This window comes from Vicia villosa, linkage group LG4, assembly GCF_029867415.1.
Source record: "Vicia villosa cultivar HV-30 ecotype Madison, WI linkage group LG4, Vvil1.0, whole genome shotgun sequence".
Classification (NCBI taxonomy): domain Eukaryota; kingdom Viridiplantae; phylum Streptophyta; class Magnoliopsida; order Fabales; family Fabaceae; genus Vicia; species Vicia villosa.
The window spans coordinates 155,688,437-155,760,281 of record NC_081183.1 but is presented as its reverse complement, the minus strand read 5'-3'; the positions used below and the strand labels follow the sequence as shown (position 1 = coordinate 155,760,281).

General features: G+C 34.8%; 7 protein-coding genes and 2 pseudogenes across 12 annotated transcripts in view; 5 read left to right on the top strand and 4 right to left on the bottom strand.

Moving 5' to 3' along the window:
* The window catches only part of LOC131595626 (pentatricopeptide repeat-containing protein At3g49740-like), a 4,618-nt gene extending 2,856 nt beyond the window's left edge, over nucleotides 1-1,762 (top strand). For all 5 annotated transcript variants that reach the window (XM_058868029.1, XM_058868028.1, XM_058868027.1 and 2 more), the window contains one exon: nucleotides 1,095-1,762. The gene's annotated coding sequence lies outside the window, so the exon portion shown is untranslated. The remainder of the gene's footprint in view (nucleotides 1-1,094) is intronic.
* LOC131598143 (zinc finger A20 and AN1 domain-containing stress-associated protein 8-like) lies at nucleotides 910-1,762 on the top strand (annotated as a pseudogene).
* A 5,161-nt stretch (nucleotides 1,763-6,923) lies between these two features.
* LOC131595625 (chaperone protein dnaJ 6-like) lies at nucleotides 6,924-11,563 on the top strand. Its single transcript, XM_058868024.1, has 8 exons — nucleotides 6,924-7,182; nucleotides 7,272-7,370; nucleotides 8,492-8,593; nucleotides 10,377-10,436; nucleotides 10,528-10,634; nucleotides 10,717-10,799; nucleotides 10,926-11,016; nucleotides 11,106-11,563. Exons 1-8 carry the CDS (start codon nucleotides 7,072-7,074, stop codon nucleotides 11,326-11,328), a joined length of 876 nt encoding a protein of 291 aa, XP_058724007.1. The 5' UTR covers nucleotides 6,924-7,071; the 3' UTR covers nucleotides 11,329-11,563.
* Nucleotides 11,564-15,914: 4,351 nt separating this feature from the next.
* On the top strand, nucleotides 15,915-23,237 carry LOC131595624 (serine/threonine-protein kinase Nek5-like). Its single transcript, XM_058868023.1, has 13 exons — nucleotides 15,915-16,312; nucleotides 16,567-16,633; nucleotides 18,070-18,135; nucleotides 18,282-18,328; nucleotides 18,749-18,794; nucleotides 18,992-19,072; nucleotides 19,156-19,198; nucleotides 19,293-19,342; nucleotides 19,506-19,587; nucleotides 19,672-19,721; nucleotides 19,800-19,873; nucleotides 19,959-20,010; nucleotides 20,092-23,237. Exons 1-13 carry the CDS (start codon nucleotides 16,227-16,229, stop codon nucleotides 23,017-23,019), a joined length of 3,672 nt encoding a protein of 1,223 aa, XP_058724006.1. The 5' UTR covers nucleotides 15,915-16,226; the 3' UTR covers nucleotides 23,020-23,237.
* A 7,308-nt stretch (nucleotides 23,238-30,545) lies between these two features.
* Nucleotides 30,546-34,112, bottom strand: LOC131595623 (carboxyl-terminal-processing peptidase 3, chloroplastic-like). Of its 2 annotated transcripts, none has more exons than XM_058868021.1 (12): nucleotides 33,712-34,112; nucleotides 33,496-33,577; nucleotides 33,276-33,406; nucleotides 33,059-33,145; nucleotides 32,870-32,948; nucleotides 32,593-32,672; nucleotides 32,288-32,323; nucleotides 31,998-32,117; nucleotides 31,512-31,598; nucleotides 31,254-31,403; nucleotides 31,056-31,163; nucleotides 30,546-30,975 (listed from the first exon to the last, which is right to left on the bottom strand). In XM_058868021.1, exons 1-12 carry the CDS (start codon nucleotides 33,988-33,990, stop codon nucleotides 30,730-30,732), a joined length of 1,485 nt encoding a protein of 494 aa, XP_058724004.1. In that variant the 5' UTR covers nucleotides 33,991-34,112; the 3' UTR covers nucleotides 30,546-30,729. The 2 variants fall into 2 exon arrangements, with proteins under 2 accessions (XP_058724004.1, XP_058724005.1); XM_058868022.1 differs by having other exon boundaries at nucleotides 33,496-33,598; nucleotides 33,712-33,851.
* A 2,827-nt stretch (nucleotides 34,113-36,939) lies between these two features.
* On the bottom strand, nucleotides 36,940-38,852 carry LOC131600031 (allene oxide synthase 3-like; annotated as a pseudogene).
* Nucleotides 38,853-64,549: 25,697 nt separating this feature from the next.
* On the top strand, nucleotides 64,550-65,239 carry LOC131598142 (uncharacterized). The gene is made up of 3 exons (XM_058870773.1): nucleotides 64,550-64,906; nucleotides 65,107-65,158; nucleotides 65,208-65,239. The coding sequence occupies exons 1-3, from the start codon at nucleotides 64,550-64,552 to the stop codon at nucleotides 65,237-65,239; spliced, it is 441 nt and encodes a 146-aa protein (XP_058726756.1).
* Nucleotides 65,240-65,620: 381 nt separating this feature from the next.
* Nucleotides 65,621-67,581, bottom strand: LOC131598141 (uncharacterized). The gene is made up of 3 exons (XM_058870772.1): nucleotides 66,850-67,581; nucleotides 66,184-66,770; nucleotides 65,621-66,014 (listed from the first exon to the last, which is right to left on the bottom strand). The coding sequence occupies exons 1-3, from the start codon at nucleotides 67,579-67,581 to the stop codon at nucleotides 65,621-65,623; spliced, it is 1,713 nt and encodes a 570-aa protein (XP_058726755.1).
* Nucleotides 67,582-71,794: 4,213 nt separating this feature from the next.
* LOC131598140 (uncharacterized) overlaps nucleotides 71,795-71,845 on the bottom strand; it is a 645-nt gene continuing 594 nt past the window's right edge. The window contains exon 2 of the mRNA XM_058870771.1: nucleotides 71,795-71,845. This exon is cut by the window's right edge and continues 286 nt beyond it. Coding sequence (XP_058726754.1) covers nucleotides 71,795-71,845 — 51 coding nt within the window.

The window sequence follows — 71,845 nt, the reverse complement described above, 5'->3', positions numbered from 1 at the left end:
GTTGTTAAAGTTTGATTTTTTTTCTCTTTTCTGTTTAGGTGGTATATTTTTTTGTTGGGGTTGTTAGGTTTAGTTTGTATGTTTGAATTTGTGAGTATGAATTTGATGATTGTTAGTTAATGTTTTGGTTGGTTGGAATTTGGATTTTTGTTTCCAATGTTGATATTGATTAGAGAGGGTTCTAGGTGTTTCTTCTTTGTTTCAAGTTTTGAAATTTTTTCTGAAAAATAAAATTTTAGTTTGATAGCAATTGTAAGATGTTTGAAGAGTGATCACAAGATGAGAATGAATATTGCTGATTCCTTTTCAATCATGATTATTAATCAACGATTAACAATCTGATCTGGTGTTTACACTCTAAATGACCTTGTGTTGGTCAGTATTGTTCGTAATAATCCTTGTATGCATTTGGCATCTGGCTTCTTCTGTATTGGCACAGGCTAGCTCTGTAGTACTCACTTCGTGTTGAAGGCGTGGTCGAAAGTGTTTGATATGTGTCGGTTTGTGTGGCAATGACATGTTTGATTATATTCAATCACTTCAATTCTTTTTCATATCTGTCGGTTTGTGTGGCAATGACATGTTTGATTGTATTCAATCACTTCAATTTTTTTTGGTGTCTGTGTTAGTGTTGTGTTAGTGTTGTGTCTGGTGTGTGATATTGGTGTCATGGCTAATGTTTTGAAAAACTAAATTGAACCGGGAAATTCTTAGGATCACGGTTTAAACTAGTTTAATCTGCTTGATCGAGGATGAAACTGCGGTTGAACTGCTTGATCGAGGATGAAACTGCAGTTGAACTGCTCAAGTAACCAGAGACATATCGGTTCAATCTGTTATAGTGGTTCAGTTTTAAAACATTTGTCATGGCACATGCTACTATGCTAGTGCAATTTGTTATTATTCAATATGAAGGACGGGCACTGGATATACTTGTCGGACACTAGGCACACCTTTGCTCTTAGATGTTGGTGCTGCAGTTCATTGACTATGTTGGTTTTCGACGTGCTCGTAGCTGTTTTATTGTAAAAAAAATATGTTTCTTTTCCTGTGTTTGTATTTTTTTGTGAGGCTGAGGTGTTCTATGCTTGCAGGTGATCCTAAAATAATAGTCTCATGATGAAACAGGACGCCCCATACTTTGTATTAACAATTGTGGCTTCTTCGGAAGGGCTGAAACCATGAATATATGTTCCAAATGTTACAAAGACACCTTGTTGAATAAGGAACAGGACAAACTAGCTGCAGCATCGGTTGCAAAATTTGTGAGTGGTGGTTCAACCCAAGAGGTTGTGAACTATGGTGCTATTGATGTAAAAGTTGGAAACGCAGAGGTCAAGCCGGTCTGTGCTGAGATTTCTGGAGATTCATCGAGACTAGTGAGATTCCGGAAACCAAAGGCAAGACAGGTCCAAGTAGATGTGGAACATGTCGGAAGAGCGTAGGATTAACTGGTTTCGCTTGCAAATGTGGAAACCTATTTTGTGCAATGCACCGATATTCAGACAAACATGATTGTCCTTATGATTACCAAGCTGTTGGTCGGGATGCTATTGCTAAATCCAACATTCCAACCTCATAATTAAGGCTGATAAGCTTGACAAATTCTAATGTTCCACTAGACTGATCTAGTAGTTAGAAAAAAAACATGTATTGCTTGTTGATGGGTGATGATGACTCACTTGCTAGCTACATTAGGGGTTTTGTTCTGGTTGGAATTCTTTGGATTGTTTGTTGGTTAATCTGCTTATTTTTTCTCTCATTTTATTAATGATGTTTACTGCTTAGTTTGTATGTCCTTGTGTGTTTTGACATCATTTATGATATAGATAATGTTGATTGGAACTTTTGGTTAATACTGAAAATAGATCTTGAAGAAAATCTCTTTCCTGGGTGAAAAAATTGTGCTGTCAATCACAGACTCTGAAAAATCTTTCTACTTAATAGCAGCATAGCGTAGAATAAGAGCAATTTGTTCAAATGCAAACATATAATTTTTCTCTTCAAAAATATTTAATTTTCCTTCAGTCAACATGTTGCTCTCTTTTTGTTACATCAAATGTTGATTTTTTTCTCTTTAAAAACAAGTTGCTCATTTTACACAAGAAGTTGATCAGTAGGACCGGTAATATGAACTCCAAGTCTGATTCTACGACTTTTTCTGGACAATTCTTCGTTGAAGGGGAGTGTACCTTTATCCTTTCGATTGTCTTATTATAATGAGAATATTATATAAATATTCTCTAATAAAAATGCAACTACAGATCCTTATCTGATTAAGTAGAATCGGTTACATGGATAAATTTTTGTTATAATGTTTTATCTGAAATTATATTTCTATTTAAATTGTTAATCTCGAGATTTTCTTAATAATTTTTCTTATAAATTTTTTAAATCTCCCTTTTCCTCTAATTGTTAATCTCGAGATTTTTTTAATAATTTCTCTTATAAATTTTTAAATCTTCATCTTCCTCTAATTGTTTGACTATAAAAGATGTAAGTAATGATGATCGACCAACTCTAACCGGTGAAAGTCATATATTTTTGTGCATCAATATAATATCCATCTAAAAATAAATGAATAAATTATTTTCTAAAAAATACTAATTAATTACTAGAAGAATATGTATGCACTAATTATTATTATTTTTGTCAAACATAACTAACATATTTGTTGTGTATACACAGTCGACATTGAAAGATGTTCATGTTGGATCATCATGGAGAGCATTTATATTAGGTCACAATACCACACAAGTGAAAGAGACACCACATATTTACCCAAAACTTTAAGGTGATAGATTTATGGATCATCTCACTTATAAAGTGCTCAACCTCCATTTTTCCAAGCAATGTGTGACTAACAACTCACACTTGTACACAACAATTCCCCCTCAAGTGTGAGTTCATCCATTGTGCACCCCTCAAGCAAAAACTCTTTCATCCACATGCATTTGTATCGTTGTTGCAGGCACTACAATGGGACACGCCGCCTAACCACCATATTGTCAAGAAGACTTTCGATACAAGGAGCGGGTCCCTTAATTGAACCATCGACTATGATACCACTGTTGGATCATCATGGGAAGCATCCACATTGGATCAAGAGCAACACACAAGTGAAAGAGACACCACATATTCACCCAAAAGCTTAAGGTGATATGTACGGGTCATCTCACTTATAAAGTGCTCAACCATCTGGTGTCTCTTTCACTTGTGTATTGTTTTTGATCCAATGTGGATGCTCTCCAAGATGACCCAACTATGGTATCAGAGTCGATGGTTCAATTAAGGGACCGACTCCTTGTATTGAAAGTCTTCCTGACAATGTGGTGGTCAGGCGGCGTATCCCGTTGTAGTGCCTGCAACAACAAGTGTATGTGGATGAAAGAGCTTCCGTTTGAGGGGGAGTATATTGGATGGACTCACACTCGAGGGGGGAGATTGTTGTATACAAGTGTGAATTTTTAGTACCACGTTGTTTGAAAAAGTGGAGGTTGGACACTTTATAAGTGAGAGGACCCATATACCTATGGCCTTAAGCTTTTGGGTGAATATGTGGTGTCTCTTTCACATGTGTGTTGCTCTTGACCCAATGTCGATGCTCCCCATGATGACCCAACAGTCCACCACTAGTCTGTTTTACATTCAACAAGGTCCCTCAAAGTCATTGAGGGAATAAATCGTTCGTTTTAATGAGGCAACCATAAAAGTCGTCCACTTGAAACCAGAAATGTCATAGGAGCATTTTAGAATGGCTTTAGAGAAGGGCACTTCAACGAGTCACTCGCCCAAATACCAACATCTTCGTTATCAGAGGTGGCCACCAGTAAAGAATGTTACTGTTTACTAGTGATTTCTGACAAACAACCGCTAGTCTTCCAAACTTGACAATTTGGTAACTTACAAGATCGACTAGATTCATCCTAGTACATGTGTCTAAAGTTTTCTATATCAATGGTTGAATCTATAGCGTTGTTTGGTAATTGTCTTGGGTGTTTTTATAAAGGCTTGTGCCTATATGTAACAATGACTTCGAATGCAGATTGTAAAGTAAAAAGGCTTGAATGTAAAATCTTAGGAGAAATGAAGATACATGAAAAAGAAAATTAACCTAAATACTTGTACTGAAATGTAAATGAATTCGAAAAAAGAATGCTTTAAAGGAACTTTATTGGTAAATGAAACAAAATTAAAGACAATGTTGGTGTCATACGTACATTCTCAATGAAAATTCTTTCTCTTTCGCTTGGTACTTGAGTATTTTTTTAGTAACTTTGTACAAATTGAACACCACTTTGAATCCTACCACTAAGACCCCCTATTTATACTAATTTGACCCAAACGGTCTTACTCTAATGAGAAGCCACGTTGTGTGTTTGCATGCGCTTCAAATTCCTAGAGTTTCCACGCGTCCTTCTGACTTAAAATAATCACTTTGAAATTCAAATAAACCCGCTCGAGACTCTTCGACGCAAAACAACATGTCTTTACAAGTTTTCAAAATATATCAAGAATATTCTAAGTCTTTTATTTCTTCGATTTCGAAGATAATCAATTCATGCCTTATCTCAACTTAAGAAATGATTCTGACATAAAGGACCTTTTTTAAAAAACAGCTTTTTAAAGCCATTCTTTCTTCGAGACATATGACTTCGAAGAACATAACCATCTTGTCGAAATCTCCAGCTAACAGTTACATAAAGGGTCACGAAAGTAATGGTGAGAAGAAGGTACGCGACATAAAAAGAGCGCGTTCCTAACGCCGAAGGCTCGCAACACTCGCGACAAAATAACTACACCTCGCCCATCAAATACAAAGTGATGTTCAAGTGAAGTGGAAATATTATAGAGGGCTTCACGCCCATGAACTCCCGTCGTGAGCAGATCTGGTGTGAGGTTCTCCACTTGCATGATATTCTTGTGCCTCCAACTCCAAAAGCAGATGTTATAGAACCTTAACCTGGCAGACGGTGTAAAATTCATAAAATTAAAAGATACCGCACAAAATAATACTACTAGCTCAATAAGGAGATTGAGGGTTTGATCCATTAGGGACACCTTAAGAATCATGTAAAAGATTGTTCCTCCCAAGGATCAAGCTGGGCTAACTTCTGCGGGTGTGATGATAGAGGAAGCCCTGGGTCCAAAAAGGGAAAGGAACCATCTAAAAAAGAAGGAGACAAGGTTGTACGCCATACACTTAATATTACTGAAAGGGGATTTGTTGGGGGAGGATATACTAGCTCCGCCTAAATAAGTAATGCTCTCAAAGATCTAAATATAGAGGATCTTCCCATAGAACTGAAGTAAGACAATATCAAGACGCTAGAGTTCAAGGTCACTTTTTCGAGAAAGATGCAACAAGTTTGAAATGTCACATAACGATAAAAACCTCCTTTGTAGTGGGGGAACAAACCAATCAGGTAAAGTCCATGTATCTGGTTATACATGTCCTCTTTTATTAGAATATGATTATAGGACAACAGACTTTTAATCAATTGTATGCCATCTTGTCTATTTTATATTTGTTCATGAAATACCCGCTATTTGATGGGAGAGTTGGAGTCATCCAAGAAGACGAATAATTCACCATGAAATCCTACATAGAGAATGGCAAGCTGAAAAGAATCTAAACCCTAAGCATGAAAACTAATAAGGATGGTTCATGAATCAAGCCATCAAGTGTAACTCTTAAAGGAGGAAAGGTCCCCCCTCAGAAGAATGATAAGACATGAGATTAAAGCCTCAGCGGAATGGCCCCTAATGCACTGTCATTTAATCATTGTTTTTATGTTTTCTTACTATTGCTTTTGATCAGGCGAGTACTTTATCTCTACCACTTGTAAGGACAAATTGTTTCTTTGACGACACACTCTTTTCCCTTGTGTCTCGTGAAGGGAAATGATTTTTAATGAGACCCCTCATTTTATTATTTTTAGATATTGACATTATTGTCTCCCACATTTTCTTTACACGAAAATAAATGAAATTGCCCTTAGTGGCAAAAAATATTGGATCCTTACGAGGGATCATCGACACTCTTTGAGGCTGTAAAAAATGGTGGACCCCTACGAGGGATCCTTGTCTCCCTTCGAGGCGTTAAAATATGATGGATCCTAACAAAGGGATGTTTACCGCCCTTTGAGGCGGTTAAAGCACTAGATCTCTATGAGGGATCCTTGCTGCCCTTTGAGGAGATAAAATACGATGGACCCTCATAGAGGAATCATTCTCGCCATCTTAGGCAAATAAGAATGTTGGGTTCTTAATGTAAGTACGAGTGTGTAACTTAGGGGGTGAATTAGGTTTTATGAAATTATCCTTTTATATTTGCAAATGAATATCTCTTTTATTTTTCTAGTTTAACAATAGAAGAATTGCATAAAAATAAAGTGTAGAAAAGTAAATAACAACAAAGAAGCACACAACTTCCTTGATTTCCAACAACATCAACACATATGGTGAATTTTGAATCACCTCGATTCAAAGGACTTTTCCAATAAATAAAAAGACCACCCTTCATATTTGCAAATTTCTATAACAAATACAACAACATTATTATAGACAAAAATTACCACAACTCGGTGAATATTACAATAAATAAATAATTTGTAATAAGATAGACTCTGCAACAGACTTCGATAATTTAAGAGTTTTGCTACTTTTATGATATATTGACAATTTAATCTTCTTCTTTAATGGATAAATTAAAATGATATAAATATTTAAGTGCTTAAATGAAAATTATCGAGGAGAAAGTTTATGTCAAATTTTATTGACACTTAAAAAAAAGATGAAAAAATGTTCATGAAGAGGGTGTTTTAAAAATAAAATGGGTAAATTGATTAACAAAACGGCAAAACAATATACAAAAATGCAACCCCAATATAAAAGCAGACCAGAGCAAAACGTGACGGCGGGTAAAAACTGACAGCAGAATCGAAAGGCGGGAACAAATTGGTTTCCATTTATTTATTAATTTAAATTAAATATATTTCAACTAAAAAAATTGATTTAAATTATCTTCTACACCCACATACACATTTGATTTGAGTGAGAGAAGAAAAAATGGGGAAGAACAAGAAGAAGAGAAGTAGGGTTTCCGTCTCCGACGACGACGAAGAAATCGAATCCGATAACAACAACGATTCCAATCAGAACCAAAACTCACTCTACCAGGTACCATTCAAATCAACATTTCTGATTATCACACCGTGAATTTGTTTATTTTTCATAGAAATGATGTTTTTGTTGTGAATGTGAATTAGGTTCTCGGCGTGGAGAGTACAGCGACGCAACAGGAAATAAAGAAGGCGTATCACAAATTGGCGTTGAGGCTTCATCCTGATAAGAACCCTGGTGATGAGGTTCTCTCTATTTTCCATTTATCTGTAGAATTTTACACTTGTGGTTTTCGTGAGTTACTAGTTAATATGTAGTTTTAGGTTTTTGCCAAAGTTGCAGTTGTTTGCATAAGTAAATGCTAGTTGTTAACTATCGGCGCATCTGAAAAAATGTGTGTCATATCTGAAATCCGACATCAACACTAGTGATTACGATTAATTTATTTATTTTTATAAATTATTGCCGGAGTTGACCCCCAAGATATGGAGGGTAGAGAAAATCAACAAAAGGGAAGGGAGCAGTTACTTAGTGGGCAGTTTCCAGGAGAGAAGCAAAATGGGAGTGAGCAGTCATCTAGTGGGCAGTTTCTAGGAGAGAAGCAAAATGGGAGTAAGCAGTTATCTAGTGGGCAGTTTCTAGGAGAGAGAGGATAATCTTTTCTATTATGATTAAGTTGTAATAAAAGGGGAGTGGGTCTTGTTTTGAGGATATCTCAGAATTTTTAGGAAGTGGTTAGAATGGAGAACAGACGTTCTCTATAGGGGCTGAGTCCTTTGGCAGTGGAAGTATCATTTTCCCTGTAAATCCCTTATTTCTTCATCTATAATACTGGATCTCTCTCTAAATTCCTTGTTTCTTTTGATTCATTTGAGATAATTTCTGGTTCCCAACAGTTAGTAACCGACATAGTGTGACACAAGTTGTAGCACCAACAATGTTGTTAAATTGCCGGTATAGTGGCGTAATAGCATAGTGGAATTAGAACAAACTGCTATTGTTTCCCGACACGCTGTTTAGTACAAAATATTGTCAAATAGCCGTTATAGCACTATTGCGTAGCACAGTTTTAACAAACCGATATAGCACTATGTTACGATATTCATAATTGACAACACGGAGCACCTCAGATTGGAAGCATTTCTGGTGTCTTACATATGCTGGTGTATGATACGATATTGACACATATAATAACATTAAATTACTTTCATTTTCTCAAATTATTGCCGGTGTAATGTGTCAGTATTGTGGTACGCTTCATACCGTCCTTGCCAAACTCTTGAGTTTCCAAGTTTAACCCCACCACTTGGGCTACGATTTGGCGTGATTGTAATTGTAACATGTTTGTTCCCTGTTTCATTTGCAGGAAGCTAAAGCTAAGTTTCAGCAATTGCAAAGTGTTATCTCAATTCTTGGAGATGAACAAAAACGGGCGATGTATGACCAGACTGGTTCTATTGAACATGCTGTAAGTATTTCAACATTTCCACCTAATAATTAATTATACAAGTAAATCTTCAATTTAGTGCCTAAATTATAGAAATATGATAGATAGTCCCTAAATTATTCTGAAGCTATCAAGTTAGTCTATCATTTCAAAGTTGTTATGATGCTGAAACAAGGACTTGTTTATGTTAAAACTCAAGGGAATTGCCTTCCCAACTTTTTTGTTTTTAAAGTTGCAAAATAACTAAGTTCTGAAGTTGTGTTGGTATCTTGGTTGCAATTCTTAAGATATACTATAATATAATAACAAGTTAATGAAAACTACTCATGGCACAAACTTCAAAATGTGATAACACAGAATAGGGGTGTTCAAAAAATTAAAAAAACCAAATCTAACTGTGAGCCAAGCTGCATTGTACCATATTTTAAAATGAACCATTTCATATGGTTTGAACTGGACTACTTTCTTTTTTGGCTTATCACCACCGGTTTAGTCTGGTTTGGGGGTCAGTTCTGGCATCAAGTGGGTCCAGCCCCCTCCCGATTGCAGTTGTGGGGATCAAACCGTGGTCCTCTCTACCGAACTGCACTACTTTCTAAAATCAATTTAAAATTAAACCAAACCTATAACCACTTCCAAGTTATTTTTCCAGAACAAATTCAAGCTATCAAACATCAGTAGACTGATAAAATGTCAAACATAACATAATATTTGTTTGTTATACTCTATGAAAACACTTGGCACGATAATAACACAAGCTTGACGACTCATCATGGACATATGAAGAATGCACCTTTCTCATGCGAATGACATAGTGTAGCATTATAATCTTTGTTGAATATAATATATCAATACAGATTTTAATAACTCAATTTTCTATGGCAATAGCTTTCAAACAGTAGGTGAAAAAATGAAGGCTGTTGAGTGAGATTGAAAAAATCTATTTATGGTTATGGAAATTGATGAATGAATATGTTAATGTAGCCATCCCTTGAGTTTGACATCTCTGAGTAAATCATGAACGCCTTAGTTGATATATTTCAATAACAATTGTAGCTTAGCACTTTTCAATGACACATATTGCAATGTGAACTTGCAATTATTGTCCAAGTAAAATATAAATTGACTCAAATAGACTAGAAGATTCCTACTACATAACAGTTCATAAAATTTGTTACATTACAAATTCAAACCATTTTTCAAAACCAATTCAAATCAAAATCACTTAAATCACTTTTCTTAAACCAAAAAGAGAGAAACATGCTAATTAAATTGTCGGTCATTATTATTTTAACTTAAGAGAGGCAGAGAAAGGAAAGTAGACAGTAGTGTTTGTTATTGGCTGAATTGGTTGTAGGTTAAAGGGCCCTGGTGGGCTCTCTGGCCCTTCATCAATGGAGGGTCATGTTTGTGCTCCCAAGGTATTGCTTTTGTTAACTTTTTTGGCTGTATAAGAATTGAAGAAAATGTTAAAACAAAGAGATTGATTAACATATAGCTTAGACTAAAACTTTCACTTTCTCTCTTATTTTTGCTGCTCAGTATTATTCTTAACTTTAAAAAAAAAAGTCCAACTTGGGTCCTCATCAATCCCGCCTAGTTCCGTCCTTGTGCTGAAATATTATTGTAAATTCAAACTTATTTACACCGAGTATTATGCTCGAACTATAGTAGATTTATTACTAGCAATGTTTAGATATTTTTCTCTTGTCCACTGTTGTTGAGAAGCCTGTTTTCATTTCAGGATGTTTTAACAGTGTCCTAGACATTGACAGCATTTTATTCATTTATTTATTATAATCAGGACCTTGCTGGAGATGTCGTTCAGAATCTTCACGAGTATTTCAGAACAATGTACAAGAAGGTACTTGTCTCTGTATCTATCTTCTTTTGCTCCCAATGCCCTGCACTATGGTTGTTTTCAGTTTCTTTAGCTTTGTTAATTGTTCTATTAGGTCACTGAAGCTGATATTGAGGAGTTTGAAGCAAACTATAGGGGATCCGACTCTGAGAAAAGTGATTTGATTAATCTCTACAAGGAATGCAAGGGTAATATGAGCAGGTAATAATGCATTTTGATGAGCAAAACTTGGCTTTGTTTTATGTAAAGGATTTCATTTTTGAATTTGATATTCCTTTTGCAGGTTATTCTGTTCAATGCTTTGTTCAGATCCTAAACTCGACTCACACCGGTTCAAGGATATTATTGATGAGGCCATAGCTTCTGGTAAGAATATTATTAGCTTTTGTTGATGCAAATTTGAATTAGACATCTTTTCTAGATATAGCTTTCACTATTGGAAAAGAGATACTGATTTTCTTTTCCTTGTTGCCTGTTTTTCAATATCTGCAGGAGAATTAAAGGAAAAGAAAGCATACAAAAAATGGGCAAAGAAAATATCAGAAACCAAGCCACCAACTAGTCCTTTAAGAAGGAGGGAAAAGTAAGTTTATCAAGCAGCGTTTTGGTTATGTTATTTACACTTTTATGTAATTAGGAATAATCACATCTTTATGTTTAAATCATCTACAGAGCAAATAAGAAACCAGAAACAGATTTGTATGCCATCATATCAAAACGACAAAATGAGAGGAAAGGCCAGCTTGACTCTATGTTCTCGTCTTTAATTTCAAAATATGGTGGAGACCACGTGCCAGAACCGTCTGAAGAGGAATTTGAAGCTACACGAAGAAAGATCGAAAGCCGGAGAGAAATGGAAAGCCGAAGATCCTCAAAAAAGGCAAAGCAAAAATAACCAATATACCTTTGTGAATAGTCTGTTTCTCTCATGGTGACTGTCACCTCAGCATTGTTGGTAGGAAAGTCAGGGTTATTTTCATTGGAAGTTTATATAATTGGTTAGTTAATGTCTAAGTAGACTAGTATCATTCCTACAAATTTGAGGCCTTGAGTTTTCTTGTACCAATTTAAGTCTTCAATGTTCTTGGTGAATTTATGCTTTAAAGCAAATCAATTATTTTATGGTACCATACTACCATGGCATTTACAAATTTTGAGTACAAGACACATACACACACATGCATAATACTGCATTAAGCTGGACATGCATTAATGTTCCATTTGAGTGAAGTTACCATAAACGCAAACCCACATCTTCTCATGACTGTTTCTGTTTAAGGGACCACAAATTGTCAAAACGTGGCTTTAAGTCTGAAGTCATTATTTATTTCATAGGCTTGGAAGGAACTATGGTAAAAAGCCTGACTAGCCTTCTTCAAACAGTAGCTTCGAATGCAATCTGACGCATAAAAGACACCTACAAATAATTACGCCGTTACATGGTGGCAGCAACATTCCTATTGACTCTTTTGTGTGATTTATCACTGCCTGACTAGTGCCGTGACTTCCTGACTGATTTCCTTCGATTATGTGAAAGAATAACGTGTAAATGAATGCATTGGTGTATTTTCGTTTTTCCCCTATCATTTAGGTATGTGTGATTATGACAACAAAATACCAGTTTAATAGAAAAATATGAGTAAAAGTATATAAAAAAAACATAAATAGAATTTATAAATTCACTATAATTTTTAAATAAAAATTATATAGAAATATATGACAACAAGTTGCACCGTTATATTTCTTTTTTTTTAGATGACAAAATCAACTATCTTAAAAACTCAATTAATTGTTTTATAAGATACAACATTACTATACATGAGCATTTGCATTCTCTTTAAAATATTCAATTGTTTTTGATATTAAAAAATCACAAGTGTCAAACAAATGGTATGAAAATATATTGATTGTCACTGCACGATTTTTCATGTTTAACCACTTTACTTGAAGCGATTTTGAGGGCCGTCTGTCACACAATAAAATATCAAGTCATCTGTCCCACTAGTGAAGAAACCATAATTAAGTCTACACATGCATGTTTTTTCTTCTACCCACTTGATCTAAGTGAGATCTCCTCTCATGTGAGTTAGTGATGAAATTCACAAACATCTCTTTCTTCTATTTATTTTGAGCAGCCTCACGAAAGAAAAATACTGAATTAAATTAAAAAGTGAAGTTATAAGATTCTGATGTATGGTGCAAAGAAAGTCAAATGTTAAGAACAACATCAAAGAAACTAAAGTCTCTAAAAGCCCGCATGTGATCACGCGCCTAAACTATTTTAATCTTTTTTTGTTGGTACAAGAACTGTTTTAATCTTTTTAGATAATTAATTTGTAATAAGTGCGAGTATCTCTCAAAGTACCAAATTAATGCACAAACACACTTAAAATATTTTACAAACTTCATCTAACTTCAAAATATTCTTAAAATCAACTTTGACCTAAAGTTGATCGATTAGGAAGCAAAAATTTGATCTCTAATATATTAAAATATGTGTCTAATAGGTTATGGAACGAAATCACCACTTAAAATTGTGTTCACTTACGAACAACTCAAGAAGTATGATATTCTTTTCCCCTATCTTACTCACTATTTTTTTAGAAATATTTTCATACCCTTAATATTATTTTAGTGGTGAGAGAGCGAACTACTTAAGTAAGAGTTGTGTAACTATTATTTAAATCTGGTTGTGCTGTAATTATAAATCAAAAGCATAATTCTATTATACATTGCTATTTCTATAAAGGTTGCAAGATGAATTTGGATAAAATCTTGGTATAAGAAGGTTGTGGTTTGATCATGTGATAAAAGTTCAAGTTGATAGTGAAACTCTCAAGGGGAAATTCTTGGGAACTGAAGTAAGCCTCATTATTTAAGGCATAACCAATATAAATCATAGTGTGCACTTTCTTATCACATCTTTTTAACTTTCTTGTTATTTGTCTTCCACACTTAAATCTCTTCTTTATCTCTTCTTAATGTTGAACCAGGAAAATCTAACGTTTTTGTAAAAAGTTTTCAAAAATCATTTATCACAATTCTCTCATTCTTTTGTTTGAAGTCACTTGATCAACACTAAATTAATACACACAATCACAAAAATTCATCAAATTTTTAAATCTTATATGAAAATCACTATGGATTGAGGCAAAACATTTAAAACCAAATCATAATTGATTAAGAAGTCTATATAATTGCTTATATAACAAAATTCAACCTATAATCGATTATGACACTTGAGTAATCCATTATGAGGTGAAATTTTCTTAATAATCGATTATTGATACCTAGGAATCACTTATGTTTCTGATTTAACAAATATGTCCTTTATTATCTAGGTCATAATCTACTATGGCCGCAGCCTAACAGATTATCGTACACATCCTTTCTAAATTTTTACTTATTTCGTCTAAATATTTTAATATAAAAGAAATTATGGTGTTCATTTGAAAACAACTAGATTTTTTTTTCACATCTACTATAAACTTAATCACAATTTTCATACTCACTTAAAATATGATTTTAGTGTTAAGTGAGTAACTACTTTGTAGAGATTTCTTGTGTAACAATTGTTATATTATCATTATTTGTAATTGTAAACTAAACGATGATTGTTTTCTTGAACGCTAATTAGGGGTGGGAATAGGCCAGGCCGGCCTACAGGGACCTATAGCCTAGCCTACTTAAGGCCAGACCAGGCCTATTTGATAAAAAGGCCAGGCTTGGGCTTTTTTAAAAGCCTATTTAATAAAATAGGTCAGGCCTAGGCTATTAAAAAAGCCTATAAAGCCTTGTAGACCGGCCTATATTTTCATATATATTAAAATTAGTCTAAATAGGTTGACCTATGCATATATATTAGAAAAAGTGTTAAATAAATTGGTCTATATATGCATATATATTAGAAAAAATGCTGAATAGGTCGGTCTAAATGTTCATATATATGCGACTTATAAGGCTTCTTAAGTAATATGAATTAATTGAAAACATTAATAAGAAATAGGCTTTTAAATAGGCTTTCAGGCCAGGGCAGACTTTTAAAAAGGACGGACCAGGCTGAAAAAACGAGCCTATAGTAGGCCACAGGCCAGGCTCAGGCCTTGCAAGTTTTTCGTAGGCCAGGCCCAGGCCTTATAAAGCCTAGCCTAGCCTATTCCCGCCCCTAACGCTAATTAGTTATAAAGGTTGCAAGTTCAACTTGAGATAAAAATTTGGTGTAAAAAGATTGAGGAATGATCTTGTGTTAAAAGCTCTATGGTAGTGGGAATCTTAAGAAACAATTTTTGGGGACTGAGTAGGCCTCATAGTTTTGGGCCGGATTAATATAATTTTGGTAGATTCCTTCCTTTTCCTTTATCTTTTTTATTTGACCGTCTTTTATCTTTATGATACAACTCCATTATTCTACTTCTTTTTTAAATTCAACTTAAAAATCGATTTAATTTGTTTCAATTTTGAAAAATCCTTTTATCACATTTCACCTCTTTTGTCTTTGAAATTATTTGGGTAAATTCAACTTAAAAATCGATTTAATTTGTTTCAATTTTGAAAAATCCTTTTATCACATTTCACCTCTTTTGTCTTTGAAATTATTTGGGTAACTAAAACTAATGAGGAACCCTTTTGAGGGTTTTGTTGGTTTAGTAGCAACTAACAAGGATGAGAAGCCCATATTGTTTCTTAAGATGGATGAGCACGGGGAAAATCAAAAATGATTAGTCGAAAAAAATGATATCATGCCTCCTCCTTTGATGAAGTTCGTCCAAGCTTTTGGGGCCAGAACCGAGAATGTCTTTTCAGTGGTCCACTAGAGGTTGTAAATAGAAAAAAAAAATTAGAACGGTCATTCTCACATATGACGTTAGTATTTTGATTTTGAACTCAGATTCACAACAATGCTAAGGGACTGTAAATGATGATGTTTGATTGATTTCAGTAGAGAGAACATGAAAATATATGTAAACAATCTCACGTTCAAATATATATATATATATATATATATATATATATATATATATATATATATATATATATATATATATATATATATATATATATATATATATATATATATATATAAGGTTAGTATCTTTAAGAGGAGGTGATATTAAACTTATATAACTGTGAAGATGTGAAATAGAGGAGTAAGTCAAAATCTCAATAAAAACAAATATTAAATCGACAAAATTTATATATTTTTAAAGGTTTGTCCTTTAATTTGTATTTATGTATGGAATTTTTTTTTAATATATCACATATAAATATAAGATTATTAAAAGGATTTGAATTAACACATTTGAATTAAGTCATATAAAAAGGAAAAAAGAGAGAATATTCTTATGTTTAGAAAGAGGTTACATTACATGCTTATCCATTTATTTGAAGAGTGATTTTAGCATTATGATTTAGGTTGATTGTCTAGTGGTGGCCAATAGAAAGCAACATGATGTCTCCTTTACTTGACTTTCTTGCCCCTCACCTCTCTCTCTTTTTCATATAATCCAATTTTAAATGTGGCTTTACTTTACTCATTCCTCATGTCAAACGTGAAACCCCCTAAGTCTCATTCATTATTCACCAAAGTCTCACTCTCATAATTAATTCTCTTACAAACTCCATCAAACCTTAGCATAACATGAATTCATTCATTCACATTTTCACATTTACTACTATCTTATTAAACTAAACTTTGGTATCTATAATAAATACTCATTCATCTAGGTTTCATATCATAGTAACAAATCAGGATCTGTTTTCTTCACTGTTTTTGTCTTCTAGCTTCTTCTGAAGATGGAAGATTATGAGGTTATAGAGAAACTTGGGAGAGGAGCTTTAGGTGCAACTTTTCTTGTTCTTCATAAAACTGATAGAAAGAGGTAATTCAATTCATTCACGCTTTCTTTCCTTTTTTGTGTAAAGATCGTTTTTTTTTTCAAAATTGGTCAACCCCACATGGAAATTTTGTTTTTTTTATAGAGATTTTAGTGTTCAATTTTGTGTTTGGGTGTGAGTTTAACTGAAATTAAGCTAATAAATTAATCTGTATTTGGGATTGTAGACCTTGCTAATTCAATTTGAGTTTTTTTTTTTTTTAAGTAATTTTTCTTCATGATGATTTCATCTATGGTAGGTATGTGTTGAAGAAGATTCGTTTGTCTAAGCATACAGAGAAGTCCAAATTGACAGCGTACCAAGAGGTTGGTGTAACAAATTCTTCCACTCATTGCATATTTTGTTGTTATTGTTAAGCATTATTTTGTCTCATTACTTGATGATAATTAGTAACAGTTGATTTGTTTTCTATTGTGTTTTGAGTAAAGTAAGTGTAGTAGAATGTCACGCGGTTAAGAATTAACACGAAAATAAAGTAAGTGTAGCAGAGATGAGGATGTTGCGTTGGATGTGTAGTAAGAATATTAGACAAGATAAGATTAGAAATGACAATATTAGAGAGAGTGTTGGAGTAGCACCTATAGTAGAACAGAGGGTGGAAAATAAACTTAGGAGGTTTGAGCATTTAGAGAGAAGACCTATAATATATGTGGTAAGGAGAGTAGATAAGATGGAGAGGGGTCAAACATCTTGAGGTAGAGAAAGACCTAGAAAAGTTATAAGAGAAGATATTAAGAAAAATTTCGAAATTAATGATTTGAATAGAAGTATGGTCTTGGATAGAACATTATGGCGGAAGTTGATCCCTGTAGCCGATCTTATTTAGTGGGATAGGGCTTGGTTGTTGTCGTGTTTTTAGTCATAGATGGATGGATTGATTCTACTTAATATGACTAGCTTGTGCTTATTAGTATATTTGTTTTTCTTCCATGATGAACTATAGACATGCAATACAAAGACTATAAAAGATATCATTATTAAACTATAATTGAATTTCATTTCTTTTGATGGAATCTTTTAGTTGTTCTGCTATGCATTAGTTTTATGTCTTCTGAGGTGCTGATCAAACTTCTACTTATCCAACATAGTTGGGATTCCATGATGATGACTTTGCACTTTCAATTTTTAATTAAAAAACTTCTATTTCTGGATATTTGTTTTGTATATTTATTATGCTTACAAAATGCTTTGAGCACGATAGTTAATCACTGTAGATAGATAGAGAAATAAGACATGTTGCCTATAAATAAGAGAGATTGAGACGAAAAGGTAGCGAATGATATATGCAACAAGTAGAGGAGGTGGCTAGAAAAAGTCTACTGATAGATGCAATACTCAAGAATACCGAGTTTTTGATGTAAAAGATGTTGAATACAAGGAGAAGGTGAATGCTTAAACCCCTTAGTTAGTTGATTAGTTGGGGTTTTGGATAATTAGAGCAATAATGCATGTTTCCTATAACTATAAGAAGATAGGCTTGTAAGGACTATGGAGAGGTCGCAAGTGAATTGTGAGAGAATTGGGGCCTTATGTTAGGGAGTGTGTAGATCCTCGAAGTTTTGTATTGATTTTATTTTATTTTTGATTTCATTGGAGACTTTCTTAATTCTTTCTAATAAAATATCAGGTTACTAGCATTTCTATAAATATGTGATAATATTCTTAATAACGGTTTTACTAACCTTTACCTTCTTAGTTCTTACATAAAAGTGATCATATTGTCTCTTTTTTTCTGATGAAGATGGACCTGATAGCAAACCTAAATTACCCTTATATTGTGGAGTACAAAGATGCTTGGGTGGAGAAGGTAAGAACATAAGCTCCCTTCCCCTTCTTTCAATTTTCCTTTTTACTTTTATAGAAATTAAAATTAACTTCGTATTTCTTTAGATGTATATACTTTTTTCAATATTTAAGACTACTAAATATTTATGCTATTTTCATGATTTGTAGGAGGACTATATATACATTTTAAGCGGCTTTTGCGAAGGAGGTGACATGTGAGTGTAATAATAGTGACTGTGATTATTTCTAGTATAAATTAAGGACCTTAATTTTTTAATTACAGAGAATGCCATAAAAGCTTAAGCTACTAGGTAAGGTAAAGGTTCGAAGAATGGTTTTCATCACTCTTAACACATGTACTTACAAGTGAAAACAAACCTAAAATGTTGATAAATTATAAACCTCTATCATGTACCGAAATCACACTGAACATTGTACCGTGTTTTACAATATGAATGCAAATTTTATTGTAAAATTTACATATTATTAGACTTGGGGCGATAATTATATCAATGACTTTTATGGTCTGTTATATAAACTACTGACCTTAAAGTTTAGGTTATTAGAACTAATGAGTTTTATAAAAACTGTGACGTATAAATAATGTGTTCATATCAATGACTTTTGTGGGACAGGGCTGAGAATATAAAGAAATCTCGAGGATCTTTTTTTCCGGAGGAGGTAATTATTTAATGTACCATTTCTTCATTATGTTTTGATGGATGTGAATAGAAGAAAAGGAGCGGTGTGATAAGTAAACCTCTTCCAAATAGTCTAACAAGGGCTTATGTTAGTAGATAAGCTGAAAAAAGTAATTTCAAACAGGTCCTTCTATACAAGTATTGTTAACTCAACCCGCATGCTATTTTTTTCTGTAGAAAGTCTGCAAATGGATGACTCAGTTGTTGCTAGCTGTGGACTACTTGCACTCTAACCGTGTGCTCCACAGAGATCTTAAGGTATCAAGTATTACCTATTTCATTATCCTAGAAAATAAATCCGTATATGGTGTTTACATTAAAGCAAGTTCATTTAATTTCAGTGTTCCAACATATTCCTCACCAAAGAAAACAACATTCGTCTAGGTATGAAGGCATTATTCTTTGAACGATCGTTACTTTTGGTTTCCACACATTCTGTTATCTAAAGCAATATATGTATTGCATATGGATCCTGCAGGTGACTTTGGTCTTGCAAAGCTACTTGACACAGACGATCCTGCTTCTTCGGTATTGTTTACATTGTTAATATCCTTGCATTTATCAGCTTATTCAAGAAACGTACTTGTAATTGTTCGGTTGTGGATTGTCATGTCAAGTAGTTGAAGATTTTAATCTAAAAAAACATAAATGAAGTCTGTTTAATTCTCGTGCCCTCATATTTCCTCTGTAGGTTGTTGGAACTCTAAATTACATGTGTCCTGAAATCTTTGCCGATATGCCGTACGGTTATAAATCTGACATATGGTCGCTTGGTAAGAGCTACATACTCCTTACCCTTATTGACATAGCCATATGATATATGTCCTTGTGTAAGATGACGTCGTTTTGTTTGTAAGGTTGCTGCATGTTTGAAATTGTTGCACATCAACCAGCGTTTCGTGCTCCAGTAAGAACAAACTTGACCCTTCTACAATGAAGTCTTTCATTTTTCAATGTTATAAAGTGAAGTAAATTGTTTAAACAGGACAGGGCCGGGCTTATCAATAAAATAAATAGATCCACTATTTCTCCATTGCCAATTGTTTACTCTTCCACATTGTAAGTCACTTCGTGTGAACATATATCTTACGGTGAAAACCGATTTATCCGTTTTATATTTAATTTAAATGGTAAAATGCAACAGGAAACAGATTATCAAGAGCATGCTGAGGAAAAACCCTGAACACAGACCAACAGTGAGTTCTAGTGAGCCTTTCATGTATTATTCATTTTGATGAAACTGTTCCGTTCTTATGCTGCTTTCTCTTCGTTTACAGGCGGCTGATTTGTTGAGACATCCTCATTTACAACCTTTTGTTCTCCGCTCTCGTAACACGCCATCTGTTTTTCTTCCTGTACATCTCATAAGTTGTAACTCACCGAAAAAATCTTACAAATCTAACGGTGGCAAGGACAATAGGGACAAAGAAGAAGGGTTTGTAAACCGTTTGGATCGAGTTTATCCGATTGAGGGAGAAGGAGATGTACAAACAAGAAACCGCAAATTAGCAGTGTCAACGAGCACAGAAGACAACCTTGAGACTAAAATGGTTGATCCTACCAGCTACCCGTTGGAATTTTCTACTAGTATTAGTGGCTCAAAGGACGAGTCAACAACATCTGAATCAACCGTTTGCAGTGTGTGCAAGGAAGCAGATTTCAAAAGTAGAGCTGTAAGAGACATGGCCGACACAGAGGTCACTTCAAAGAGTACACTAGATTCAATGCATGAAAAACAAGTATTTGCTACTGGGCAACTTCCGAAGTCGAATGCAAATGCAGCGACTAAAAAAGTTGAATATAGTTTTTCTAATAAAGTTTTCGATAAAGATGAAGTGCATAAGGAAGCTGCAAAACATGGGCACTCTAGTAAAACAATAATCTCCAGTGAAGACAGCAATGGAAATGATGAAGATGCGGTCACATCACAATGTACTCCAGATAAATACAAATTTTCCAATAAAGGTTTTGGTGAGGCAGAAGTGCAGAAAGAAAAAGCAAAACCTGAGGACTTCATCAAATCGATAATGTCCAGTGAATATAGAACTGGTAATAATATAGATGGGTGCATTGATGAGGTCACTTCGGAAAGTACACTAGAGTTTTTGCTTGTAGAACAATTTATCACCGAACATTTTCAGAATCCTGATGCATTTGACATAAATGCAGTAACAAAAGAAGTTGAAGGTAGTTTTACCGAAGGTTATTTTGATACTCTTTCCGATGTTGGCTTTGATACTTTTTCCGAAGTGCTTACAGAAGATGCCAAACCCGAGGAGTCTAGTAAATCAATCATTTACAGCAACGACTGCAATCAAAATGATAAAGAATGCTGTATTGATGATATCACTTCAAAGAGCACACTGGATTCGGTGAATGAAGAACAAGAAGTTGTCGCTGAGAATTTTCCAAAATCGAATACATCGGTGACTACAAAGACTGATGGCACACTTTCCAGCCAATGTTTTGATAAAGATGAAGCACAGAGAGAAGATGCCCTACCTGAGGACTCAAGTAAATCAATCATTTTCCGCCAAGGCTGCAATGGAAATGATAAAGAACGGTCCACTGATGATATCAGTATCACTTCAAAGAGAACATTGGATTCTTTACACGAAGAACAAAAATTTGCCGCTGAAGATTTTCAGAAGTCAAATACAAATGACATAAATCTAGTGACTTCAAAAGTTGATGATACTCTTTCCAATAAAGAATTTGATTTAGGTGAACCACAAAGAGAAGATGTCAAACCCGAGGACTCAAGTAAATCAATCATTTACAACAATGACAATGACAATGACAAAGAGGAGTCTTGTGATGAGGTCACATCAACGAGCACCCTAAGTTCTGTGCATGAAGAGCGACGACTTTCGGCTGAACAATTTCAGAAGCCAGATACAAATGACATAAATCCAGTGACTTCACATCTTGATGATACTCTTTCCGTTAAAGAGTTTGATAAAGCCGAACCAGAAAGAGAAGATGCCAAATCTGAGGACTCAAGTAAATCAATCATTTACAACGATGGCAATGACAAAAAGGGGTCTACCGATGAGGTCACATCAACGAGCACACTTGATTCTGTGCATGAAGAGCCACGACTTTCTGTTGAACACTTTCAGAAGCCAGATACAAATGACATAAATCCAGTGACTTCAAAAGTTGAATATACTCTTTCCAGTAAAGAGTTTGATAAAGCTCAAACACAAAGAGAAGATGTCAAACCTGAGGACTCAAGTAAATCAATCATTTACAACAATGGCAATGACAAAGAGGGGTCTAAGGATGAGGTCACATCTACAAGGACACTCGATTCTGTGCATGAAGAGCGGCGACTTTCTGTTGAACACTTTCAGAAGCCAGATACAAATGACATAACTCCAGTGACTTCACAAGTTGATGATACTGTTTCCAGTAAAGAGTTTGATAAAGCCGAACCAGAAAGAGAAGATGCCAAACCTGAGGACTCAAGTAAATCAATCATTTACAACAATGGCAATGACAAAGAGTGGTCTACTGATAAGGTCACATCAACGAGCACACTCGATTCTGTGGATGAAGAGCCACGACTTTCTGTTGAACACTTTCAGAAGCAAGATACAAATGACATAAATGCAGTGACTGTTAAAGTTGATGGTGCTTTTTCCAATGAAGGTTTTGATAAATTTGAAGGTAGCAGCGACAGTGATAAAATCGGTTTCATCGATGAAGAAATGGCATCAACAAATGTGCATTCTGTTAGGGTTGAACAAGACCCTGATACAGTAAGCTGCTTGAAAGAAAGTGAAAATTCACAATCATTAACAGAAGACTCACACACGAACATTCTGACTTCTGAGAGCAATGGTACTCTCTCAGCTAAGCATGAAGGCAGAGAAAACACACACATAATCAGTCGTGCCATACATAAAGACGATAAAAATGCCACTGTGATTGATAAAACCCCAAATGAAATTTCCTTAAGTACAAATATTTCAGTAGTCGGTGATAAAACGAAGAGGGTGTTGAAAAATTCCGGCCAACAAAGAGCTGATGCTTTGGAATCTTTACTTGAGTTATGTGCTCATTTACTTAAGCAAGGAAAGCTAGAAGAGCTTGCTGCGGTGCTAAGACCATTTGGAGAAGACACAGTTTCATCCAGAGAAACAGCCATATGGCTGACAAAAAGCCTGGTGTCATCGCAAAAATTTAATCCGGAAACCTAGTTTGGTGAGGGGTTCTCCTTATGAATCATCGATTGTTGTTAAAAAATGTGTATCTCGAAAAGTTACACGAGTTTGTTCCTTTGAGACTCTTGCTTGATTGAAGATTGGGGGATTGGAAATTAACATCCCACAATCTTTTTCTTGGTGATTGTTTATTGTAAATGGTTTGAATCATATTTGAGAAAGGTTGATATGTTCATTAGTGTTTTTCTGTGTTATATGGCTTTGATTGTATTAAAATTAACATTCTCATGTTCCCTCCTTAATCTTAAGAAGAATGGCACAGATTTGTACTTTAACATAACTATGAAAACAAATTAATTTTACATTTTCAATAGTTACAAATAGAGTGAAACTTATCAATACACATAATTATGGTAAATCACTCTTTATTCCATATAAATTACATATATTGTATAAACTTCTCTCTGGTACTGTCTTTCACATATTTTCCGAGCTTAATGGAACAAGGCAATGAAAGACAACAAAGAGGCACCAACCAAGGAACCAACAGCGGTTGCTGATGCAGCGTTGGCAGGGCCAGGGGCCGGTGCAGATGTTGGAACCTCGGCAGTGGCAGCCATTGCTGCACTCATGGAGGCAGCGACAACGAGAACGGCGCAGGTAAGCTTCTTCATGTCCATGATATAATGAAATGTGTTTGAATTTGGTATAGAGAAGAAACCTGTGTTGTGTTGATGGTTCTGTCTTTGGTAGGAGGTATTTATGTAGAATGAGAATGTTGTAATGAGGATTAAAAGACATGGTTTGGAGTTATTTAGGGGAAAATGTTAACTTGGTTGGTTATTAAAGGGTTATGTATGTATGGTTCTCCAAGGTTTCAGGGCTGTTCAATAATTACTCCTTTAGCAACTTTAATATAGTAAATATTTTCTAATAAAATCTAAAATTAATTATGAAAAATGGAATTTGAAGGTAGCTTATTTATTTATTTATTTTTTTCATGGTAATTTATTATCCTGTTTACTGACAAAATAAATAATGAATGTTTGGATTATATGTGGTTTTGCTCTGTTCTCATATTTGAGTTAAAACTTCTTTATTTCAACATACATGATTGTTCTGCATAGCAATGTCTATTTCTACTTTTTAAATGCTTATAATTATTTTTTAATAATTAATATAAATTCAACACTTTTTTTTTTTTATAATTATTATTTATTCTATATGCTTATAGATCCAATAGTTCTTTTTTAGAGTTTAATGGACATTCACCATTGTAAAGAAATTTTACTCAACCGTTATTGAGTTATCACGAGGAAGAAGCATTTACATCGGGTTAAACATTCATCTAAAGATTAAAGACTCACTCAAACAAATGAGAGAGATTCCACATATTTACGAAAAACTTTAAGGTGATAGGTGTATGAGTCATCTCACTTATAAAATACTCAACCTTCACTTTTCTAAACAATGTGAGACTTAGAACTCACAATTGTTTCTCAACACAACTCACACTTGTTTTAAAAACAATCTCCCCCTCAAGTGTAAGTCCATCTACTATGCTGCCCCTCAAGCAAAAACTTTTTCATTCACATGCTTGTACCACCGTTAGTAGACACCCTTACTCGTCATGAATACTACAATGGGACACATTGTCTTAAACCCAAAGAGCGAAACACAAATAATGAACTACATAAATCTCGTATAACATTGATAAGTGTAATTTGTTTTTTAGTATAACTTAATATCTCATATTATAATTTTTTAATTCAATTCAAAAGGTTATATTCGGTAAGTGGTTGGAAAAACTCTCAAATCACATTCGATATAATAAACTCACCTTTTATGACATGTTGACTGAACGTAATGAAGTTGCAATTTAGAAGGTATAACATTATACAAACGTTAACAACAACATACATCAACAAAAAAAACCTTAAACAACATACAACATGCAACTTTTATTAACAAAAAAAAATTCATCAACAACATACCTTAAACACCATACACCATACAACTTTTATTACCAACAACATACAACTTTGATCAACAACAACATACCTTAACAACAACATACATCATATATCATAAAAAACAAAGTCATCAACAAAAACAAAATCATCAACAATATACTTTAAACAACATACAACTTTTATCACCAACAACATACCTTAAACAACATACAACATATATCAACAAAAATAAAATCATCACCAACATACCTTAAATAACATACAACGTACAACTTTTATTATCAGTAACATACAGCTTATATCAACAACAACATACAACTTATATCAATAACAACATACCTTGAACAACATACAATATATATCAACAAAAACAAAATGATCAATAATATACCTTAAATAACATACAACGTATAAATGTTATTACCAAAAACATACACATTTTATCAACAACAACATACAACTTATATAAACAAAATCATCAACAACATATAACTTTTATCAACAACATGCCTAAAACAACATACACCATATATCAATAAAAACAAAATTAACAACAACATAAAATGTGGAAACATCTCGCGTACCTGAAATGTGAAGAGGAAGTGAAAAAAATGAGTTTCGTGTAACACCTATCTCTGATCCATAAGAGGTGAAGAAGATATGTTGGAATTTTGTGAAGAAGTGATATGCAACCGTTCATGGAGTTAAGATGAGGCTTGCGAGAGTGTTAGTATTTCATTTTGAGAGAGACAAATGTTCTGTTCTAAAAGACCAAACATTCGCTTAAATATATGTTACACTTTTTACCACGGTTCCTAAAAACGATCGTGATTAAATGTAGGTACATTTCATGGCGGTTGCTATTTTAGACCGTGGTGAAAGATATTTTATTTTTAATATAAATATTAAGATTATTAGTGACGCATCCATATTGTAAACAAAAAATAGAAGAAAAAACTGCTGGTGCTAGGATTCAAAGCATCTAAGCCTTAACACATCACTATGGTTATTACTATGTACCGTAGTGAAAAGTATTTTAATAAAAGAAATAAAAAAGCACACGCCTAAATAAGAGTTATTACCTCAGTTGGTTTAATAACCGTGATAATATCATGTTACGTTAGGTGTTTTTTCTAGTAGTGTTGACTCAAATCATAGTCAACCGTGATAATATCATGTTACGTTAGGTGTTTTTTCTAGTAGTGTTGACTCAAATCATAGTCAAACATGACTAAAATAATAAGCACTTTTGTTTGTGTGACTCAAATCATAAAATTGCTTGATTCAAATCACATAATTCAAATCATGACTCAAATCAATTGTGCTATTTCCAAATTTTATCATGTTGATTAAATTATTCCTTCCTCTAATTCAAATCATAATTGTATGATCTAACTTGAATCATTTATTCATTTTCTTACCTATTTTGTGTCTAACCTCTAGCACCTATATAAATCACTATTGTCATTTATCATAAACATAACAACACAATACACTTAAAAAAACACACATCTTCAAGATGTAAATGATGCTCAATTGTGTATTCAGAAAATGATTTCAACCATACTTTTCGCACATCTTGAAAATCCTGAACGTTCTTTCTTTCATACCTTTTTCATCAAGTCAAAACTATAGAAAAACTTCATAGTGTGTTGATTGAGTTATACCCGTTTTTAGGCGTTGTGTGAGTTTCTTCATGATACCCAATCACCTTCATCCTTGAAACGAATAAATCTCATTATTGTGGTGCTCAACTCTAAATATTAAGTCTGAGTTAGATTGAAGATTTTTGTATGTATCAGATTGAAGATTTGATGTTCTGATTATGTTATTTGAAAAATGACTTCTAGCAAAGAAGATTTTATTGTGTACTTCCCCAAAGGCTCTGGTAGTATCAAAAGAAGGTAGCTACACAACGAAGTTGGGAGTTTGTCAGGATCTTTAGGAATAACAAGGGATCAAACAAGGAACCAATAGGATATAGTAAAGATTGTTGCGAAATATATGCTTGGAGCCGAACTTTGTGTCTAGCAAGATTCTTGAGTCAAGGTTAAAAGAAGTTACTGTGATTTCATAAGTTTGCTAGAACATAAGAGATGTCCAATTTATAATTGTGTTGGCTTAAGCATTATTTGGATTTGAAGTGTTCAATGTTGTCTGATTATTCATCGTAACCAAAACTCTGTACATTTATTTTCAAAATAGTGGAAGACCCAAAGAATTTTCAATGGCTTGCCATTGAAGACTAAACTAAGCTCAAAGCAAAGACAAAACCACTGAACCAGTATAAATGTGGTGTATCTCTCTCTCTCTCTCTCTCTCTCTCTCTCTCTCTCTCTCTCTCTCTCTCTCTCTCTCTCTCTCTCTCTCTCCATCGCTCTCTCTTTAAAATTCTAAAATAAACTTGCATGACTTAGGTTTTACTGCCTATTATCTTTTCAATATTGATAAAATTTATCTGGTTGCAATATTATTATCTAAGCGTAGATATGTGATATATACATCATGAACTTTAAGTTGTCTTGATGCATAATCCACAACTTGTCCATTCTGCATCAACACACCTCTTAAACGTATCTTAGAAGCATCACAATACACGACAAAAGATTTAGTTGGACTCGGGAAAATTAACACTGGTGCCAATGTCAACCTCCTCTTAAGCTCTTGGAAACTCTCTTCACACTTTACATCCCAAACATAAGTCCGACCCTTCCTAGTTAGATGAGTTAATGACAACACCAACTTGGAAAAGCCTTTAATAAATCTATGATAATAACTAGCTAACCCAAGAAAGCTTCAGATCTTAGTGACAGACTTCTGAGTTTTCCATTAACTCAACCTTCGACGGATCCATATAAATATCTCTACTAGAAATCACATGGCCGAGAAAAATCACTTTTATCAACCAAAACTTGCACTTTAACAACTTAGCATACAATTGCTTCTCTTGCAATAACTTCAACTCAACTCTCAGATGTTCAACATGTTCTTCATCCGTCTTCGAATAAATCAGAATATCACCGATAAAAACTACAACAAACTTATCAAAATACTGATGAAAAATCCTATTAATATACTCCATGAACACACCAGGTGCATTAGACAAACCAAACGACATCTTTGAATACTCGTAATGACCGTACCTCGTTCTGAATGCAGTCTTCGGAATATCTTCAACCCTCACACGAATCTGATGATACCTTTACCTCAAATTAATCTTACTGAAGATGCAAGCGCCCACTAAATGATCCATCAAATCATCAATCCTCAGAAGTAGGTACTTGTTCTTGATAGTGACTTTATTTAATTGTCGATAGTCAACACACAACCACATATTATCGTCCTTCTTCTTCACCAACAACATCGGTGCACCCCATGAAGAAACACTAGGTCAAATGAACTTTTCTCAAGAAAATCCTCTAGTTGCCTATTCAACTCACTCAACTTTGTAGCAAACATTCGATACGGGGCTATTGACACCGAACTCGTACCTGGTACTAGGTCGATGGCAAATTCCACCTCGCGCTTAGGCGGCAATTCACTGATATCATTTGGAAACACTTTTGAAAAACCACACACAACTGGAAGCTCCATCATCATAGCTTTATTATCGATTTCCAAAGCAGCAAACATCTGCGCTTCATCCTTTAAGAGTTCTACTACTTGCTTAGCAAATATAAACATCAACTCTTCACCTTCGTTTTCTTTTGAATTTTCTCGGTGGCATATTATTTTTTATTGAGGTATCCTCCTTTTCTTTTGATTCTTGACGAAATAGTAATAATTATTAGAAAATCACACACAACCCGACAATCGTAAATATCATAATTCAAATTTTAATAATGATGTTCAAGCTATTAATATCATCATACTTCTGGATTTATGTACTGTGGCATATTAATTTAAGTAGCTTTATAAATGATTCAGACAAACAGCTTAAAATGGTCCAAGTAAAATTCTAACTTTCTTGTAACTTCTCTTAATAGGTACATGTCTTTCTCAATTTCCAAATGACTATTTCTAGAAGCTTTCTAAACCAATCAGAACCGTTGCTATGTCAATCAAATGGCTGGACTGAAAGAGAGTTCCCACCAATTGCTCTCATTTTAGAAACATAGACAGCCAAATAATCCCTTTCACATTTCTTTTCACTTTTTTTCCTTTCTAAGTAACCAATAACTTCAGCAAAATAGTTCAAAAATCCAAACGTACAAGTAATCCATCCGACCCATGTGGCAAATTCAAGGGTATAATGGTATTTCATGATAAGTTATGAATCACCGACACATACGTGATGCATACGTATTCAACGTTAGATATAATACTGAAACTGCCATGTAAACACGGTTAATAAACACGACTAATAATTTTAGAAAATAGAAGTGATTGCATGTAATCACATGTGTAGGTATCATGTCTCTGCGGACACCTACCATGTCTTTAATCTGAAGTGTGTTTGACTATATATCGGAAGCGCTAGTCCCCTAAATTTTGGTTTGATAAGCCATTCTGAACCAACTAGCATTGATTGGTCTTGTGGGGATGTTAACATCCTTAACCAAAAAGAAATAGTAACATAAAAAATTCTTAATGTTCAATGTACCATTTCACCAACTTTAAAATGATGGTCTTTTGAAGTAAACTTGAACAAGTTTTCCTCATTCCTATATAAGCTCATATCTTGGTTCTGTCATTGAACAAATCCTCTTCAATCTCTTTGACACAGTTAAAACAAATCATATTCTCAGAAAAATGGCATCATTTGGTAGCTTTACTGCTAACATTTTGATGGCAGCAATGATTATTGGCATGTTTTGTGTGACAAACATTGTGGCACAAGATTCAGGGATTGCACCAACAGGTCAGTTGGAGGCTGGAGATGGGTTTGCTTTACCTGTTTCAAAGATGGTCTTGTGTTCTTCTGTTTTGGTTTCTCTTGTGGCATTCATGTTGAAGTGAATTTGTAAACAATGAATTTGAATTCTTTCTTACACTTAAAAAGTTTATGCTTGTTTGTTGAAAATGGTATGTATTGAAAACTAGCTTTAGTAGGTATGTAACTTGTACTCTCCTATTGGTGTGATCTTATATATGTATGTATTTGTTGAATTCCTTGTAATTGATTACTTTTGTTGTTTCCTTTAATTGAATTCTTCACAATTTATCTGTTTCTCATGTGTTGAGAAAAATCTAAATCCAGCACTGAAAAATCTAATATGCTTCCTTTGTACTAAAATAAAATCAAATAATGTCCAACTATATTGCATTAGGACAAATTAGAGACATTTAACATGGTTAAAATTTCCAGATCAACATTTAACAAGGTTAAGAGTTCCAGATCAGACATCATATAGCCTAAGCATATGCTTATAAGTAAGGACAATTCTCATCCTACAAACCGGTTTTGTATGGACGACGTCAAACTCTAACTCTGTCATGGTATTAGAGCTTGGCTTAAGATCCGATGGACCACCTGCTATCAGGTTTCTACTATCGGACCACCCACCATTTACCTAAGCATAAAGGAATTTGTTAGGAGTCATATATGAACCGAACATGAGCTTATAAGTGGGGGAAATTCTCTTAACAAACATAAAAGTAAATTTCTATTATTCTATTGAATGGATATATACACAATTGGTTTCTCTATTTTGTATACTGATGCATAACTATTAATCACAACACAGCATTGTAAAACTTAGCAGCACTGATCTAACTTTCATTTCAACTTTGAACATTGGAAAGAAAATGGAAGGAAAAGACAGTGCAATGTTCAAGAAACAGTTCCCTTTGACTCCATATCCAACTCATGTTCAGCTACCATAATGCATGAATCTGCTTCAAGAGATGAGATTGAGGTTTTATCTTTGGTTGAAAGTTCTTTTGGTGAATTAAGCATTTCTGTTGTGCACTGCACGTCTGGCGTAATTCCGACCTGATCTATGTCATGAAGAGCTGGTGATACGTATTTTGCCACTGTAACAAAGAGGGCCGAACCATCGTGAAGCTGCGTGACACTCTGCAATGAAAATGATACATGGCATAAGATTGACAGCAAATTGCTTTTGATCATTATATAACAAAAAAGACGAACGATACCTGAATCTTTCCTTTCCCAAATGTTTTGTTCCCTACAAGAATTGCTCGACCGTTATCATGTAATGCCCCAGCTAAGATCTCACTGGCACTTGCACTTCCCTCATTGACCTGTTGTGGATACAAAAATTGTCATTCATCAAACTAGCAATTTAAGCATAGGTAATCTTAATGTTTATAGAAATTATTGTTAGTACTCACAATCACTACAAGTGGATCATGTGTTATAGCATGTCCATTAATCATATTAATAGGTGACATGTTCCCATCTCTATCGATTGTATTCACCAGAGTCTCATCTCCATCTAACCATATCTGAGCAACATCAAGGCCTGCTTTTACCAAGCCTCCCTGCAACAAAATCACGTCAAAGAAACGAGGAAGTCACTTCTATGTTACAGTTATACTAATCCGGAGATAGGATAAAACAACAAAATTTTCCATGAAAAGGTGATTTACGGGATTGTTACGGAGATCAAGTATGTATGAATGTACTCCTTGATTTTTCATTTCCTGAATAGCATTCTGCATGTCTTCAGCAGCACTCTGTCAATAAGCAATATGGAACAAGAAAAGTTTATGACCTCTTTTGAATAAACACCTTAATTAAGCCCTTCTAACATAAACATTTATCATATAAATGTTCATGTATAAACTTTATAACAAAAGATACACTAAAATCAAACTATTTTCATCAGCTATCATGTAGAGCTTATGGAAATAAACCGAAAATAGCTTATGGACACGTGTTTCTATAAGATCTGCCAAACAGTCTCACAAGTGCATATGTATGTAAATAAACTCAAATAAGTCAATCTAGACAGACCCTCTCTATAGTTTATATGAAAAGCAGTTAGCGAACAAAACGGTAGCTGGTTTAAATATTTTATTTTTTAGCCGAATATCAAAGTCAAATTTTATTTTATAGTTGACTCTCTTGCTCACCTGAGAGAAGGTTGACAATTTCACATAGCCAGTTTTGATCACCTGCCCTTCTGAGGATTTGTGAGGGATGATGGCACTGGATATTGGAGAGAGCTTGATATACTCCCTTGATAGATTAACCTTCAAGAATATTATATCAGCAATGAAATATTGTGAACTTTGAAGTCCAAACAAAAAGGGATTTTTTTCCGGTAGAATAAATGCTTTTGTACATACAAGAGCATAAGGTAAAATCTAAGAATGCGTAAACATTTTCATTAATATCATAATCATTAAATTGTCAACTTTACCTCTCGGATATAAGAGCTTTTACTTGAGTCTTTGACCTAGAGAAGACAAGTTTTCAAGTTAGTATCTAGCAGTAAGCTCAAATGCTTCAAAAAGCTTGGAAAGAATGAAATATTGAAGCAACAAATTTTGGAAGTAGTCAAGGTTGAATAACCCCTAGTCCGAGAAAAAGAAACTGAGAGTTGAAAATTTAACTCTTCCCAACAAAAGAAGGCGAAGTCTCAAAGGTGATCTAAGAATACATGTGCGATATATAACTCAATTTTAGTTTTTAAAAATGGAACTGTGAACTAGTTTCACAATGAACCTTTACTGTAACAGTTGTTCCGGCAGTCCCTCTAAGCCTCTGCGCTGCAGCTTCACTATCAATGCCATCAAGCCTCTCCCCTGCAGCAACAGATCCATTTTCAAACAAAAGAGAATTACCATTCGATCTCAGAGGAAAAATCACTTGTTATATTACATCATAAGTCTACATTATTACTGTTTTCAAATTAAGTCTTTTAGAATAATTAATCACACAACACTAGAAGTAAATAGGGAAATAAATGAGACTTGAAAAAAACTAGATACTTGATCAGTACCATTTATCTCAACTATTTCATCTCCTTGATGAATACCGGCTCGGGAAGCTGGACTGTTTTCTATGCATGACAAAACAACCTGTAATAAGAAACTAGGGGTCAACAGCATAATCAAATGACACCGGATCAATAAGCATGAAAATTTGATAGCTGAAAAACAATTGAAAGTGATGTTTGCAAGTAACTGACCAAATGTCCTGTTCTAGGTTCAACATTTATGAAGAGGCCTACTCCTTGTAAGTTTCCATCACTTCCAATTCTAAATCCTTGATATTCCTGAAAGTAAGCTCAATTACTATCATATTATATAGGAGTATCAGTGTCTTATGTTTTTGACATTAACAATGTCAGAGTCTTTTGTCTGTGTCGTGTCCCAGTGTCACGTGTGAGAGAGTTGAAAGAAGACCTTTGGACTAATAATTCTAGTGAAAGGATCGCCAAGTGTAGAAAGCATTCCACTAATTTTCATATAAGCTGCATCCGCTGAGTTCAAAGGAAACATTTCCACCATTGTTTGTTGCAACTTCATATCCCAATCTACAAGTAAAACTCTAAATTTTATGACTAAACCAAGTTATTGAAGAGGTTAATTAATTATTATGAATTGATCATATAATTATTTATACCTTGATGATTAAATGTAGGATCAACAAATGTTTCTCGAATCAAACCCCATGCTTCCACCAGAGTTCTTTGAACTGCATTTACCTACCAACAGACCCTCTTCAACTAATCAAGATTAAGTTAATTAACCTTAACAAATTAACAAACAAACTCAAGTAATATTTATCATAAATTCATAATTAGTTATTCAAATTGATAGAGATAGAAGAAAAAAACACCTCAGGTGCGCGTGAAACAGGAAAAGCAACGGTGAGCGATTGAGCGAGAGCCGTTGGCGCGTGGAAGAAAATACAGAAAGAGAGAGCAGCCGAAACGCCGAATCCAAAAGCACTTTTTGTAACAGATTCTAGCTTATTTTTCAACTTCACTTCTTCTATATCAAAGCACAGGTTATTTCTCTTCCATGTTGTTATCGGTTTTGGTTTTGTTAATTTTGGTGGACAATTTGTTGCAGATTTAACATCGAAATTCAAATTGTGACTAATAGTTTTTAACATCGTTTTTCTTTTTTTGGTTTAATCTTGCAGGTGAATGGCATGGTATAGAGTAGGAGAAGAGTTTTGGTTTTGAAGTTGCGACGGTTATGTGTTGGGGAGCTTGACACTTGTAGTATGTGGACCCCACATGAATCTTCTTCTGCTGTGGCTCTCTTTGTTTCTCGGATATTCTCCTCTATGATTGATTCTTGGGTGGACACATTTGAAACGCTTCATTGAAATCGATCGATTTATTGTCTTTTTTTTTTGCCAATGAATTGAGTCGGGTCGGGGTTGATGAAGTTGTTTAATTCTGATAAGATATGATTGCTTCGGTCGGATTCGAATAATTATTTGACCCGTAGAAAATTGAACTCAATTAATATTTATTTTGGCAATTTCTTCATCCTCTCTTAATACTCTTACGTATACGGAGGTATGTTAAACTGGTAAGCATTGGGAAAAATTTCGAAATAATTCAGTTCAGTCAAATTTTCATAGATGCACCTTCGGAACAAACTAAAGTTGAGTAAAAAAAGATGCGTCCATAGATATATCTACGAAAACAGAGAGATATTTTTGGAAGCGCACATAATGGCTAAGAACCCCAAAGAATCGAGTAAAAAATTCTCTTTATTTTATTTATTTTTATTACTATAGTGTCAACCCATAATAAAAATGGAATTCATAATATTGTTAAGTTATTATCATTTTTATAATCTATTGGCGACATTATATACTCACAAGAGTACAAGAAATGTAATATAAAATTTTGAGTGTTATTTAATTTGTAGTTTAAAGTAGGATAATGATCAAATTAATGTTCCATGATAGGGTTGGAAATGAGTCGATTCGAGTCGAACTCGCCTCAGCTTAGTTCGACTCGTTAAAAATTGGTCAAGTTCGAGTTCAAGACAAAATTTTATTCAACTAAAACTCGACTCGTTAAGAATTAATCGAGTTTGAGTTTATCACGAACTTTTTTCAGCTCAAACTTGACTTGTTAGAAGTTCACGAACATCTCGGTTCAACTCGTTAGGTTACTCTTGTTAGGTTCAACTCGCTTATTTCACGAACATTTTTTTAAAGTCTACTTTTATATATATATATATATATATATATATATATATATATATATATATATATATATATATATATATATATATATATATATATATATATTTGAAATTTTAAATTAATATTTTTTAAATAAAAAATATAGAAATAAAATAAAAATTATAAGATTGGAATTTATACGATGTTAATTTTATTTGTATAATTATTTGTAGAAATATTGTTCTCACTTGAGAATATAAATTATTAATTAAAACCGTTAGATTAAAATAAAATATGATACTAAGATTTAGAGCAAATCTTTAAATCTACTCTTAAAGACAATATAATCTATCTCATATATAATCGAATTGACTCATGAACCTAATGAGTCGAACTATGTGTAGTTCAAGTTCGGCTCATTTAGTTAACGAACTTAGTTTTTAGCTCATACTCAGTTCATTTGGTTCATGAACCTAGTTCAACGATTAATTTTTGAATCGAATTTCGAACTATTTTCGAGTTAGTTTGGTTCATTGCCAGCCCTATTCAATGATATAAGAAATGTTATAAGGTAATAATAAATTTTCTCAATGGTAAAAAATATTTTTTCTTTGAAATATTCTAAAATTTTGATATATCTTTTTAAATGAATGTTTGTGATTTTTATAAAAAAAATGGTCATTTTTATAGATTTAGTTCAATAAATATTAAATCAATTAAATTCACCTGATTTATCAATTAGATATAGTGAAATAAAGTTGTTTCTTCATTTGTTTTCATAAAATAACAGTAGAGGTGTGCAATGTTGGCGATGTCTCAAAACTCGATCCAAACAATTTATATAGCTATCAAAAAAGAATGACCCACACAAATGCTATGAAAAGTTTAAAGTACTTGATTGTATGCCGCACAACTCAAATGTTATAAAAAATTTAGGCTAGTAACTGTTTGACAAGTTGAAATCGCAAAGCAAACATGAATGACGTTCACAGACAAACAATCAAAGAAAAACTCCTAATAAGAACCCATTCAATAGAACATAAACCTCTGAAGCATGGATACTCCTAAAATAGTTAATTACCGGTACCGGGTTTTCTACTTAAATTTGTGATTTTCTCTAATATCAATATAGTATATTTATGTATTTTAATTTATTTGTTATTATATCTTAACATTATTTTTTGTCTTTTTAAACTTTTATAGTGATGTTATATTGTGAACCTTATAATTTAGTTCTCCTCATATATTTCATAGAGAACACTTCTATTTTATTAAAGTACTTGTATCCTAATTTAAAAAAAAAAATGTTGTATCCCGTATCAGTACCGGTATCCGCACTGGATACCTATGTATCATAGACATAAACTCATTCTTATAAAATTTATACAATTTTTTTAACAAATTACTGGAAAAATACAAAAAGTGTGATTCATGAGAGAGAATAGTAAAGCAAAGAAACGATTCATTCAAAATCATAAATTGATGACCACTAAACTAAACATAGAAATAAAGAACGGAAAGAATGAAAAAAAATATATACCATTATGAGAAGTGAAGCGATGGATTTGCCGGTAAGCATAGATTCTTAATAGACGATGAGGTTTACTGGCCGATAGAAAGAAGAAGAAAGGAGGTGATGAGATTTCGGTAGCTGATAAAAAGAAGATGAAGCACTATTGAATTTTAGGAAAATTCTAGGTTCAGGAAAAGTTTTAGGTTTAGGCGGTTTATGAAAATAATTTATTCATTTTTGCGTCATTCATAATTTATTTTATTTTAATTTTTCCCACCAATTTCTATTTTTATTTTTTAAATATTATACAGGGTATAAACAACCTATATCTATGGGTGATTTGGCTGTCACTATAAAGCTCTGTAGGTAAATATCAATTTTCTTGTAGTGAGAAAAAACCAATGACTTAATGGGTTACATTGCATTACAAGGTAGAAATAAAGTAAGTATTTTGGCTGTCACGGCATTTTGTTTTGAAATGCTTTGGATTCAGAGTGATGAGTTTTAGCTCTAGTGAGAATAAAGTGAGTGTTATAAATAGAGACACTTGATTAAGTACTTTACAATACAAATACAAATGAATACAAGAGCTCTGAACACAAAAAAGCAAAAACAAATTCAAACATTAGAAGCCTTGGTGAGTGAAGTAATAGTAACAGAAGCACCAAAAGCAGTATCTTGAGTCTCAAAAGCAAAAGTATCATAACGCAAGAAAAACTCCACCAAAAACAATCTGCACAAAAGCACAACAAGATTCTTCCCAGGACACTGTTTATTATCCACTGAAGCCTCATCCGTTTCTTTCCCATTAGACCACAAAACATACTTCAACAACTTCTCACCTTCTCCAACAAACCTCTTTGGAACAAAAACCTCAGCATCATCGAAAATCCTAGGATCCTTAGTAGCAAAAGGTTGGTATCCAAATAACATGTCACCCTTTTTAACTTCAAAAGCAGCATCATGACTCTCCACAATCAAATCCTCTCTTGCTTTTGCATATTGATAAGGTACAGCGGGTTCAATCCTCATAGCTTCATAAACAACAGATTTCACTAATGACATTTTTTCCAATGATTGAACTGTTATTCCACCTTCTTTTACGACGGTTCTTATCTCTTTCGCGAGTTCGCCGTGTAGCTTTTCGCCGCATAAACCTACCCATTTGAAGAGTATCGGAAATTGATTCTTTAATCCTCCGTATGCATTGAAGCCTGCCGTGAAAACGAGATTGTGGCAGGCTTCACTTCTGTCCAATCCCGCTTTTTCTGCATCGTTTAAAATTGTTACAGCTGAAGAAGAAAATGCTTCATAGAGTTTCTTGTAATAGGACCTGGCCAAACATGACGTAATAATGTAATATAAGGGATACACAAACACAATATATTTTCTCAAAATGATTAGTGTCTAATCGACCTCAAGTCCACGTCACTGCAGCAACGATGTATTGCCCTCTTTGGATGCAACAACCCTCGCAATTTTTAGGCCCAGTGACGCAGACTTGAAGTCAACCAGAACGATTATATCTCAAAGAAGTGTTGAATAAAAAAGTCTATATTATTATTAATCTCACCTTGTGAAGCAAGCAGGAAAGTGAAGCGTGCGGAGCAAGAGATCTTCAAGATAACTGAAAATCTTAGGAGGTCCTAAAGTTGCAAGAGGAGCAAGTTGAAAGAGAAGCCACATGTCAAACATTTTAGGACCATGAGAACCAAGTATAGTTTCAGAAGGATCCTTATTATCACAAAAAAGACGAAACATGAAGTCAAACGAAGCAATACTAACAACAGCGTTAAAATCCGTTTTACCATTTTTACCACAAAGGCCATCTTCAATCTCAGTAAAAGCATCAGAAAGTGTCCTCCTAAAAAGAGGGACAAAAGAGTCTTTTCTCAACATAAGAGCCCTAAGATAGAAACCTTTGATAACAGCATGGTTTGGTTCAGTTGTGTCTAGTCTAAGTAAGCACACACACGGTGGCCGCCGGTGAAGTTTGTGGACGGCATGAACGTTCCGTCGAGGACGTTTTGCTTTTCGACTTTTTTGTTGTCGAAGAGGATCGGGAAGGAAGCTGCGTCCAAGAGTGCAATGACTCTAGGGTTTGAGGAAATGAATGGACCTGGTGGCATGTTGGTTTTGAAGATTGTTGAATTGTACTTTTGGATTCTTGTTGAGAAGAACTTGTCAATTCCTTGGTTGTAGAAATAGTCGTGTCTGTCGAAAATCGGTCCGATGAAGGGAGGCCATAGGTTCCAGGGATTTGTTTTAGGGGGAGCTGGTTGTGGTTGTTATTAGTGGTGGTTGTGGATGCCATGTTGATGAAACTGAATGTTTTTGATATGTTAATTGGTTTGGCAAAGTTGTTTATATATATATATATATATATATATATATATATATATATATATATATATATATATATATATATATATATATATATATATATATATATATATATATATATATATATATATATATATATATAGTGGTAGTGATGCTTTGAGTTTCTTCTTTAAACAAACAAGAAATGCTCTTTATTAGACACAGTAAACAAGTTTTTCAGATAATAAAGTATCATTACTCATAGACTCATAATGCTATCATATGTACTATGTAGTATTAAGAAGAAGAGGATGTTTCAACAACAAATAAGTATTCCATTTGGCATTTTCTACTGAACAGTAACAGGAGGACAGCCATTCTTTTTGTCGCATTAAGTTCGATTGAGTGTAGATACAAGATATTTTATGAAATGCGTGTTCCACGTGAAATTGAGAATAAATACTATAGTGAAGGAATTTTTCTTTGGCCACCTCCCTATGGGGTGACCCCCAGCGAAAATCCCAAAATACCCCTGCTTCGGAAATGAACTTCCGAAGCGATTTTTTTTTAAAAAAATTTCCTTAATTCGAAAGTGCATATCCGAAAACACCTCATGGGGGGTGTCTGCGGAGATGAACTTCCGAAAACACCTTTGTTCAGATTTTGGGGGGTTTCGGAAGTTCATTTCCGAATTATGCAGAAACTGTGTTTTTTTTTTTTATGTTTTTTCTAAAACAGTCTCGCATTTTAATTAAACGTAAACGCCAAATAAAATAAGCAATAGATAAACTGAAAATACTAATATGATAAATAAACAAAAAAAAACTAATCCGATGAAAATAATATATACAAACCGAAAAAAATAAAAATAGTGTGCTAAAGATACAATCCGATAACAAAAAATATATAAACCCGACCACTACTGGGTGTGCCTAAACCTCTCGCCCTGAGACCTCCTCTGCCGCCTGTATGTCGCCGCACGGTCCGCATCAGTGACGATCATCTCCATCACGGCGACTGCCTCTGGACCGCCCCGCTCCACGATACCTCGACCCAACGCGTCCCGCCCAAGCATCGATATCCGCTGGCAGATCGGCATGAGATCAATGGCGTGATCATCCTCGACCTGCTGGTTCTCCAGGATCTCCTCGTGTGCTGGCCTAGGAGCGCCGGGAATGTTGGGTCTCAGAAGAGGATGTGACACCCGGTAGAACCATGTGACGTATCCCTCCTCACTGTGCCAGTCCTGGGTGACCCGAGTGAGACGGTACTCCAGCGGTACCACATGATCCTTCCAATGCTCCCATATGGCAGTGAGCTGCACTCGGGTCACAGTGTCGGGAGCAGCCTCAAAGGGTGACCTGGGTATCCGCTGCACGAATCCGAACTGACGCATGCACCGCTCAGGGAGATATCGAACCATGATGCCGGTCCCGCAAGCCAACCAGCCAGAATAAAGTGCAATGCCGTCAAAGGGGACAATCTGAGCGTAGTCGATGAACGGCCTCCAGGTGACGTCGTCGTGCAGAGTGCGGTCCAGGTATCCACGGTATGGTCCCACCGCATCGTTCCCCCTCTGGAGATCGTATCTGGCGGCCCTGGGCAAGGCGTCCACGTACGCAGGATCGAGGTGGTAGCCGTGGATGCGGGAGAAGTAGGAGATGATCCAGCTCTGAAACAGAAACAAGATAATGTATTAAAATTAAATACGAAACATATATAAATAAATAAATACGATAATGTATTAAAATAAAACGTACCGTAAGCAGTGTGCAGGATCCGACCAACTGCCTCGTCCTCCAGTTGGAGGCCTCATTCAGCTTCTGGTAGAGATATGCCAGAGTAGCTGACCCCCAGTTCCACTGGTGAACGGTATCCAGGTCCATGAAATAGCGGAGGTAGGCCACGTCGACGTACCTGGCACTCTTGTCCACAAAGCATGCAGCGCCTACCACATGCATGTACCAGCACCGGAGAGCGCAGCCGCGGTGGTACTCCCTGAATAGGTCGTTACCCTCCTGCTCGGCCTCGGCCGCCGCGTCCAGGTGGAACTCAAAATAGAGGCTCAGTGTGTTGAACCGGACATGACACCCAGAAGTCGAGACGCACTCCAGGTGAGCAACCTCGTGCGGCATGCCCAAATAGTGCATCATCCACTCAATGGCCTCGACCCTCTGGATCCTGGAGTGGTCCAACAGCCACCCCCTGATGGGCAGGTGGAGAAGACACTGGACGTCATGCAAGGTGATCGTCAACTCCCCCACCGGCAAGTGGAAAGAAGACGTCTCCTTGTGCCAGCGCTCCACAAATGCCCCCTGCATGCCGGTGCTGATGGTGGTGTACCCGGTCATGCAGAGCCCGCTAAGCCCTGAACCTCGCACATGGTCGTTAAACCACTGAGCTGATGGTTTAAACAGACCGAAAATCTTCCTGGAGTGGTTCACCATTTTCAATGGCCCTCTCTCCTGTTCCAAAAAAAAAACAAATAAGCGAGAAATAAACGGTAAAATTATAAAAAATGGTGACAAATAAACGGCTAAGTTAAAAAAATAGCTCTCCCTCCCAGATCCGCCGAGCGACGTGATCCTGGTAGTGAATCAGCAGGGAAGTGTCAAAAGGCCCTCCCGGATAGCTATCCACCTCCTGCTCCTCCTCCTCCCCGACTGGAGGGTCAACATCCGGTATCACCTCCCCCTCATCCTCATCCTCCTCCTCTCGCTGGCGGGAAGAAGATACCCGAGCCAGCCTACTCCTAGAGCCTGAAGCAGATGAACTCTCCACCAAGTCCTGTGAAACGTGCACACGGCGTCCCCGGCCCCGCCCGCGTGTCGACGCCAGCTGCGCCGCCGCCCGCTCGCGTCTAGCCGACGCAGTCTGGGACTCCCTGCCCTGTCTGATGCGTGCTGGCTGGTTGCCTGACATGTTCCTGTAAACAATCGAAATCGATTAATACGCGAGACAAATGAAAAAACAAAAAAAAAGCACTTCTGATACAGTTCGGAAGTTCATTTCCGAAACTGGGATGGAGGTGTTTTCGGAAATGAACTTCCGAAACACCCCTGCGCAGAGCTTTTCTGCAACCTACAATGGCAGACCCCAAAATCAAACTTTAAACCTATGTCTACACATTCTAAACATCCTAAATACCAGTACAAACCTAACCTAATACATATTTTCCTATTTGTAAACACCCTAATATCAATTTTAAGCATAGATCTAAAACTCAAAATGCTTACCGATTGAAGAGGTTGGAGTGCTTTTTAATGTAGTATAGGAAGCTTGTTGGAGCCTTTGATGTTGCCTTGGAACTGGTTTGCACAAAAATCTCTTTGGGGTTGAGTTTGAAGAAGATTAGGGTAAATGATTTGGGGGAGGGGGCTGTTTTGCTTAATCTGCAAAACGCGTAGTATTTCGGAAATGAACTTCTGAAATGGTGTTTTCGGAAATGCATTTCCGAAATAAGTTAAATTTTTCAAAAAAAAAAGGCGCTTTCGGAGATGCATCTCCGAAAACACCTTTTTCTTACATTTCGAAAATGCATTTCCGAAGTCAGGGGTAGTTTGGGTTTTTCACCAGAGGTGGGCTAGAGAGTTGGGAGGTTGGCAAAGAAATTTTCTAGTGAAGTACACATTTCATCAAAGTTTATATTTAGATGGAGTGCGTTTGAGAGATTGTAAATGATACATGAGATTTGATTTCTTTATTCTGAATTATATATTTTATCATCAAAACTAGCTGTCAAAATGGACACATGGCCGGTCCATCAGACCCAAAAATGGTTAGGATTTGGGCCTAATTTTTCGAGCTCATTTATATCCGAGCCTTTTTAAGCCCGGCCTTGAAAAGTCTTAAAAAATATGGGTCGGTCCCTATGGGTCATAGGTAGTCTGCCCGTTCGAAAAAAAATTAAAATTTTTAATATAATTAGAAATTATCCTTTCCTAATTCACAAAAGTTTGCTATAAACAATTTGCTTATTATGTATTTTAATTTTATTTTTGTATTATAAAGGTATAAATATCAAACAAAAGTTGATGGTTTGACTTTATTTCAAACTAAAAGGTTTGATCATAATATAATTATGTAGATAGTATAGAAAAGACACCATGATGTATTCTAATTAAAAATAAAGTTGAAATGAGATTTAAAAAGTTCTAATCTAATTTTTATGGTAGAATAGAGTTAGTACAAATCATATATATATATATATATATATATATATATATATATATATATATATATATATATATATATATATATATTTGCTATAAAATAATATCTCATCAATCTAATTATAATTGTTAAGAAATTTTGTAATAATTTGTTGTTATGATTGTTATAAAATTATAATTGTCATCAATATTTATATCTTAAAATTTGTTGAAACAAGTTATTTAATTTTGTGTGCTACATTGGATAATTTCTGATGTATTTTGAATAGTTGAAATTAAGTTAATATGTTCACTACAACACGCGTGGGCTTTAAAAGCGCTTATTTTGGGCTTTAAAAGCGCTTAAAAGCGCTGTGAAAGCCAGCGCTGGCGTAGCTAACAAAAGCGCTTCTAAAAGCGCTCTTGTAGACCCCCCTATAAGAGCGCTTTGAAGGATAGAAAAACACTTAGAAAGGGGGGGTTTGAATAAGTGTAGCTTTAAAAACTTGACCGATAAAAATAAATTGCACAGTTATTTTTATCCTGGTTCGTTGTTAACTAAACTACTCCAGTCCACCCCCGCAGAGATGATTTACCTCAACTGAGGATTTAATCCACTAATCGCACGGATTACAATGGTTCTCCACTTAGTCAGCAACTAAGTCTTCCAGAGTCTTCTGATCACACACTGATCACTCCAGGAACAACTGCTTAGATACCCTCTAAGACTTTCTAGAGTATTCTGATCCACACGATCACTCTAGTTACAACCTGCTTAGATAACCTCTAAGACTTCCTAGAGTATTCTGATCCACACGATCACTCTAGTTCCTTACAACTTAATGTAATCAATTCTAAGAGTATTACAATTGCTTCTTAAAAGCTATAATCACAAACTGTGATATTTCTCTTAACGTTTAAGCTTAATCTCACTAATATATTACAACAGCAATGTAGTGAGCTTTGATGAAGATGAAGATTCTGAGCTTTGAATAGAACAGAGTTTCAGCAAGTTAATATGAGTTGTTTTGTTCAGAATCGTTAACCTTGCTTCTCATCAGAACTTCATATTTATAGGCGTTGGAGAAGATGACCGTTGAGTGCATTTAATGCTTTGCGTGTTCCGTACAGCATCGCATTTAATGTTATACGCTTTTGTCAACTACCTCGAGCCTTGTTCACGCTGTGTCTACTGACGTTGCCTTTAATAGCTTCTAACGTTCCTTTTGTCAGTCAGCGTAGCCTGCCACATGTACTTCCTTCTGATCTGATGTTTGTGAATACAACGTTTGAATATCATCAGAGTCAAACAGCTTGGTGCAAAGCATCTTCTGATCTTCTGACCTTGAAGTGCTTCTGAGCGTGATACCATCAGAACTTCAGTGCTTCTGATCTCATGTTCTTCTGATGCTTCCATAGACCCATGTTCTGATTCTGCTTCGACCATCTTCTGATGTCTTGCCAGACCATGTTCTGATGTTGCATGCTGAACCCTTTGAGACAAAGCTTCTGAGCGCTGAATTATGCATACTCTTTATATATTTCCTGAAAAGGAAATTGCATTGGATTAGAGTACCATATTATCTTAAGCAAAATTCATATTATTGTTATCATCAAAACTAAGATAATTGATCAGAACAAATCTTGTTCTAACAATCTCCCCCTTTTTGATGATGACAAAAACATATATAAATGATATGAATTTGCGATCAGAAAGAGCAGTCGGCAAAAGACAAATTACACAGCTATAGCATAAGCATGTGAATATGTCTCCCCCTGAGATTAACAATCTCCCCCTGAAATAAATACTCGAAGAACTTTAATAAAAGACTTCCCTGATTATTTCGGTAGAGACGATCACATAAGCTTCTGTCTTCAAAGAATTCATAGCTTCTGACTTCTGCTTCCATTGGACAGCTTCAGAACTTGAATTTCTTTAGATCCCTAGAACACTCATAGCTTCTGATTCCTGCTTCCATTTAGGACAGCTTCAGAACTTGAATTTCTTTGATCTTCAGAACATTCACAGCTTCTGATTTCTGCTTCCATTTAGGACAGCTTCAGAACTTGAATTTCTTTGATCTTCAGAACATTCACAGCTTCTGATTTCTGCTTCCATTTAGGACAGCTTCAGAACTTGAGTTTTCTGGATCTTTAGAACATTCACAGCTTCTGATTTCTGCTTCCCTCGGATAGCTTCAGAGCTTTGAATTTCTACCAACATCACTTCATGCTAGATTTGTATCAGAACATTGTTGAATGTACCAGAGCATCATCAGAGCATCTCTACATCCTGAAATGTTACAGAACAAAAACTAAACGACAAAAGTCAGCATGAACGAGTCAGAACATAAAATGTATATTAGAACACATGATATGTATCAGAGCCATATAGGCTAAAATAATGTATCAGAGCAAATAGAATTTTGTCAGAGCAAATAGACAAATTTTGGATCAAATTCTATTATCAGAATTTCTGATCATTCTTCCTTCTGATTCTGAAGTTTCCTAGCACTCAGCTTGCTTCAAGAATCCAAGAGCTATCTCTGATCATTTCTTCTTGCTTCTGATTCTGAAGCTTCATAGCACTCAGCTTGCTTCAAGAATCCAAGAACTTGATTCATCTTGTTGCTCCTCATGTTGGTCTTGAATGATTCCTGCAACAACACAACTTAAAAACATATGAAGCTTGCAGCTTCTGTTAGTAAATGTGGGGTCTTTTTACTCGGTAACTGATAATATTAATCAGATCATTTATCATATATTTTCTCCCCCTTTTTGTCATAACATCAAAAAGCATAAAAGATTCAGATGCAAAGCAAGAGACAAAAGGAAAGAAACACAAATAACTTTTCATTGATTTCAACAAGAAAGATTACAAAAGAGGAATGCAGGAAAACAGATGCAACAAGGAAAGAAAACTACAAAGACCAAAGGACTAAGATCCTAGCCTACGCAAAATCCGCGCCAGAACATCATGAATCCCGTCAGTGCTTGTAGCTTGCCTTGCCATGAAGGAGCGAAACTCAGCATTGGCTACTTCTTGCGCGTCCAAACGAGAAGCCAGCATAGCTTGATTCTGATGAAGAGCTTCCAAGGTCTCCATCAGAGCTGAGGCTTCACCAGAAGAAGAGGCACCAGAATTTCTGCCAAAAGGGACAGCAATCTCAGCAGGGTGATCTTCTGGAAGGTCTTCAGCTTGTGCATCTTCCATCTCCTCATCTGAGTCTGACTCAGAAGTAGCCTTAGCATATTCTGGTTCAGGCAGCTCAGAAGTTCCAACTTCCAACGCTTGAAGAATAGCTGCTAGGTTTGTTGGAGGAGTAGGACCAGCAACTTCAGCAGGATAAACCACTACTGGAAAGACCATGTGAGGTGCTTTTTCAGAAGGGTTCATTCTGAACCAGTTAAACAGCCACTGAAAATCTCCAGTCAGCACAGGAAACCATGGTCTCCACACCACGATGTCTCTGCAGAGATTTTCTTCTTCCAACTCATCTGCAGGTATCTTCTCCTCAAGAACTCTTCTGTTCCTGATGAGATGGTGATAGCTGCTTTCACCAACTTCCAACCGAAGACCACGAACACCAGGAGCTTCAGACATGATCCTTCTCTGAGTGTCTGTAGCCCTAACCAGAAAATCCTGACGAAAGGTATCCCAAAGGTTGCTTGTAGCATACTCATCCAGATGGTTAAGGTGAGCAGCACCCAGAATCTCCAACCAGCCATTTACATCAGAATGTAAAAGCTCCAGAAATGATTGAGTGGTAGGGGTTGGAGGGTTGACAGTGAACCTGGAGTCGGGAAAAACAACACTGTAGGGGTTAGGTGTCCTGGTGGGAAAAGGGTGTGAGAGAGATGAAGAAATATCTGATGGATGGGTTGAAGGAGAGGAGATATCAGATGGTGAAGAAGGTGGTTCCGAGAGGATGAATGAGGAGGAAGAGGTGGTGGAGGTCTGTGAAGAGGGAGGTGATTGAGGGGTACCGTCAAGGGGTTGATACACACGTCTAGAGTAGTTTCCAGACATCATAGCTTCAAACGGGTTCACTTTGAGAGGGTCATAGGTGATCCTTACTCTTTTTGGTTTGGTTTCTAGTTCAGCAGTTGCCTTTCTCTTTTGTTTTCGATCATTATCTTGATTCCCAGAGCTTGACGATGGATTCATGATGAAGTTGCAGATATTGGAAACTGCTAGGGTTTATGATATGAATGCAAAGAGAGAGAACGAAAAAGAAACTGAATGCAAAGTGAGAGAAATATAAGAGGGAAAAGAAACGTTTGAAGAATATAAAAAGAAAACTGAAAGAGAGTAAATGATGAAAAGCATTTAATGTTACGTGACGTGAGGAGAGATAATAATGACAAAAGACGTGATTTGCACAATTACCTAAGTAGACGTCCCCTCAACTGCACGCACGCTTGTCCAGGAATAGTGAACACGTGTTTACCATCTGGATAGCCAGTTACAGCTGTTTTGCTTTTAAAGAGATTCTGAATCAACTTAGACAATGAAACGTTAGTAATAACTGAATCACAATTTCTAATTGATTTCAATCAGAACTTCTTATAAACAAAAAAAAAAACCAATTTCATTTCAGAAGATACTCATACATAAGAACTTCTCATCTTCTCATTCTGGGCATAAATCCATACTGATGTTCTTCAGAATGAACTTAAACCTATCTTCAGCCAGGGGTTTTGTAAAGATATCAGCCCATTGATGGTCTGTATCCACAAAGTTTAAAGATAGAACACCCTTCTGAACATAGTCCCTTATGAAATGATGTTTAATCTCAATATGTTTAGCTTTTGAATGAAGAATAGGATTCTTAGATAAACATATAGCAGAAGTATTATCACAGAATATAGGAATGTTACTCTCATATATCTGATAATCTTCTAGCTGACTCTTCATCCAGAGCATCTGTGTACTGCAACCAGCAGCAGCGACATATTCTGCTTCTGTTGTTGATAGAGCAATAGTTGCTTGCTTCTTGCTATACCAGGAGATCAAATGACTTCCAAGAAATTGGCAACTTCCTGAAGTACTCTTTCTTTCAATTCTGTCTTCAGCATAGTCAGCATCGCAGAATCCTACTAAGTTGTATTCTTTAGATTTTCTGTAAACTAAGCCAACATTAGTAGTACCTTTCAGATACCTTAGAATTCTCTTAACAGCAGTTAAATGAGATTCTCTAGGATCTGATTGGAATCTAGCACACAAACAAACACTGAACAGAATGTCAGGTCTAGAAGCAGTCAAATATAGAAGAGATCCAATCATACCTCTGTATAACTTCTGATCTACCTTCTTACTTACCTCATCCTTACCTAGGATGCATGTTGGATGCATAGGAGTTTTGGCTTCTTTGCAGTCTAGAAGATTAAACTTCTTCAGAAGTTCCTTCATATACTTGGTTTGGTGAACATACGTTCCTTCTGATGTTTGATTTATTTGTATTCCAAGGAAATACTTGAGTTCTCCCATCATGCTCATTTCAAACTCAGCCTGCATAGACTCAGCAAACTCCTTTCCAAGTGTAGCATTAGATGTTCCAAAAATAATATCATCTACATATATTTGACAAATTAAAATATCCCTTTTAAAGGTTTTACAAAAGAGAGTAGTGTCCATTTTTCCTCTAGTGAAACCATTATCCAGAAGGAAAGAACTTAAGCGTTCATACCAAGCTCTGGGAGCTTGTTTCAATCCATACAACGATTTCTTTAGTTTAAAAACATGATTAGGAGACATGGAGTCTTCAAAACCAGGAGGTTGATGGACATAAACTTCTTCATCTATATAACCATTTAAGAAGGCACTCTTAACATCCATCTGATAGAGAGTGATGTTATGTTGAGTGGCAAATGAAATTAATAGACGAATAGATTCTAACCTGGCCACTGGTGCAAAGGTTTCTGTATAGTCAATCCCTTCTTGCTGACTATAACCCTGAGCCACCAGTCTGGCTTTGTTCCTTACCACTTCACCTTTCTCACTGAGCTTGTTTCTGAAGACCCATTTTGTACCGATTATATTGAATCCATCTGGTCTAGGAACAAGATCCCAAACATCATTCCTTGTAAACTGATTCAGTTCTTCTTGCATAACAATTATCCAGTCTGGATCTTCTAGAGCATGATCAACAGAAGTTGGCTCGATCAAAGATACAAGACCTAATTGACAGTCTGCATTGTTCTTAAGGAATGCTCTTGTTCTGATTGGATCATCCTTCTTTCCAAGAATGACATCTTCTGAATGACCAGAGATGAGTCTGGATGATCTTCTGACAGATGGTTCTTCAGAAATGCTTAGATTCTCCAGAGAAGCTGATACTTGATCTTCAGATTCTTTGCTTCTGAGAAGCTCTGCTTCTGATGCGTTGCTTCTTGGCTCAACAACTTCTGATACATCAATATCACAATCTGCAAAATTATCAAACTGCTTTGGTTTTTCAGAACCAAGCTTATCATCAAACCTGATATTGATTGATTCTTCTACAATCAATGTTTCAGTATTGTATACTCTGTAGCCTTTTGAGCGTTCAGAATATCCAAGAAGGAAACATTTTTGTGCTTTGGAATCAAACTTACCAAGATGATCTTTAGTGTTCAGAATAAAGCATACACATCCAAAAGGATGGAAATATGAAATGTTGGGCTTTATATTCTTCCACAATTCATAAGGAGTCTTATTTAGAATAGGTCTGATAGAGATTCTATTCTGAATATAGCATGCAGTGTTTATTGCTTCTGCCCAGAAATGCTTAGCCATATTGGTTTCATTGATCACGGTTCTGGCCATTTCTTGCAGAGTCCTATTCTTTCGTTCTACAACTCCATTTTGCTGTGGAGTTCTAGGACAAGAGAAATCATGGGCAATACCATTTTCTTTGAAGAACTCTTCAAAGAATCTGTTCTCAAATTCACCACCATGATCACTTCTAACCTTTATGATTTTACACTCTTTTTCAGATTGAATCTGAATGCAGAAATCAAAGAACACTGAATGAGACTCATCCTTGTGTTTCAAGAATTTTACCCATGTCCAGCGGCTATAATCATCTACGATGACTAATCCATATTTCTTCCCTCTGACAGATGCTGTTTTGACTGGGCCAAACAGATCAATGTGCAAGAGTTCTAATGGCCTTGAGGTAGAAACAACATTCTTGGACTTGAATGCAGGTTTGGAGAACTTGCCCTTCTGACATGCTTCACAAAGAGCATCTGATTTGAATTTCAGATTAGGGAGTCCTCTGACAAGATCCAGTTTGTTAATCTGAGAAATCTTTCTCAAACTAGCATGACCTAATCTTCTGTGCCAGACCCACTGCTCTTCAGAAACAGACATAAGACAAGTCACCTTCTGACTCATAAGATCTTGCAGATCTGTCTTATAAATGTTGTTCTTCCTCTTGCCGGTAAATAGGATTGAGCCATCCTTCTGATTTACAGCCTTGCAAGACTTTTGATTAAAGATTATATCATAACCATTGTCACTCAATTGACTGATAGATAAGAGGTTATGTGTTAATCCTTCTACAAGAAGTACATTTGAAATGGAAGGAGAGTTACCAGACTTTATAGTTCCAGAGCCAATTATCTTGCCCTTCTGATCTCCTCCAAACTTGACTTCTCCTCCAGACTTAAGCACCAGGTCTTGGAACATAGACCTTCTTCCTGTCATGTGTCGTGAGCATCCAGAGTCCAGGTACCACGACATGTTGTGCTTTGTCCTTTTTGCAGCCAAGGATATCTGCAATAGGAATAATCTTATCCTTAGGTACCCACATTTTCTTGGGTCCTTTCTTGTTAGATTTTCTCAAGTTCTGATTGAACTTGGGTTTAACATTGTAAGCAATAGGAGGAACAACATGATAATTCTTAATGTGAGTTTCATGATATTTCCTAGGTTGTGTCACATGCTTCTTAGTGTGTGTAATGTGAAAACTTTGAGCATGTGAAGTGTGCCTAATATCATGTGAGTGGCCATACTTGAACTGATCATACAATGGCTTGTATGTGATTTCCATCTTATCAACAGGTTCAAGTTTGTATGGGGTTTCACCCTCAAAACCAATGCCAACTCTACTGTTTCCAGACACAGCATATATCATAGAAGCTAGCTGACTTCTGCCAATACTTCTAGATAAGAACTTCCTGAAACTTAAATCATATTCTTTCAGAATATGGTTTAGACTAGGAGTGGATTTTTCTGAATTGGAAGGAGATCCAACATTATTGGATAATTTTAAAACTTTTTCTTTTAATTCAGAATTTTCCAACTCAAGCTTCTTCGTTTCAAATTCAAATAGCTTTTTCAGCTTTTTGTATTTGAGACTGATCTGAGACTTGAATTCCAGAAGTTCTGTTAGACTGGAAACTAACTCATCTCTAGTAAGTTCAGAAAATACCTCTTCAGAATCTAATTCTGATGTAGATTCTGATCCGTCATCTTCTGTCGCCATCAGCGCACAGTTAGCCTGCTCATCTTCAGAGTCTGAATCATCTTCTGACTCATCCCAGGTTGCCATAAGACCTTTCTTCTTATGAAACTTCTTCTTGGGATTTTCCTTCTGAAGTTTTGGACATTCATTCTTGAAGTGTCCAGGCTCATTGCATTCATAGCACATGACCTTCTTCTTGTCAAATCTTCTGTCATCAGAAGATTCTCCACGTTCAAATTTCTTTGAACTTCTGACGCCTCTGAACTTCCTTTGCTTGTTCTTCCAGAGTTGATTTAGCCTTCTGGAGATCAAGGACAGTTCATCTTCTTCTTCAGATTCTGATTCTTCAGAATCTTCTTCTCTAGCCTGAAAAGCGTTAGTGCATTTCTTGATATTGGATTTTAATGCAATAGACTTACCTTTCTTTTGAGGCTCGTTTGCATCCAGTTCAATTTCATGACTCCTCAGGGCACTGATCAGCTCTTCCAAAGAGACTTCATTTAGATTCTTCGCAATCTTAAATGTAGTCACCATAGGACCCCATCTTCTGGGTAAGCTTCTGATGATCTTCTTTACGTGATCAGCCTTGGTGTATCCCTTGTCAAGAACTCTCAATCCAGCAGTAAGAGTTTGAAATCTTGAAAACATCTTTTCAATGTCTTCATCATCCTCCATCTTGAAGGCTTCATACTTCTGGATTAAAGCGAGAGCTTTAGTCTCCTTGACTTGAGCATTTCCTTCATGAGTCATTTTCAAGGACTCATATATGTCATAGGCCGTTTCCCTGTTAGATATCTTCTCATACTCAGCATGAGAGATAGCATTCAGCAAAACAGTTCTGCATTTATGATGATTCCTGAAAAGCTTCTTCTGATCATCGCTCATTTCTTGCCTTGTCAGCTTTACGCCACTGGCATTTACCGGATGTTTGTAACCATCCATCAGAAGATCCCATAGATCACCATCTAGACCAAGAAAGTAACTTTCCAGTTTATCTTTCCAGTATTCAAAGTTTTCACCATCAAATACCGGCGGTCTAGTATAACCATTGTTACCGTTGTGTTGCTCAGCAGAGCCAGATGTAGATGTAGACTTTGCAGTTTCATCAGCCATCTTTTACTGAAGCGTTTTTCTCTTCCTGAATCTTTTCTAAACACGGTTAAGTGCTTGCACCTTAGAACCGGCGCTCTGATGCCAATTGAAGGATAGAAAAACACTTAGAAAGGGGGGGGTTTGAATAAGTGTAGCTTTAAAAACTTGACCGATAAAAATAAATTGCACAGTTATTTTTATCCTGGTTCGTTGTTAACTAAACTACTCCAGTCCACCCCCGCAGAGATGATTTACCTCAATTGAGGATTTAATCCACTAATCGCACGGATTACAATGGTTCTCCACTTAGTCAGCAACTAAGTCTTCCAGAGTCTTCTGATCACACACTGATCACTCCAGGAACAACTGCTTAGATACCCTCTAAGACTTTCTAGAGTATTCTGATCCACACGATCACTCTAGTTACAACCTGCTTAGATAACCTCTAAGACTTCCTAGAGTATTCTGATCCACACGATCACTCTAGTTCCTTACAACTTAATGTAATCAATTCTAAGAGTATTACAATTGCTTCTTAAAAGCTATAATCACAAACTGTGATATTTCTCTTAACGTTTAAGCTTAATCTCACTAATATATTACAACAGCAATGTAGTGAGCTTTGATGAAGATGAAGATTCTGAGCTTTGAATAGAACAGAGTTTCAGCAAGTTAATATGAGTTGTTTTGTTCAGAATCGTTAACCTTGCTTCTCATCAGAACTTCATATTTATAGGCGTTGGAGAAGATGACCGTTGAGTGCATTTAATGCTTTGCGTGTTCCGTACAGCATCGCATTTAATGTTATACGCTTTTGTCAACTACCTCGAGCCTTGTTCACGCTGTGTCTACTGACGTTGCCTTTAATAGCTTCTAACGTTCCTTTTGTCAGTCAGCGTAGCCTGCCACATGTACTTCCTTCTGATCTGATGTTTGTGAATACAACGTTTGAATATCATCAGAGTCAAACAGCTTGGTGCAAAGCATCTTCTGATCTTCTGACCTTGAAGTGCTTCTGAGCGTGATACCATCAGAACTTCAGTGCTTCTGATCTCATGTTCTTCTGATGCTTCCATAGACCCATGTTCTGATTCTGCTTCGACCATCTTCTGATGTCTTGCCAGACCATGTTCTGATGTTGCATGCTGAACCCTTTGAGACAAAGCTTCTGAGCGCTGAATTATGCATACTCTTTATATATTTCCTGAAAAGGAAATTGCATTGGATTAGAGTACCATATTATCTTAAGCAAAATTCATATTATTGTTATCATCAAAACTAAGATAATTGATCAGAACAAATCTTGTTCTAACACGCTTTTCTAGAAAAAGCGCTCTGGTAGACCCCCCCTATAAGAGCGCTTTTCTGGAAAAAGCGCTCTTGTAGACCCCCCCTATAAGAGCGCTTTTTCCAGAAAAGCGTTCTGGTATCCCCCCCTATGAGAGCGCTTTTTCTGGGAAAAGCGCTCTGATAGCCCCCCCTATAAGAGCGCTTTTCCAAAAGCGCTTTCGTAGGTTTTTTTTTATGCTTTTTTTAATCTTTGGCAGCGCTTTTACTAAGAAGCGCTTTCGTAGGTGGACCTTTAAGAGCGCTTTTTAAAAGCGCTGTTGTTGCTAAATGAGGTATTTTAATGTGCAGCCTGTAATTTAATCCTCCCAGTCGACCTGTAATATTTTCGACCTGTAATATGTTTTCAACCTGTAATATTTTTGACCTGTAATATATTTTCGACGATATATTTTCAGCCATCGGTAGGACAATATATATATATATATATATATATATATATATATATATATATATACTAATATAATACCATTATAATATCCAAAATTATATATATACATCATTACAACATCAACAATATTATACTTCAGATCGACACAAATCCTACATGAAAAGTTGCTGAATATAAAATTGACACAAATCCTCTTTGATTTCTTCCAACTTAAGTCTCGGGTACGAAGCAGCACGGAATTCGTCAAAGTACTACAAATTAAAACAAAAACATAATATGAATGATTTAGTTAAATGTAATAAATTATATGAAATTATCTTAAGTTATAAATTCATACCGTGAGCGGAATCTCTAATTGATTCGCCTGAAGGATTTCTTTCATAAACCTCAAAACATAGTATCCGCAATCTGAACTGTTTCGCTGTTGCGGACACTACATAGAAAAACAAATAAGATCAAATATCACAATAGTCAAGTAGCATAAATATTATAAGCAAAAATATTATAAGCAAAATTGTGAAAAATAATGTACCTGCACTTTGATCCAAGTAATGTTGTTTGATTTAGTCCGGGATACCTGTGCGTCTCGTTGACTTCGGAACACTTGTATTGATCTAACAAATATATAAAAGCATATGTTTAGATCAATCTCACAAATAATTAAATATATAAATATACACGAATATTTAGAACGATCCCACTTACAAATCAATCATTTCCTTCATAGCCGGATAATTGGTCCAGTCACCATTTACCGAATTAAGATAATACACCACTTCTCTTATAGGGTTGATAGCAAGCAACAACCAGTGTGCTCTATAAATTAAAACAATAGGTTATATGAAAATTTTGCTATACACAAAAGAAACAGAGATTAGATGAACCAAGAATGAGAAACTAACCCTACTGGTCGGGTATTATACGCCCAAAGATGCAGACTTTCTGTATTGCCGGTGGACATGAATCTATCGACTAAGTGTTGTCTAACTGATTCCGGTTCCGAAGCAATTGCCATTCCGCTGCAATGGGCGGAAGACACGAAACGGAATCTGTTTGACAATGGAGTCCCGCGCAACACTTTGTCATACAACAACCTTAAATAAAAACATAATAAACATTAGATTATTTTCATTGAAATGTGTAAATAAATTGTGGGACTAATTAAATAATATATCGGATGAGTGAATATTACCGGATGTATGAGTGCATATTACCGACGCCTAGTTATTCATGCGTAAAAATCTCTTCCAAGTCATCAATTCCAATATTTGACATGAATTCAATACCGAAGACACCTTCATCCATATTGATTTCACGTAAAGCACCATCCTTCAAATCGGACATATCAACAATTGTTCCGAGCGTCGTCTGGTATCGAGGCACAAAAGCACCGCCTTTTTTTGCCGCTGGCTTCGGAGGACCAGTGGGTGGTACACTACGAACTGGCTGCGTCACTTGTTGTGACCCCCGAGCAGATGCCTAAAAATCATATAAGTTAGGTAAAATATAAAATCATGCAGTTTTTTATTCAGATTATATATTAACACTTTAAATGTACCTCTTTTAGTGATGCAACAGACTCCTCCTCCTGTAAAATCCCTTTACCCTTAATTGCGGGTTTTGTAGGAGCAGTCTAAAATTAAAATGTAAAAAATAATTAATAAACGGTGCAGAATTGACATTCGAAAACTAAATGATTCATAATCGTTTTCAATATACCTCATCACTAATGGTAATGAGCTCCGAGGGCCATGCAACAAATGATCCTATTGCATCTCGCAACAATGTCGTCTCTGAGACCATGTCAGGTACCGGTAGCATCGCATCATGATCTAATACAACATCCACCGATACTTTCAGGTGTCCATCCGGGAGCGGTCTATGGTGAAGTAAATCTCCCAAAGTGTTGTGCACTTTTCCCTTGCCAACTAGGCGATAATTCAGTGACGATAAGTATAGTTGGCAAGATGAAATGCCCTAAACCAATAGTAAATATAAAGTCATTATCATTAATAAAATAGAACAATTTGTAAGGAAAAACATTTATAATTACCTCGGGAAATTTCCTTTGACAGTTGATACTAGCCTTATCACTAGTTTCTTTCACCGATGAAGTGTTGCACTTTTCTCTCATATACATATCTTTATCTCTTTGCAATTCAGAGACTTGTGCTTGCAATTCCTGCAATTTTTGCAACACTTCTTCATTGGTAGGATTTGATCTTCTCCTAGGATGCTTGTAAAAAGAGGTTGGAGTCACACCATGACTTTTACCCCTCACCCGACCGGGATACTCAGGAGCATCTAGTGCTCTACTAAGTACGCTCCTATCATCCTGGTCCTCACCGGTGGATACCGATTGCGACAAGGTCTCCTGTAATTCATTTACATTTCAATAATTATTAGTGGAGATAAAAAATCATTTATATATTAAAAAACATTTGATTTAATTAAAGACACAGTGTTATACTTACACATTCAGCATAAACTCTTTGAACATCGGGATCGACAGCTTGATTCTTGCCCACACGAGCTTCCTTCCACAACACATGTACTGGAAGTGAGGTTTCCTCACTTTTCGTCTCCTCTAACTATGCATTGACACAAATAAAATCGTCAAATAAAACACATTTAGACAATTAATTAAAACGCATTTCTATTTACTTACAATTTTTTCCTCTAAGCGTGCATATCCCAAACGCCCTTTTTTGTATGGATACGCGGCTTTTGATGCTCTCGCACTATTTGTGGCACTCCTTTTCCGAAAATCTTCATATATATATATATATATATATATATATATATATATATATATATATATATATATATCCCCAACGTTGTCTTACATTTTAATTGTAGAAATAGAAACCAATCCAGTTCATTAAAATAAACAAATCAAAATTTAATGGTCGTGATTGATTGTTCTCATTTCTCATAATAAGTAAGTGTTCTCACTTGAGTCGTCCCATATATATATATATATATATATATATATATATATATATATATATATATATATATATATATATATATATATATATATATCAAGTGAGAACATTTTATAATGAGAGATGAGAAGGACGAATATCAACAATTAGATTCATCAAGAGAGAGAAATTAATAATCACATTAATGTATTAACATATATATATATATATATATATATATATATATTTATATATATATATATATATATATATATATATATATATATATATATATATATATATATATATATAGAGCATATCAACTGAGAGCATTTTATAATGAGAGATGAGATGAACAAATATTAGTCATTAGATTCATCAAGAGAGAATGTTAATCCATTAATGTGGCTATTAATTTCTCTGTCTAGATGAATCCAATTGTTAATATTTATTCCTCTCATCTCTCATTTTAAAATGCTCTTACTTGATATGCTCCATATATATATATATATATATATATATATATATATATATATATATATATATATATATATATATATATATATATATATATATATATATATTGTTATGAAATTAACAAAAACAATATAGAGATGAAGGAGAGATGAATGAGAGAAAGAGAAAAGAAAAAATAATATTGTATTATCATCTTTCAAGTAAATCTCTTTACATTGCAAAGTGGTCTCTATTTATAGGACATTAGGAAGGTGGAAAATCATAACCTTACTATACCACTTAATAGGGAATATGAAGATGAAAGATAAGAATATATATGTACATCCACAATAATATTTATTCATAACACTCCCCCTTGGATGTCCATTGAGGATACGCCTCGTTAAAACCTTACTAGAGAAAACCCAGTGGGAAAAAATCTAGTGAAGGGAAAAGAGTACAATATCCTTTAAGTGTGAACTGCCTCGTTAAAAACCTTACCAGAAAAACTCAGTGGGACAAAACCATGGTGAAGGAAAAAAGAGCGCAGAAAATATTTATTTCTCCCCCTCATACATACATTTATATGTGAGACAATATTATTTGTAGTAGTTACTTAAAATGTCTTCTTCGAAGTGACTTCATGTAGTGCTAATAGTTATGCGAGACTTTACGAAGTTGATGCCATGATTTGTTTCATAGATCTCCATGAAATGGTTGTACCATCACATGTAAACAAATAACCTCTTTCTGATCTACCATTGTGAGAATCTGACAAGTAACCTGCATCTCTAAGATAACGGAGTATATGTTTGACCACTTTCCAATTTCTTCGTGTAGGTGAATAATTCTATCTTACTTATAGATTAACCGCAAATGATATATCATGATGTTTATAATTAGCAAGTTGTATTAGTACTCCAATTGCACTAAGATATGGTACTTCAGGACCAGGAAATTTTCATCCTTTTCTCGAGACCTAAAAAGATCTTTCTCCACATCTAATGATCTAACAACCATATTGGAGTAGACAACATATAATATATGTCCATATAGAATCATTTCAACACTTTTCTATATAGCCTTCTTGATGTACAAATATTCTTTTGTCCAAATGCTCAATTTCCAAACCTAAACATATTTTGTCTTTTCTAGATCCTTCATCTCAAACTCTTTATTTAAGCAATTTATAGCTTTTGGAAGCTCTTTAGGAGTTCCAATAATATTTATGTCATCCACATAAATAACTATTATTGCAAATTCTTTTCCACATCGTTTTATGAAAATACAAGTACAAATTGAGTTATTTGTATATTCATCATTTAGTAAATATTCACTGAGGCAATTATACCACATGCATCCAGATTCTTTCAGCCCATAGAGAGACTTGTTCAATTTGATGTAGTAGTTTTCTCGAAATCCAAAATTACATGCCTCAAGTATATTGAACCCTTCAGGGAGTTTCATGTAAATGTCACTATTAAGTGAACCATATAAATAAGATGTCATTACATCCATCATGTTCAAATTAAGCCCTTCATATGTTACAAGACTAGTTAATCATCAAAAATCGATTAAATCAACTACAGGTGAATATGTTTTATCAAAATCAATCTTAGGTCTTTGTGAAAATCATTGAGCAATAAATCAAACTTTATATCATTCTTATTTTTCTTTTTCACAAAAACTCATTTATATCCAATTAGTTTCACACCTTGAGGTGTTCGGACTACATGTCCCAAAGTGAGTCACTTGTAAAGTGAGTTTAATTCTTCTTCAATTGAATAGATTTATTTTGGCCAATTCTCACATAGTCTACAATCTTTAATAGACTTTTACTCATGATCCTCGTTATCATTGATCACTTTTAGCGCTATATTGTATACAAAGACATTGTCAATATTGACTTTATTTGGTTATTTCAATTTCGGTTCCATTCCATTTCATCCATGACATAATTCATGGAGATCTCTTTATTTCATATTTCAAGTACTTGATTTGTTCTTCTGGAACTGAAAATTAAATTAGGTCAAAGTGCTCTTAGCATTTTCATATCCTCACTTGGGTCATCTTTAGTTTCTTTTCTTAGTAGAGGACTTTTAACATTATAACCGACTTTCATACCACGCTTCAGGCGCATCAGCAACTCATTTGCAATATTATATTATCCAATAGGAGAATCCACTTTGAGTGGAGTATTATCAGTTGATAATTTATTTCATAAACCTTGCAAATGAATAATATTTTGAACTTTTGGTTCATATTGATTTGTACGAGGATCAAGACAACAATTTATTTTAAATTATTCATTTGAACTTCTTGTTCATGATTTCACCTGCTTATTCTCCCCCCCTAATATTAGGAAAATTAATTTATCAAGTGATAATCAACCTACTGAGCTGCAATCAAGTTTTTGATTATTTTCTCAAATTATATCCTCAAAATTGAGAGTCATTATATTTTTCCAATATTCTTTCACGACTCATCTTAATGTATTATATTGGAGCAATTGGAATATACACAACACATCCAAATGTTCACAAATATGAGAAGTATTAGAATAAATTAGGGAGGACTAAGATATAGTATCTTGTTGGCTTAATGCGAATAAATATCTTAATATCATACTTTGGGTGTTTCAAATATATAATTTAGAATTGATGATCTCATAAGTATCAACCATATAATTAACTTTAGACGTCTAAAGAATGGATCTTCGGGTCCATTTTCTTTTTATGAACATATATTATATGATATTCAATATCAATTTTAATAATATATGTGATACTTATACATAAATATTTTTAAGAAAATCCAGAAAACAAGATCTTAGTCTAATTAGTTGAGAAAATAATTTCACAAATTTCTGGTTGTGAGTAGAGACATATTCATGATATTTTAGTCGATGCAACAATTAATGTCATAAAATCGTAATTTCTCAAATTTTTATTTTCCTTTAGAAACACACAAAAATTGACTGGATTGAAGAAACTTCTGGTTCTTCAATATAAATTATTCGCCTCATATTAAATCTGAGATGACCCAACCGGTTTTACCAACGACACATTTAAGTGTAATTTGTAAACTACTGGTTTACAATGACATATGCTTAAATTGTACTAATATAAGTGTAGTACAAGCCCGAGGGAAAAGCCGATAGCTTTTCTATTATACATTTTATGTCCAAATTCATTTGTGTAATACAAAGATATTCAATACCTCCAATATAATTCATGTGAATTTTCTATGACGAAAAAATATTTGGCAAGACATAAAGAGAACACACAAAAAGAAAATATAAAGGATTAAAGTTCATTCGAATCTCGACTCTATCAAAATATGAGATTACTTTCGTGTGCCTTTAAGATGGACTAACAAATGTCATCCATACACTATACTTGTAAAAAGAAAAGAATAGTATAATTAAGATTTATATGAGAAGTTTAAGCACTATTATAACAACTTTAAAATATGTAGCAACTTTATACTATTGATATATTCTTTAATAGATTGCAATGTTTTAATTCTCTTGTTAAAATATCAATATTTAGAAATAATATGAATAAAGAAATTGTATCAGCAAGACTTTGTTTAATATGAGGTATTACAATTGAGTACATAAATTAAGCACTGATCATCCTAATTTTGGAGCATCAAGAACTATATCTAATTTGTGTAATGATTGACAATATATTCAAAACCAATATAATAATATCCCATGATTAATAATTTTAATTATACACATGCATATGCACATATTAACATATAATTATCAAAATTATACAAAATCATATCATCATATATTTATGTTGTTTTACTATCCTTCATGGATGTTTGATAAGATCTTCAGTAACTATATAAATAAAATTATTTGTGTTATTCTTCTGGAATAACAACCTTTTTATGAGCATATTACAAATTATAAATTTTTAGATCGAAACAACAAAAATTTATGAAATCCTTCAGGGATATTTTAATATTACTCTTGAAATATTTTTGGGATGCATGAAGATCACAATTGATATTATCCTGAGAGCTTCGTTTTACTTAGAAAATTACAACATTTGCAATCCTTCATAGATGTATACCATTAAATTATGAAAGAAAATTGGATCATTTTTATGAAATTTTATTTCTCAAAAATGTAGGTTACAAATCTTTACATCATCAATAAAAAAAAATAAAATTTCTTTGTGAAATCCTTCTAGGATACTTCACTATTATTGATTCAATCATATAGAATTCGATAATATAGGTGATGCAATTATTTTTCAAATTTTTAACATAACAGATGCAATCCTTCTGGGATATGTTATTAGTATAGATGCAATCCTTCTGAGATTCATTAATATCAAGATGAAATCACAATTTTTTTTATAGTTCTTCAGGAACTCAATCACATTTTGTAGTTCTTTAGGAACTCAATCACATTTTGTAGTTCTTTAGGAACTCAATCACATTTTGTAGTTCTTTAGGAACTCAATCACAAATCTTTTACTAATAAAAATAATAATATTTATAATCCTTCTAGGATTCAATAATATTATAGATGCGACCTTTTAAAGGTGATTGAACGTTGAATTCTTCTGGAATTCATCAATTAATGATAAACACAATAATCGATTAAACTCAATCTTTGAACAATAATTTGGAGATAGTTTAATATTAATCTTTAGTTCTACAAATATCACATCACAAACTATTTCCATAAACAAAGGTCGAGAAAAATTATTCTTTGTGCAATCCTTCAGGGATGCTTGAATATTAAATTAACACTTTTATGTGTTAAAATTCAATTCCAGGCAAACATATAGAAATGCCTTAATGTTAAATTCTTCCAGAATTTAACAAGAATGATCAAAGAAATCTAATATTATTGTACAAGGTAAATCAATTTCTCTACAAAATATATTTAAAAAAAGATAAACATATTTATATGAAGAAAAAAAATAGTAACAAAAACATGAATTGTATTATATTGGTTCAAATATATTAAGATTAGAAAAATAACGTAGAACCTGGCTATATCATCACTCGCGTTGTAGAGTATCGTGCTGATAACGTGTTATGAAATTAATAAAAACAATATAGAGATGAAGGAGAGATGAATGAGAGAAAGAGAAGAGAAAAAGTAATATTGTATTATCATCTTTCAAGCAGATCTCTTTACATTGCAAAGTGGTCTCTATTTATAGGACATTAGGAAGGTGGAAAATCATAACCTTACTATACCACTTAATAGGGAATATGAAGATGAAAGATAAGAATATATATGGACATCCACAATAATATTTATTCATTATATATATATATATATATATATATATATATATATATATAAAATAAGTAATGAAATTCCCATTAATTAAAAAAAGTAAAAGGGGTACTCATCCAACAATACATTGTTAGCCATTTAGGAAATCAACAGGTCAATGACACCATAACGTAAAATTACAATTTACATTTGGCTTTATACCTATATCTTTCCAAAGCCACAACTTCAATTTAGCTCTATGCTCTACCTCCCCTACTCGAAAAACCGCAGTATTAAATTGGATATCATTCCTCATACTCCAAATTGCCCACACCGTAGCTAACCACACCAGTAACTTCTTTCCTAAAGCAACCACTCCACCTAACACTCTATAAAATTCCATTAATGAATACCAACAAAACATTAAAATTAAAAAATAATTTACTTTAAAAAATTAATATTTGTCCGACAACATAAATAAATCACACTTATAAAAAAATCATCATGATTGAATATTAATATTTTCCTTTCCAATATTATTAAACAAAGCGGCTTTTAGTTCAGGTTCATCGAGAAAAAGACTAGCAACTTCAAGAACACAAACTCCATCAAAAAGATTTCATTCATCCCCATCAATATTCCACATTTGTCTTGCTCCTTCATTATAAACCTTACTCTTTCTTCGAGAGAAGTCAGAGATTTGTATGAACAAAAACTTAATCCTCAACCCTCTTAAGTGAATAAATCTATATGTGCTCCAATTCTCCCGACAGAAGATAAAAAACTTGAGCGTGAAAGAAATTTTAAAGCAATAGATTGATTTTTCTTTCACTTTTTTTAGTTATAGATAGAATAAATAATCTAATTTTTACCCAATAAAAACAAGCCTGGATTATATCATCCGAAAAAAAAGTAAAAAGTTGGGTGCGTGATACCAAATATGTACCGATTAGTGTACCAACTTAAAAATAAAAATGAAAAATTGATACGACTTCGGTGCGTACCGGGTGAGTACCGTACGCGTACCGGTACTTTACCTAAAATGGAGTACCATATATATATATATATATATATATATATATATATATATTAAGAATTTAAAGGTAGTGCACTGTGAGTGTATCACAACCCTTAAAAAGAAATAAGCTTAATTGCACTTTTGGCCCCCCTAGTTTCAGCTTCTTAAACTATTAGTCCCCCCAGTTTAAAACCCAGGATTCATGCCCTCAAAGTTTTACTCTGTTGGAATTTTTGAAGCCCCCCTCCATTTGGCAGTATTTTTAATGACGTGGCATGGAAATAAACCTGCCACATGGGTAATGATTTAATGATGAATGACATGGAAAACATGAACTATTTAAAATATATGCAGATTATTTATAAAATAAACTTAATTTCGAAAATTTATTTTTAATTCATTTAATTGGACATATAAGTATCTAATTTTGCCCTAATCCCTTTCTTGTTCATTTTGTTTGTCAAAATCCAAAAAAACCCTTCATCTCCTTCATCTCCTCCATTGCTACACAGTGCGCAATCTCATTTCTCCTTCATTCAGCTTCTTAAATCTCGTTTTCCCAAACCTTGTTTCTTTCATCCCTAATTCGTCAACCTTGTAATGTCTCAAAAGTCTGTGTCAATTGATAGCTACAGAAGTCACAGAATGAGACAGGAATGTCACTGCGGTCTCGATGCTCCATTGATGACGGCCTGGACCGATACAAACCCAGGACGTCGCTTTTTCGGTTGTGGGATGTACAAGGTTCAAGGTTTCAAGAAGTGCAGTAACTTTGTTTGGCTTGATGAGGAAATGAACCCTAGGGCAAAAGAAGTAATTTCGTGCTTAATGCAAAAGTTGAATGAAGAAAAGCAGAGGGTTAAGGATTCATTCGCAAAAGAAGAAGAATTGAAGATGAAGATGAAACTGATAAAGAAACAGTTGAAGTTTAATTGGGTCATGACCATTGTTGTGTTGGTATCATTACTTGCAACAATAATTATGAAATGAAGCTGTTAGTACAATTGTTGTTTAGGTCTAATTTGTTGTCTTTGTTTAGGTTCAATTAACTTATAAGTTTAAGGATTTTTAGGTTCAATTTATGTTAACAGTTTATTGTTGTAATTGTATGGTTTATCAATCAATGAAGTTGCTTATTGTTCTAATTGTAATTGTAGTTGCATGGTTTATCAATCAGTGAAGTTGCTTATGTTAACAGTAGAGGTGCCTGTAATTGTATTGTATGGTTTATCAATCAATGAAGTTTATTGTTGTTTAGATTGTAAACAAACTGTTGGTGTTGGTCAATAGTTTACCAAATTTAACCAAACTGATAACAACCAACATGTTAACAAATTTTGACATCAACTATTTACAAATTGAAATAACATTTATTCAGTCAACAAAATGTAACCAAAGTGTAATCAAAGTGAACCAACAAGTCATCATTATAGCAGTAAGTTATAATATAACATTGCACATATGAAATTATCCAAATGATGGCCATTACATAAGTGGTTCAGTAGCAGCAATTTTAAAACATAACATTACAAAATATTGTTTTCATATTGAGATCCAAACTGATTACTAATCACTACAAAATACCCAAAATATCATATTGTTTTACAATCACTACAAACTTTGTTACTAATGCAACATTGTTACATTCAAAAAGAAAGGCATCATTGCCTCCTAATCCTGAGTTGGTTGAGGTGCCTGAGATCCTTGACCAATCTCAACTGGTTTTTCTTTTCCCTTAATCTTCTTCGCCTTACTGGTTGTCTTAGATTTCTTTGCCTTGTTGCCCCCTTTAGGTATCTGCCTATCAGCTGCCCTCTTTCCCTTACAACTCCTCTTGTTGTGTCCAGCTTGTCCACATTTGTTGCAAGTGACAGTTCCAAACTTCTTAGGAAGAACAAAGGGATTCTGTGGCTCATCAGATGTTTTGTTCCTCATCTTCTTAGGACGGCCAATTGCCCTTCTCATGACAGGAGGAGACATTGGCACATGGTCAACATTGGTCCAAAGTTGTGGTCCATTATTTGGATACACAATGTTAGCATAGCACTTTCCAAATGTAAGCTTGCTGCAAAACAGAATTCAAGATGTTAGCATAACTTAAAGAAAACTAGTGAGAGACATAACTAAATGTTGTAGAATTCAAGAAATACCTATAATATGGAGACACATATCCTTCAGGTTTTTTCCTAATGCTCCAAATGCAAGAGACAACATGACTTCATGGGATTCCAGACAACTCCCATTTTCTGCAGCTACATGATTCATTTTTCAGATTGACACAGTAAGTCTCAACTCCATTGGTAGCTCTAAAGATGGATAAGTCATCATTTCCATGCCAAGAGGGGGTCCAGTTTTGTGCCTCCTGTTTGTTATTCTCTATGAGCAATTGGATTCTAGGACATATAACACCCTCATAGTCCTGTAATAGTGTCTTCTGTTTAGTTATCCTCTTTGTGATATAATGCTTGATTCCTTCCAAAAGTGTTATGATTGGCTTGTCTCGATGCTCTAAAATTACCCTATTAAATGCCTCACACATGTTATTAACCTGAATATCACACTTTGAAAATGTCTTGAAATGAGATCTTGACCAATATTTAGCAGGAATGTCAGCCATGTCCTTCCATGCATCTGGCTTTAGAAGCTTCAACTTCTCCATTTCTCTATCAAACATAGGAACACAAGTAGCTCTAGCTGCTGCCCACATAGCCTGTTTAAGCATCAAACCAGAATGTTTCTTCTTCCAATTACCATAAAGGTGTTTGACACACATTCTTTGCTCCATGTTGTCACCTAATTCTTGGATAGCAGGAACCAAACCCTACAACAATTACACATAACAGTTAAATATAAATATATAAGTGAATATCAAAAGAATTACATTTATAGTTTAGTATTACCTTATGTTGGTCAGAAATAAAGCCATAACACCTATCATTGAATGCTCCTAAATCTTCTAGTAGTATATGCAAGAACCACTGCCATGAGTCTTTGGTTTCAGCCTCAACAACTGCATAAGCTATTGGATATATTTGGTTGTTTGCATCTCTGCCTATAGCTGACATCAGTTGGCCACCATAATCACCCTTAAGAAAACATGCATCCAATCCAATGATAGGTCTACAGTAGGTGGCAAATCCTGACTTGCAGGCATCCAAACAAATGTAGATTCTCTCAAATGCTGGATTGCCATTGTTTTCTGCACATTTAATAACCACAGTACTCTTGGGATTGGACCTCAACAACTCCTCTCCATAGCTTCTCAAGTGTCTGAATTGATCTATACCAGCACCTTGGATCATTTCCAAAGCCTTTCTTTTAGCCCTATATACTTGATCTATAGTTATCTTTGAACCCCATCTCTGAAGTGTTTCAGCAACTAGACCAGCTGGCTTCATGTATGGACTGTGCCTTAGCAATTGTGTAAACCTAATTGCAAGCCACTGAGTCTTAGCATTCCTGTTGTCAGCAGTTCTAAAACAAGTATGGTCACTCACATAACTAACAATCTGCCAATAATTCTGCCCATTCCTCATGCTGAACCTTAAGTGAAACTTGCAGCCTTCCATACACTTAACTACAATCCTTTTAGAATCATTTTTCTTGATATACACATTCTTTTGATTTTCCATTCCATACTCTTTCACTGCATCTCAAATTGCAACCTTGTCTGTAAACATCATTCCTATCTTGAATGCACATCCCCCACCACTTTTGAAAATTGGATTCCTTTCTACTTCTCCTTCATCTTCACTACCATGGGGTGTGTGTAAGTGATCCTCATCCTCTTCATTCTCATCCTGTTGTGGCAAGTTTATTTCAGTTATTTCTTCCTGACCTAAGGTCTCTGGGGGAAGAACTGAGGTCCAATTCACATCCTCATAGCCTTCACTATCCTCACAGTAGTCACTATCTTCACTGAGGTCATCATCATGTTCAGGTTGAGGGACATTGTCTTGAGTAGGGTCAGGTTGAGGGTCATTAGGTTGAGGTACATTGGCTTGAGGGACATTGTCCTCAGTAGGTTCCTTAGTAGTTTCCTCAGTAGGTTTCTCAGTAGGTTCCTTAGTAGTTTCCTCAGTAGGTTCCCCAGTAGGTTCCTCAGTAAGTTCCTTAGTAGTTTCCTTAGTAGGTTCATCAGTAGGTTGGGTCTCAAAATGATGAGGGACATTGTCAGGTTGGGTCTCAAAATGATGAGGGACATTGTCAGGTTGGGTCTCAAAATGATGAGGGACATTGTCATTGTCTTCAGTAGGTTCATCAGTAACTTGAGTCTCAGTAGGTTGAGCAACAAAATTTTCATGGTCAGCAGGTTCAGGGTTTTTGTTTACAAACTCAGCATGTGTATGGACACTCACAACAAGTTCATTAGAAACATTAACAGACTTCACACCTATCACTTGTACATCATCATCATCATCATCTATAATTTTATCTAGCTCACTTGGGTCAACAATTTCAAGTGGATCAGATACCTTATGTTCCACATAAATATCAATCAGCTCATGACCTTCGACATCTTTAGCAAACTGCAAGACATCATTGTCATTGTTCAAACTCCTTAGACCACGAGTAAAGCTATAATTGGGGTGCCTATACCATAGATTAGCAATGTCAACATAACCCTGTGCCCTAATCACTTCTCTCATTTCCATGTAAGACATATAGTCAACATCAAACTTCCATCCAAATTCAGTAACCTCACCACCTACGTACAAATTAACAGGTTCATTTACAAACATACCCCTATGGTGTATCTTTAACCTAACTTTTATCTCTTGGGATGGCCTGAAATTAACAATATTCAAATGCAAAGTTAAAACTGGTGGACCACACAAACCTATGGAAACTACTATAATATGCGACAATAGCAAAACATGGTGGACCACACAAACCGATGGAAACTACTATAGTAATAGACAATAACATAAAACCAGTGGACCACACGAAACTATAAATACTGACTATCACCATGTTCAAAGAAGGCAAAAAAACATACCTAAAACAAAAGCGTACTTCTTCAGTCGCCATTGTTCTTCTGGAGGTTCTTCAGCTATTGACACCAGATAGCAATACGAAGACTATGGCGTTTGGAGAAGACAATACCACCACCCACCTGCGCACTGTGTAGCAATGGAGGAGATGAAGGGGTTTTTTGGATTTTGACGAACAAAATGAACAAGAAAGGGATTAGGGCAAAATTAGATACTTATATGTCCAATTAAATGAATTAAAAATAAATTTTCGAAATTAAGTTTATTTTATAAATAATCTGCATATATTTTAAATAGTTCATGTTTTCCATGTCATCCATCATTAAATCATTACCCATGTGGCAGGTTTATTTCCATGCCATGTCATTAAAAATACTGCCAAATGGAGGGGGGCTTCAAAAATTCCAACAGAGTAAAACTTTGAGGGTATGAATCCTGGGTTTTAAACTGGAGGGACTAATAGTTTAAGAAGCTGAAACTAGGGGGACCAAAAGTGCAATTAAGCCAAAGAAATATTTTATATATAATTTAAAAAAAATCAAACATTTATAAAAATTAATAATTATGATTTCATTGACCGTGTAAAACTGTTTTATATTAAATTCATTATTTAAACGATATTCACATGACTTGTAAACTATGTTTTATTTAATTTAAGAATAGTAAAAGAAAACATAAGTCCTCAGATCTTGGTATGAGAAGAAATATGGATTCTATTTTTAGAACTTTTTCCCCACCTCTTATTGATATTTTAGTAGTGATGAGGAATGAAGAAATAATATTCTTTATCTTTAATACTTAATATGGAAGAGGACTTCCACATGTTTCATTTTCAACTATGGCCCCAATTGTATAGATTTATTTCATTACCTTATACGAGAAGAATATGATAGAAATACATAAATGATAAGTCATTTGTTGCCCAGATAATAAGTAACTCTTGCAGACTAAGCTCTGTCCAAGCAACACCACCTTAAAAAGTGGTTGGTTTTAGAGCTAGTTAAAGTTAAAGGATGATTTTACTTATTCTATTTTTTGCAAGACAATATATTATAGAAAAAAATGGTAATTAACATATTTATATGATTGGCTTATTCACGTGAGGCCATCTACATGTATGGTACGGTCTACCATGATAGGCGGTAGAGGTGGCAAACAGACATGCCCGCACCGTTTAAGTCTGTCCGGCAAAAGTCCGTGAAAAAATGGGCGGGGCGGACATATTTAAGAGTGTGGACCAAAAACCTTGTTCCACTCCCCAAAAAAGTGAGGGTGAGGCAAAGAAAGCCCGCGGGCAGTGAGCATTTTAGGTCTAAATATAATAAATTTGTATGAAAAAGCTCATGCCCGCAAAAAAAGGGACGGAGCGGACACATTAAAGAGAGTGAGTCTAAAACCTTGTCCCGCTCCGCGAAAATGTACTGTTAAAACGGGCTTTCCTTGCGGAGCGGACCCATTTTGCCACCACTAATAAGTTTCCTGATTGACAAAGTCAGCATTTTATTAAAATGAAACTTAAACAAAGTCAGCATTTCATAAAAATGAAACTTAAAGAAAGTCTTTTCTCTAGGTTTTTGGATCATTGGATTACATTTAAAAACAAAATTTAAGTTTATTAAACCTGAGAAACAAAGATTGAATAAGAAGATGATGTTGGTCGATTGAATTTTTTTAAATTTTGTTTTAATGTACGATTGTTTATGGCTTCTGCAATCTAATTAAAATTTTTTTTAAGTTGACTTTAAGTGACCTGACTTCTGTTAGACTCAAATAGATGGCAAAGACTAAAATTAAATGTTAGAATTATTTATAGGGACGAAAACATCTTTAATCCTATTTAAATTAAAAATAAAACAAATAAAAACAAAAGAAAAAGATTTCATAAGCGCTTTTCCTCCCTCCCTCATTTTTGTTTTTAATAATTCTTCCACCTTTTCTTTTGGCATCTGACTAGTCTGTTATTTGTTGTGGTTTGTTGTGATTTATGGCTGTTGATGTGAGAAGGTTGATGATACCGTTATGGTAGTTGTAAATGGTGAAATGGTGATGGGTTTCATTGAGAATTTTCTTGCGGAATTGAAATCTTATTTGAGAAAAGAAAATGGTTCTGTTATACCGAAAATTTGTGGAAAGAGATAAGGAAGAAGGTGAAATTATGAAGGTTGAATGTAATGGTTATTATTAAGGGAAGTAGCGGTGAAGGTTGAATGTTGGTTTTTGGTTATTGTTGAAGAAGGTGAAATTACGAAGGTTGGATGTTATGGTTATTATGAAGGGAAGTAGCGGTGAAGGTTGAATGTTGGTTTTTGGTTATTGTTGAATGTGCGTACATTTTAACCCATCGGAGTCTATAGAGAAACAACTATGCATGACTTCACAAAAAAGCTAAGGTCTTTTACACTTTAAACAAATAGTATTTATTATTCTATGTAGCAAATAAATTATGCAAATTCCAGGGCTCAAAAGCAAGCCCTAGTTCTCCTCGGGACCCAGCAGACAATAACAACGATCGAATAAAGAGCAATACTATACAAAAAAGAACAAGGATGCTAAAGGTAACAACCAAATACATATATAAATATATTGTTTACAAACCGATACACGAGGGCTCCCCCAAATATTACAATAGAAATATAACAGAGAAAGAAGAACAAAAAGGCTCACAAACATTGGCACCTGACTCCAAAGCTCTTAGACCACTTTCGATATCCTTTCGAGAAGCATCTGCTAAAGGATCCAACTGGTCAACTATAATACGAATGTAGAGACAAAATTTTCGTGCCGGCTCCAACATTTCTTTCCATGCCTTACACATGGCTTCCACAGCTCGTTGAATGGATTCTCGAGATTTTTACTGTGTAACAGCCACCTCCTCCTTGAGACCTTTCAAAGCATTGATCCG

Coding starts and splice junctions, on each gene's coding strand:
- LOC131598141 (XM_058870772.1), bottom strand. CDS start 67,581: ATGGAAAATCAAAAGAATGTGTATATCAAGAAAAATGATTCTAAAAGG. Junction 66,771..66,849: donor TTATTTCTGACCAACATAAG/GTAATACTAAAC, acceptor TAATTGTTGTAG/GGTTTGGTTCCTGCTATCCA. Junction 66,015..66,183: donor AGCTGCAGAAAATGGGAGTT/GTCTGGAATCCC, acceptor TCTGTTTTGCAG/CAAGCTTACATTTGGAAAGT.
- LOC131595623 (XM_058868021.1), bottom strand. CDS start 33,990: ATGTTAAAAACTATTAGTCACAATTTGAATTTCGATGTTAAATCTGCA. Junction 32,673..32,869: donor TGAAATAGTTGAGATAAATG/GTACTGATCAAG, acceptor CTGTTGCTGCAG/GGGAGAGGCTTGATGGCATT. Junction 32,324..32,592: donor GAACAACTGTTACAGTAAAG/GTTCATTGTGAA, acceptor TGTCTTCTCTAG/GTCAAAGACTCAAGTAAAAG.
- LOC131598142 (XM_058870773.1), top strand. CDS start 64,550: ATGTCTCAAAAGTCTGTGTCAATTGATAGCTACAGAAGTCACAGAATG. Junction 64,907..65,106: donor TCATGACCATTGTTGTGTTG/GTATCATTACTT, acceptor TTGTAATTGTAG/TTGCATGGTTTATCAATCAG. Junction 65,159..65,207: donor TGTTAACAGTAGAGGTGCCT/GTAATTGTATTG, acceptor ATTGTTGTTTAG/ATTGTAAACAAACTGTTGGT.
- LOC131595624 (XM_058868023.1), top strand. CDS start 16,227: ATGGAAGATTATGAGGTTATAGAGAAACTTGGGAGAGGAGCTTTAGGT. Junction 18,136..18,281: donor AAGATGCTTGGGTGGAGAAG/GTAAGAACATAA, acceptor CATGATTTGTAG/GAGGACTATATATACATTTT. Junction 19,722..19,799: donor AACCAGCGTTTCGTGCTCCA/GTAAGAACAAAC, acceptor TTGTTTAAACAG/GACAGGGCCGGGCTTATCAA.
- LOC131595625 (XM_058868024.1), top strand. CDS start 7,072: ATGGGGAAGAACAAGAAGAAGAGAAGTAGGGTTTCCGTCTCCGACGAC. Junction 7,371..8,491: donor ATAAGAACCCTGGTGATGAG/GTTCTCTCTATT, acceptor TTTCATTTGCAG/GAAGCTAAAGCTAAGTTTCA. Junction 10,437..10,527: donor TCAGAACAATGTACAAGAAG/GTACTTGTCTCT, acceptor TTGTTCTATTAG/GTCACTGAAGCTGATATTGA.